At 37.0% G+C, this 68,598-nt stretch overlaps 1 protein-coding gene across 1 annotated transcript; it reads left to right on the top strand.

Annotated features, from left to right (window-relative positions):
- Positions 1-40,247: 40,247 nt before the first annotated feature.
- Positions 40,248-63,136, top strand: TMEM207 (transmembrane protein 207). Its single transcript, XM_008540888.2, has 5 exons — positions 40,248-40,544; positions 42,422-42,459; positions 48,308-48,352; positions 49,208-49,350; positions 58,015-63,136. The coding sequence occupies exons 1-5, from the start codon at positions 40,476-40,478 to the stop codon at positions 58,149-58,151; spliced, it is 432 nt and encodes a 143-aa protein (XP_008539110.1). The 5' UTR covers positions 40,248-40,475; the 3' UTR covers positions 58,152-63,136.
- The last annotated feature ends 5,462 nt before the right edge of the window (positions 63,137-68,598 follow it).

Raw genomic sequence — 68,598 nt, 5'->3', positions numbered from 1 at the left:
GGGACCATTCCAGGTTGAGCAAAAGGGCAACAACTCAAAATCTGTTCAGGGAAGGTAAATAGGTGAAGGAATAATTATGTGGAGTGGGATAAGGTGATGGTGACAGGAGGAACACAGTGGGAAATGTGGAAAGCTAGGTATGTGTGGTCACATCATAGAAGTTCTTGAATGCCAGACTAAGGAGTGTCCATTAAGCTCCTTCCAAAACTTCTTCTTTTTTTTCCCTAAGGAAATGAACTAACATTCATCACCAATCTTCCTCTATTTTTTGCTTGAGGAAAATTAGGCCTGAGCTAACATCTGTGCCAATCTTCCTCTATTTCATATGTGGGTCACCACCACAGCATGGCTGTTGAGTGGTGTAGGTCCATGCCCGGGATCCAAACCCATGAACCTGGGATGCCCAAGGAGAGCATGCCGAACTTAACGGTTATGCCATGGGGCCAGCCCCTCCTTATTATTTTTGGAAAAATATCTTTCAAAAATGTATTAAACATATAACAATCTAAATAATAATTAAAAGAAAAGAAAAGAATGTTCAGTCACAATCTCATTCAATAAGAATGGTTCCTTTTTCCCATTTTTCCCTTAAGTTCTCATCTATTATTCATCATACTCATTAAATAATTTCTAAAATTATTTAGGGATATGATGTGAAAAGTAATTTGATCCCATAATCATCTCTTGGTCTAATAGTGTTTTAGTGCTTGGCTTTCTCAAGTGTTTCCATACACGTTATTATTCAAATCCCACTTCAACCCAAATGTAGGTGAACTGTGTTTGTGAATAGGTGGAGATGAATCCCATGTTCTGTACTTCCAGGTCCATGTTCTTTACAATATTCCCCAATCATCACTGCATTTCATTTAGTCTTGGTGCTCTGGACCATACGCCCTCAAAAAGGTTATACTCCACAGTACAGGCCTAGTGAGAACAGGCTGACCTAGAAGAAGGTATGTTAATCAAGATGAAGCAGGTATTGAGCAGGATAGTGAGTGACCAGCCTGCAAGGGCAAGGTATATATACTAGGAAGGAGAAGTGGAACATGAGTGAGAGATGTTCAGAGTCCTAGCAGGCAGGCAAGAGGCAACTTTGGGTTGGGTACCAGGTTACTGAGCAGATTATAGTCTATGTAGGAAGAATCTGCAAAGAGTAAGAAAAGGTCTATATCCATAGACTGCTGGCCATGTTAAGAAAACAGAGATTCAGGAATTGTAATGAAGATTCAAGGAGAAAGCTAGAGTCAGAGAATTATATGTGACAATACTTCTCAAACTTTCAAGTGTCTTTGAATCACCTGGAGGTCTTTTTAAAATGCAGATTCTGATTGAGTAGACCTGGGGTAGAACCTGAGATTCTGTGTCTCTAACAGGCTCTCCAGTATTGCAGATGCTGGATGGTCCTCTACTGAGTAGCAAAGCTCTAAGGTGAAAATAGAAAGTCAGGCCAGATTAGCTGCCAGGATCCTAGGGTTGCCTTAGGTGAGGATCCATCCCTACCTGAACTAGCAGGTGGGAATCACTCAACCTCTGCTATGTAGAATGGGAGGCTGAAAGACCTCAACACAAGGCTAAGCTTGACCCACTAACCCAGGCGCTGTTTGATGATGGCTGTGATGGAGAAGTCTCCCACTTCAGCAAGGAAGAACTCCTCTGAGACCCACAAGCCATGCAGAGCCATTCTGAAGTAATAATTTGATATATAAACACTTTTTTAAACAAGCTTTCAAATCCTTGAAGAAAAATTAGAGTCATTTTAGACTCTGCCATAGGTCAGTGGAAAATAATAAGTACTAGTTTTTTTTGTTGTTTTAAACTGGCAGTAAATTTGGGAGCATGGCTCAGCTTCTGTAGCTTTCCCAAGAGAGCTGAAAATAGGACTCACTGGCAGAGAATGTCATCTGCTGTGTTTGAGATTAAAACAAAAGCCAGATGGGCCCCAAAGACAGAAGAAGAGGTGGGGCAGATGGAAAATGCCCACCATGGGCTATATAAAATGCAGGATGAGAAACTTGCTTGTATTTTATCCTATTGAACCAAAAGGATGTTAGGGAAGTATTCACCTTGAAATGAGGAGGGCAGCTGTCTAATGTCAGAGACAAAGCTGGGCCCTAGTTAAAGTGGTAAGGACAGATTTTAATCAGTAATATACTATTGAAATATACAAAAGAGCCCAGCATGAACTGAATTCAACTTTGATTTGTACAGAGGTGACTGTTCATTTAAAGGGAGAATGGGGGAATACGGAAGGGAGTGAGTGAGGGTTCAGTAGAGTTATAGAAGTGAAAAATTACAAAAAGCAGGAAAGAGAGGGGTGTTCCACGTGAAATCTATCTGAGTTTGTTAACTTATGCTTATCAAAGTTAGGCTCCTGGTCTCCCACAGGGGCTGGGAGACAGGGACCCTATCTTGAGGTGTTGGCTGGAACAAAGAGTAAACTCTTTCAGCAGCCTTGAGTTTTCTCAGGCAGGTACTTTAAGAGGGGCTAGGGTGATCCTAGCAATTCAGTCTTAAGCTGTTAGAAACTATGTTTCTGTTTTGTTTAAGTGTTTATAGGCCAAGGGTAAGGTCTAGTCAAGAACAGGGCTCAGAGGAAAAAAAATCTTTGTCACTAAGCCATGTGACATTGAGGGTGCTGGGAAGTTCCTACATAGCTCCACTTTGGGGAAACTTTAGAGGCTGAAAAATACGTCCTTTGACATGATGCAATCACAGCAATAAAGATATCATAAATTATCATCTATATTAAAAAGAGCAAGGAGATCTCGTCAAGATGGTGGCATAGGCAGACTCTGAACTCACTTCTTCCCATGGACATAACCAGGTTACAACTATTTCTGGAAAAAGTACCCTGGAAAGAAAAGTGAAAACTGGATAAAAAGAACCCCAACAGCAAGGGACAGTCCTGACTGAGGAGAAAGAAGCAGAAATTCCTTCTGGAGAGGAAAAAAGCCACCGTTGTGAGCAGCAGAGCTTCACAGCTGACCAAGTGGAAACCACCCTATGGTACACAGCCCTCCTTGGAGAAGTGGGGACCTTAGCGGGGGCACATCACCACTATGAGCATCCTTCAGACTCAGAACAACTGAGATGAGTGTCCTACTATCTGGCTTCACTGGTTATTAAATGAAACAGGGGAATACCCCCAGAAAAGCTATCAGATGAAAGCCGAAAAAACTCAGTTCTTAAAGGGCCCATGCACAAACTCACCCATCTCAAAGAGCAACCTAAAATCACCAGAAAGAAGGCTGCACAGTCCTTTGGTGAAAAGAGACTCACTTGGTAGGCTCTGGGTGCATCCAGAGAGGTGAGTCCTCTCTGGAGACTGAGACATTGGTGGTGGCTATTGTTGTCACCTAGTACAGGTGTGCTGACACAGACGCTGGCAGATGCCATTAAAGTTCTTCCCCTGGCCTGTTGACCTGGGGTCTGCCACACCCACTAGAGTGCAGATTTAATCTAGTTCATCCAAGGCAGGCAGCTGGCCCTAGGGACTGGCCCCACCCAACAGCAAGCCCTCAGGCTACTTCTTGGCCTGCGCAGACTGGGTGCCTTAATCCTCTACAGGCAGGCACTTGTGCCCACCTTTGTGGGGCAGGGCTTGTGTGAGGACCAGGTGAACTGTGGGAGGCATTGGTGGAGAAGTGGGGGCCTCTAGAGTGGGGCAATGGCATACGTTCCAGGGGATCAGGAAGTTTGCACAGACCAGGACGATGTTGATGGTGTGTTTGGAGCTGTGGAGGATGGGGCTTGTTAACAGCAGAAGACCTGTGCTTCACAAATAGCCATAAAGAGGTTCAGACTCACCTTCCAAAGCCTGAAGCAGTTGGGTGCTACTGTGCCTAGGGCTAGCACTAGTCAGCTGCAATCTGAAGAGAGCTGACAATAGCCTTGCAGGCCTGAGGCCTACAGCAATTGTAAGCCCCTGAACCAAGCAACTAACTACACTGAGTACCTGCTCAATTAACAGGAAAAGTGCAAGGGGAGTATGCTATTAGACCTTGTAGCCAATGGTACTAAAGCTTCCCAGATGAGATTTACAAACAGCTGGCCAGGGAAGAAAAGACTAGACTACTTGGGTACCTGAAGTAAGAGCAACCCTGCCACAGAAGAAGGACACAAGCATCCCACACAGACGTCACTCCTGGATCATTTGGACTAGCGATGAGAGGGAAGCACACTGCTGGGCCTCAAAAGGCAATGCTTACATAAGGCCACTTCTCCAAGCTCAGGAGATGTAGCTGACTCAACTAATACCTAGATATAAGCACAGAGAAAGAGGAATAATGAGGAGACAAAGGAACACATTCCAAGCAAGGGAACAGGACAAAACCCCAGAAAAAGAACTAAATGAGACAGAAATAAGCAACGTACCTTACATAGAATTTAAACAAAAAATCATAAGGATGCTCACAGATCTTGGGAGAACGGATGAACTCAGTGAGAACTTCAAAAATGAATTGGAAAATATAAAGAAGAACCAATCAGAAATGAAGAATACAATACTTGAAATGAAAAATTCACTAGAGGCACTCAATAGCAGAGTAGATGATACAGAAGAATGGATTAGCAAGCTGGAAGAAAGACTAGAGGAAATCATTCAAGCTGAACAGATACAAGAAAAAATAATTAAAAAGAATGAGAATAGTTTAAGGGAATTCTGGGACAATATCAAGCACACTAACATTCATATTATAGGTGTCTCAGAAGGAGAAGAGAGAGACAAAGGGGCAGAGGATCTATTAGAAGAAATAACAGCTGAAAACTTTCCTAACCTAAGAAAGGAAACAGACATCCAAGTACAGGAAGCACAGAGAGCACCAAACAAGATAAACCCAAATAGGGCCACACCAAGGCACATTACAATTAAAATGTCTGAAATTAAAGATAAAGAAACAATCTTAAAAGTGGAAAGAGAAAGGCAACAAGAGATATATAAAAGAAAGCCCATAAGGCTATTGGCAAACTTCTCAGCCAAAACACTACAGGCTAGAAGAGGATGGCATGACATATTTAAAGTGCTGAAAGGAAAAAACCTACAGCCAAGAACGCTCTATCCAGCGAGGTTATCATTCAGAATGGAAGGAGACATAAAGAGCTTCCCAGACAAGCAGAAATTAAAGGAGTTTATCACCAAGAAACCAGTTCTACAAGAAATACTGAAGGGACTTTTTTAAGCGGGAAAGGGAAGACCATAAATAAGGATAAGAAAATTATCAAAAAAGCAAAACAGGCAATAAAATCAATGGTAAAGGCAAAAATATAGTAAAGGTAGCAGATCAACCTCCTAGAAAGATAATATGAAGGTTAAAAGACAAAAGTACTAAAATTACCTATTTCAGTGATAACGGTATAATGGATAGACACACACAAAACAAGAAATTAGATATGATTTCAAAAAGATAAAATGTGGGAGGGAGTAAAAGAGTAAAGCTTTGAGAAAGATGTCAAGCTAAAAAGACTATCAACTTAATACAGATTGCTAGGTATGTAAAGTATTATATAAGAACCTCATGTTAATCACAAACCAGAAACTTATAATAAGTAAACAAATAAATAAGAGGAAAGAAACCAAACACCTTACTAAAGAAAGCCATCAAACCACAAAGGAAGAGAGCAAGAGAAGAAGAAAGGAACAGAGAAGAACTACTAAAACACCCAGAAAAAAAGTAACAAAATGGCAATAAATACATATTTATCAATAGCTACTTTAAATGTCAATTGACTAAATGCCTCAATCAAAAGGCATAGGCTGGCTAATTGGATAAAAAAACAAGACCCACATAGATGCTGCATGCAAGAGACATACTTCAGACCCTAAGACCCTCACAAACTGAAAGTGAAAGGATGGAAAAAGATACTTCATACAAATGGCAAAGAAAAGAATGTGGGGCTAGCAATACTTATATCAGACAAAATAGACATTAAAACAAAAACTGTAACAGGAGACAAAGAAGGGCACTACATAATGATAAAGGGAATAATCCAACAAGAAGATATAACACTTGTAAATATCTATGCACCCAACATAGGAGCACGTAAATATATAAAGCAATTATTAACAGACATAAGAGAGAAATAGACAGTAACACAATAATATTACGGGAATTTAACACTCCACGTACACCAGTGGATAGATCATCCAAAGATAAGAACAATAAGGAAACACTGGTCTTAAATGCCACATTTGACCAGATGGAATTAGTAGATATATATAGAACGTTCCATCCAAAAACCACAGAATACACATTCTTTTCAAATGTGCATGGAACATTCTCCACGATTGATCACATATTAGGCCACAAAACAAGTCTCAATAAATTTAAGAAGATCGAAATAATGCCAAGCATCTTTTCTGTCCACGAAGGTATGAAACTAGAAATCAACTACAGGAAGAAAATCAGAAAAGCCACAAAAGTGTGGAGATTAAACAAAATGCTACCGAACAATGATTGAGTCAATGAAGAAATCAAAGGAGAAATAAAAAAGTACCTGGAAACAAATGAAAATGAAAATAAGACATGCCAAAATCTATAGATACAGCAAAAGAGGTTCTAAGAGGAAAGTTTATCACAATTCAGGCCTACCTCAACCAACAAGAAATAAACAAACAATCTAACAGCACCCCTAAAGGAACTGGAAAAAGAAGAACAAAGCCCCAAATCAGCAGAAGGAAATAATGAAAATCAGAGCAGAAATAAACAAAAGAGAGACTAAAGAAACAATAGAAAAAGTTAATGAAACCAAGAGCTGGTTCATTGAAAAGATAAACAAAATTGACAAACCTTTAGTTAGACTCACCAAGAAAAAAAGAGAGAAGGCCCAAATAGATAAAATCAGAAATGAAAGAGGAGAAATTACAACATACACCTCAGAAATACAAAAGATTATAAGAGAATACTATAAAAAGCTATACGCCAACAAACTGGATAATCTAGAAGAAACTGATAAATTCTTAGAATCATATAACCTTCCAAAACTGGACCAAGAAGTTAGAGAATTTGAATAGACCAATCACCAGTAGGGAGATAGAAACGATAATCAAAAACCTCCCAAAAAATAAAAGTCCAAGACCAGATGGGTTCCCTGGTGAATTCTACCAAACATTCAGAGAAGACTTAATACCAATACTTCTCAAACTGTTCCAAAAAATTGAAGAGGAGGGGGGGCTTCCTAACTCATTCTACAAAGCCAACATTATCCTGATACCAAAACCAGACAAGGACAGCACCAAAAAAGAAAACGACAGGCCAATATCACTGATGAACATCACTGAAAAAAATCCTCCATGAAATACTAGAAAATTGAATAAAACAATACATTTAAAAGATCATACATCATGATCAAGTGGGTTTTATTCCAGAGATGTAGGGATGGTTCAACATCTGCAAATCTATCAACATGATACACCACATTAACAAAATGAAGAATAAAAATCATACGATCATCTCAATAGATGCAGAGAAAGCATTTGACAAGATAAAGCATCCATTTATGATAAAGACTCTAAATAAAATGGGTATAGGAGGAAAATACCTCAACATAATAAAGGCCATATATGACAAATCCACAGCTAATAGAATTCTCAATGGAGAAAAACTGAAAACTATCCCTCTAAGAACAGGAAAAAGACAAGGATGCCCACTTTCACCACTCTTATTTAACATAGTATTGGAAGTCCTAGCCAGAGCAATCAGCCAAGAAAAAGAAACAGAAGGGATCCAAACTGGAAAAGAAGTGAAACTGTCACTATTTGCAGACGACGTGATTTTGTATACAGAAAACCCTAAAGAATCCACTAAAAAACTTTAGAAATAATGAATACAATCAAGTCATAGGATACAAAATCAACATACAAAAATCGGTTGCATTTCTATACACTAACAATGAAGTAGCAGAACGAGAAATTAAGAATACAATCCCATTTACAATTGAAACAAAAAGAATAAAATACCTAGCAATAAACTTAACCAAAGAGGTGAACGATCTGTAAACCGAAAACTATAAGACATTGTTGAAAGAAACTGAAGAAGACACAAAGAAATGGAAAGATATTCCGTGCTCTTGGATTGGAAGAATTAACATAGTTAAAATGTCCATACTTCCTAAAGCAATCTATAGATTCAATGCAATCCCTATCAAAGTTCCAACATTTTTCACAGAAATAGAACAAAGAATCCTAAAATTTATATGGAACAACAAAAGACCTCGAATAACCAAAGGAATCCTGAGGAAAAAGAACAAAGCTGGAGGTATCACACTCCCTGATTTCAAAATATACTACAAAGCTATGGTAACCAAAATAGCATGGTACTGGCACAAAAACAGACACACAGATCAGTGGAACAGAACTGAGAGCCCAGAAATAAACCCGCACATGTATGGACAGCTAATATTCAACAAGGAAGCCAAGAGCATATGATGGAGAAAGGAGAGTCTCTTCAATAAATGGTGTTGGGAAAACACGACAGCCACATGCAAAAGAATGAAAGTAGACCATTATCTTACACCATGCACAAAAATCAACAAAATGGATTAAAGACTTGAATGTAAGACCCCAAAGCATGAAACTTTTAGAAGAAAACATAGGCAGTAAGCTCTTTGACATCGGTCTTAGCAGCATATTTTCAACTACCATGTCTGATGAGGCAAGAGAAACAAAAGAAAAAATGAAAAATGGGACTACATCAAACTAAAAAGCTTCAGCACAGCAAAGGAAATGATCAACAAAATGGAAAGACAACCTAACAATTGGGAAAAGATATTTGCAAACTGTATATCAGATAAGGGGTTAATATCCAAAATATACAAAGAACTCATAGAGCTCAACAACAAAAAAACCAACAACCCAATTAAAAAACAGGCAAAAGGTCTGAACAGAGATTTCTCCAAAGAAGATATACGGATGGCCAACAGGCATATGAAAAGATGCTCAACATCATTAGCTATCAGGGAAATGCAAATCAAAACTACAATGAGATATCACCTGACTCTGGGCAGAATGGCTATAATTAACAAGACAGGAAGCAAGTGTTGGAGAGAATGTGGAGAGAAGGGATCCCTCATACACTGCTGGTGGCAGTGCAAACTGGTGCAGCCACTATGGAAAGCAGTATGGAATTTCCTCAGAAAATTCAGAATGGATCTACCATGTGATCCAGCTATTCCACTGCTGAGTATTTATCCAAAGAATTTGAAAACACAAATGCATAAAGATACATGCACCTCTATGTTCATCACAGCATTATTCACAATAGCCAAGACTTGGAAGCAACCTGGGTGCCCGTCCAGGCATGAATGGATAAAGAAGATGTGGTATATATACACAATGGAATACTACTTAGCCATAAGAAATGATGAAATCTGGCCATTTGTGACAACATAGATGGACCTTCAGGGTATTATGCTAAGTGAAATAAGTCAGAGGGAGAAAGTCAAATACCATATGATCTCATTCATAAGCAGAAGATAAAAACAATGACAAACAAACACATAGCAACAGAGATTGGATTGGTGGTTACCAGAGGGGAAGTGGGGAAGGAGGAGGGCAAAAGGGGTGATTAGGCACATGTGTGTGGTGATGGATTATTATTAGTCTTTGGGTGGTAAACATTATGTAATCTACGTAGAATTTGAAATATATTATGATATACACCTGAAAGTTATATAATGTTATAATCCAGTGTTACTGCAATAAATAAATAAATAAATCTGAAAAAATTAAAAAAGTAAAAATAAAAATAGCAAAGCAGGGGCCGGCCCCATGGCCTAGTAGTTAAAGCTCCATGTACTCTGCTTCAACAGCCCGGGGTTCACAGGTTCGGATTCCAGGTGCGGACCTACTCCACTCATCAGCCATGCTGTGGAGGCATCCCACGTATAAAGTAGAGGAAGATCGGCACAGACGTTAGCTCAGAGCTAATCTTCCTCACCAAAAAAAAGAAAAAAAAAGCAAAGCAAATCCATAAAATATTAGTGCAAGAAGGACTTGAGGAGTTCATCTAGACAGATTCATCCTCACCATCTCCATTTCTGGTCCATTTCATAAATGTGGACAAAGTAATTCAAGAAAAGGTAAGTGTCTTTCCCAAGATCATCCTTAGTTAGGGGGAAAGATATGTGTCAGATATATATTTTAGGCAAGCAAAAAATGGAGTTGTTGAAGCAATGTGAGGAACTTGGTTTCACAAATACTAGGATTCTCCCCTCCTAAACGGAGTTTGCAACGCCTTCCCAGCTCTCCCCACACCCACATCCATGCCCATTCTCCTACAGCATCTATAGCCTCAGGTATAGTGGGAGGCAGTAAGTCCCGATGCCATCTGTGCTGCTAGGATGCCCTGGTATTTCCACCCTCCGCCCCCTAGGTCTCATCTCCACCCCTATATTTTTTCTTTAGAAAAATCTGCACTGGAAGCAAAGAACTGTTTGATCTTATTCCTCTCCCCCTTACCACTCTCCCCCCCCCATACATAAACATATATTTCTCCCTTGAGTCAGTTTGTCAAACCTTTTGTTATTTACCCTTTAGCATCAGAAATAAGTCTGGTCTTGCCAACTTTAACCACATTGCAGTATTATTTATATAGCAGCAATTGCTTCCTACATCTGTGATTATAACCTCGGGGAAAGAACTAGAGCACCGTCTGGTCTTTCAAGTGTTTCCTTTTTGCTTAGGTCATTAATGTTCCAACATTCGGGGCAGGTTTTCTGCCATGGCGTTTAGCTGCTAAACTGATGTTACATTAAAGTGATAAATGATGCTATAAAAATGAGGAACCCCAGCTGAGGGATTAATGTGAGGTGCCCTTTAGGAAGGATTTGGGTTGTGTATTTCGAATGTATTTGTTATGAGATTCCTTGAGCATTCTAGTAATACACCAGGTTTAAACCCTTGCATTCTGATGTTGTCTGTTTAAACAATGTCAGATCAACTCTCGCTTCATAGACACCAAAGATAAATCTTCTCATTAAATGAAGCCCTTTTGGTCCTATCCAGATAGAAGCCCTTGGTAGGAAAATGATTAAGCAGCTCCTCTGAACTCATTACCATTCATTCAGTCCACTGCCTTCCTCTTCCTGATCTCTTCCTTTCTCTTTCCCTCCACAAGAGCCATCCTGCTTTTTCACTCCAGATGGGTGCTCTGACATCTTACCATACAAAGGTGGTTTGGCAGAAGATAAAATCTTCATCGCTAAGAATTCTGCTATTCAGTCTTTTCCCTAGAAAGGGGCTGTTTTATGTTATCAGACTGTTGTTCCAGGCCACTTAGGGGTTAGTTAATGAAAAGCTCAAATATTTTCCCAGTTTTATCATAGGTAGATTTATTTAATTTTACTTTTTACATTTGTGAGAAGCTTTTAAACTAAAACTTTCTCAACCATTCCCCTGAGTACCAGCTCTTAAAGTCATTGCATCATGATATATGTGCTAATATTTGCTATCAAGATAATTACTTTTCCATTAACTAGAATACTGACATTAAATTATTCTTTAATGTCACCTTAGTGAGTAGATCCTCTTTCTTTCACGTTTTTAATCTTGTGTCACTATCCTATCTTCTTTTACTAGCACTCAAAAACACTTACGATAAAGGATGACGTAGGTATAAGAGGCGTCATAGCAACCAGAAGAAGCTGCAATTATTCTGCAGTACTATCAATTTGGTTTTGCAGGGAGCTATGTTCTGGAAAAAAAAAAAGAAAAACAACTTCCTTTTCAAGTTAAGGCAATTAGAAGTCTGTGCAGATTGGCTGTTACATGGAACCTTCAAAGCACATCTGAGCCCAGTTAGCTTCTTATTTGCAACAGAGATAATGTAGAGTGGTGGAAAGAGAAGTGGGGAACTCAGGGAATTTTATTTCTAATTCAAGCCAAAAATGCTTTGGTGGATTTCTCTGTATTTTCTACTTTATCGTGAAAGTCCTAATTGAAGAACTAGAAATCTTCTCAAACTTACCAAGTCTTTTTATTTCTCTACTTCCCTTCTCCTTTGGATTAAAATTGATTTACAATCGGATAGGTTAGGTGTCTTTGGGCACATTCAGAGACACAGGAAAACTGAATTCTTAAAAATCAAAGCCCCAAAGTAAATCATGATGATAATTCAAAGATCACTTTCTGTTGATGGCTAATCTGTAAAATCTGTGTCCTGTGTTAAAAACCCCAACTTGAACATCTATTTAAGAAGTAGGAATACGGTAGGAATACTGAAGTCTGAGCTTTGATCTATGTAGATGACCATTTTTAATTCTCCATTATTCATCAAACACCAAAATCATGTTTTAGTTTACTACTATCGAAAGCCAAAAATGCCTCCACTCTATGTAAAGCTTTATTACACAATTACTTGTGCCTGGTTGTTATCTTTTCTATTTTTAAAAATAGTTTTGTTACCACCTCCATTTCCCCTTCCTTTTCTATTCCTTTTCTTAAAGACTTTTAAGAGTCCCTTAATGACATAAATGATTTCTCGGCATTAAGATATATAGCCCTTCATACAATCAGATCTTCTTCATTCTGGCTAAATCTATTGTCTTTCAGTTTTCTCAGCAATCTGCTGAGCTACTTTTGGTTAGATCCCTGGATCCAGGGGTCAGATGTACTAATCCTCACACCCATCTATAGAACTATGCTTAATTCCCCTGGAAAAGATAAAGCCGATAAAAAGTATGGAGGGAAATAAAGAGAACACAGGTGAGAAAATTAGATGGTATATAGAGTTTTAAATTTTAATAGAGGAATCTTACAAGAGATTACTTATTGTAACAACAGCCACACTTTTTCCCACAATTACTTATCTCCCATCCAGAATATTCTAATAGCTTACTTCCTGGTCTCATTCCTTCTTAGCATATGTCCCACAAAATAAAACGAAATATTATTATGGGAATTCCTTACTTTAAAAAACATCTATGTTAAAGTTTTTCAAGGTGCGGCCCATGAAGATCCTGATTTAGCATTCCTAGAAAAACGTACATTCCTAGTCTTCTCCCAAGTATAGCGAGTGGGAACATTTAACAAGACCCTTTGGCCATTCTTAAACCACCAGCTATTAATTTATACAGTACAGTCTGAAATACCCAGCTCGCCCTAAAATGTGGCTAATTTCTCACTAGCTTTCTTAGTCTCTGGATTAACCAGATTCTTTTGGCTTGAGAACCAGAGACTCCCTCCAGGTTACTCAGGATGGTTTACAAGCAGGACACATCAAAGACTGAGGTAACTCTGGGGGCAAACCACTCTCTGACTCTCACAGGAACCCCATGGTTTCTCGATGTGGAGCTTCTTTCCACTTACAATTTCAATTTGCCATGGCCTGGATTCTATCTTACAGTTTTTTTCTCTATATGTTCTCTTCCAGCTTTATCTTCCACTGAAAGTTTGTGTTTCAAATAATCAAGAGAGGGTGCGTAATTGGTCTCATCCATCTTTCTGGTCAAGCCAATGCATGGGTTTTTTTTTCTAATGAGCCGGTGGAGTAGCTGATCTCTAATCCAATGAGCATTTGGAGACAAGGTCACAAGGTAATGATCATGGCTACCTAAGAGAAAGTCCTCATTGATGTCTGGATACATGGGTGGCCTCAAAGAAGAGGCTGTGTATGGACAAGTATTGCAATCAGTAAGCCAGTTGTGCTCTCTCTCCCTCACCCTACATACACACAGCCAGTATACTTTTCTTTCCTAAAAAAGCACGCTAGACTTTCCCATGTCTTTGCTTTTGTGTGTATATTCCTTTCAGTCTGAAATGACCTACTTTCCCAGTCTATATCCACTGAAGTCTTATTATTCCTTCAAGGTTCTTTCTCAATTTAATTTCATGAAGGTTTCTCAAACTTTCCAAACAGAATTAAACTCTCCATAACCTATTCTCTCAATGTCCCTTTTTTCTCTGCCGGTAGTTGAAGTCTATATTTTTTACCTGTAATTAATCTCATTTGGATAGCTGTGAACCGCTGGCGGTCAGGAACCTTGTTGAATTCATTTATGGTTCCTCTACAGAGTGAAGCACAGTGCCTGTAAGCATTAGGAATCAAAACAGTGTTTTTGAATTTTATTTAATACTGTAGCTAATCCAAACCTATAAAGTTTAAGTCATTATTTTGGCCTTTGGTTGTGCCTTAGATGGTATTACATTCACTATTGTTGTATCAATTATATATTGTTAAAATATTTAAATACTGTTATGCGAAAAGAAAGAGTGACAAAAACAATATCAATGATACGCATTCCTTCAAAAAAATGGAGATTTTAAGGGGTATTGTGTGTCTTATAGTTTATCTGATAAATAAATTAACAACATTATAAATATCAAGCCTTATTACTTGTCCTTCTCTGGGTCTTATTTTCCCCATTCATAAAACAAAGGGGTTGGTCTGGATGGTCCGGATGGTCTCTAAAATGCCTTCCACTTCTGACGTCTTGTACTCTTAGAGGCTTTGTGTATCATTACCAATATCACTCACGTTCCTTGTCATTCCTCTTCTCCTTTTATTTCCCCATCCATTAAAATTTTTTTTTTGCTTTATTTCTTCTCCCTCATCTCTAAAGATATAGTTAGGCCTCCAGAGCCATTGCATTGCACTATTCAGACTCTGCTTGTTCTCCGCCTTCCCTGGGTTTATAGTGGGACTTCCATTCTGACCCTATTATCTTCCATTGCAAGCTACAATGGAAGAAATGCTCCACACCTCGGATCTTTATTAGTTTAATTTCCTTCAATCTAACTTAATTAAAATGCCTGGAATATTTTGAGTAAGTACACAATCTAGGCGTCATGACAAAACACACAGGGACTTCTAGGAAGTTTTCTGGAGCACGGGCACTGGGGCTTCTCTCCCCTCCTGCCTGTCCTAGGGGAGCCCCAGGTGGTGAGTCAGGGTTGCACTACCAGAACCCTTGAAAGATTCTGGAGAATAAAATTCTTGAGAAGGGCAGGTTATTCCTCTTGTGGAAAATGCCATGTTGTAAAACCAGAAGCTGAATGACTGAATTTGCAGCAGTAATTATCTCCGAATGATAATTAACTGTTTTCTTCAAGTTGTTGGAGATTTAAATGCCTCCTACTTTGCTGTAACTGAATCTGTTAGGATGAGTGTGCTTTGATCTTCTGTTTGGATTCCAGAGAATGACTGAAAGCTCATTTTCCTTTTCCTTCCTAGGATTTTTGCACTCATTCCCCACTTTGCTTCATAGTCTATGATGGGAATTATTTTGGAGTAACTGATTTTTTGTTTCTTTTTTTTCCAACTTAAGTGACCATGAATGAATGTATCAATGTTTAGCCGTTAGTATTAACATAATTTTTAACATATTGTGACAGTTAAGATGCCAAGCTTTTTGACATCAGATGGATTTGGGTCTAGTTTGCTCTCTGCCACACAGTGGTGTACACATGGTGGGGTGCAAGAGTGATCTACCTCAAGCGCAAGCAATAAGAGGGTGCACTGTTGGTAGAGAATTTATAAACAATAACAAAACTGACTAAAAGTCAGTCTGATTTCTATTATCATCTTGTGTAGGTACTTTTTTTAAAAAAGATTGGCAGCTGAGCTAACATCTGTTGCCAATCTTCTTTTGTCTTTTTCGTCTTCTTATTCTTCTCCCCAAAGCCCCCCAGTACATAGTTGTATATTCCAGTTGTAGGTCCTTCTGGTTGTGCTATGTGGGACTCAGCATGGCTTGATGAGTGGTGCCATATCTGTGCCCAGGATCCAAACCTGTGAAACCCTGTGGCGCCAAAGCAGAGTGCGCGAGCTTAATCAGTCAGCCATGGGGCTGGCACTTCTAAGAAATGTCAGTAAGAAAATACTCCTCCTTGAAAAAATTCATTTTTTGGTCCAAATTCTAAACCATTGGTTCTCAAAGTATACTTTGACCCAAGACCACTGGTGGTACTAGAGAACCTTTCTGGGGACTCTGAGGTCAAAACTATTTTTATAACACTATTTTAATAGTATTTTATAATGCTATTTTTATAATAATACTATTTGATATTTTAATACTAAAAATAAAATTTTTGCCATACTAAAAATACTAATCTAGGAAATTGTCTTTTTCTCTAGTATTTTCTCAATAGTACAGTGAAGTTTCCAGAAGCTGTAATGTGTAGTACAACGCACTGGATGCTGAAGCAAATAAGAGTGTTTTATATTAGCTAAAATGTAAAGCAATGTACTTTCATGCTAATTTTAGTGTAGTTTTTAATTGAAATACTTTATGTTAACATGTAGTATGTTTATTACTGCTATTTTAAAATGAGTTATAAATACTTACTTAAATTTTTTTCCATTCTAATTTCTAATATGGTAAATATTGCTGGATATAGTCCACAAAAATAAAAGATGTTTGAGATTCCCAATGATTCTCAATAGTTTAAGGGATCCTGAGACCAAAAATTTGAAAACCACTGTCCTAAACAATTGTTGGGGTTAATTTTCTCTTTTATAACTGCAAGGTATTCCTCTGAAACAATGGATTATATATTTAATGTATAATATAAATATGCATATTAACAAGCAATCAGTTGATGAGCATTATTTCAAAGCTTTACTGTTAGAAACAGATCTATAATTAAGATCATGTATAATTACTTTCATATTCACCTATAAGGTGTCTATACAATATATCATCCAAATGAGGACATTTTTGAGGCTTAAAGGGCAGGGGTATTGGTGATTATGCTGGGACAGGACAGTTGTAAACCAGGACTATATCTGAGGCAGGTTGACAAGCACCATAGCTCCACTTATATAGCACTTAGTATATGCCAAGCATTTTACATATATTACCATATTTAGTAATCATGGCAACCAAGAAGCACTTGCTATTATCATCCCCATTTTACAAATTAGAAAATTCTAACATAAGAGCTATTAAATATTTTTCCCAAGACCACACAGTTAAGAAATGCAAAACCAAGATTCAAACCCAGCGTGGCTCCAGCCTTCTATGCTCTTAACCATCACATTATATTGTCCCTCTTTGAGAGATGTGTGAGATTACTAAAGGATAAATTCTTAGAATTATAATTGCAAGTAAAAGGGTATGTGAATTTTTACGTTGATAGATATTGCCAAATATCTTTACAAAAGATTGAACCACTATTCTCTAACCACGAATGCATAAGATGATCTATTTCCCCATATTCTCACCAATATTCTATATTAATCTTTAAAAAAAATTAATTGTCAGGGTCAGCCACGTGGCCTGGTGGTTAACATTTCATGCACTCTGCTTCAATAGCCCGGAGTTCATGGGTTTGGATCCCAGGTGCAGACCTACTCCACTCTTCAGCCATGCCATGGAGGCATCCTACATACAAAGTAGAGTAAGATTGGAACAGATGTTAGCTCAGCGCTAATCTTCCTCAAGCAAAAAAAAAAAAAAAAAAAAGGGAGGATTGGCAATGGATGTTAGCTCAGGGTGAATCTTCCTCACAAAAAAATAAATAAATAAAAAATAATAATAATTGCCATTCTGATAGGCAAAAAATTGTATTTCAATGTACTGGCATTGCTCCTATTCTGATGGTAGTTGAGCATTTTTCATGTTTTTAAGAGTTATATGTTGAGATGGTTAATTTTATGTGTCAACTTGCCTGGGCTAAGGGATGCTCAGATAGTTGGTAAGACATTATTATTGGATGCGTCTGTGAGAGAGTCTCTGGAAGTGATTAGTATTAGAGGCAGTAGACTGAGTAAATAAGATCACCATCACCAATGATGGAGGGCATCATCCAATCCACCGAGGGCCTGAAGAGGACAAAAAGGTGGAAGAAGGATGAAATCACTCTCCACTGGAGCTGAGACATCCATCTTCTGCCCTCAGGCATCAGTGCTCCTCATTCTCGGACTTTCAAACTCAGACTGGGACTTACACCATTGGCCCATTGATTCTCACGGCTTCAGACTCAGACTGAATTATGCCACCTGCGTTCCTGGTTCTCCAGCTTACAGATGGCAAATCGTGGGACTTCTTGGCCTCCCTATAACCATGTGAGCCAATTCCTGTAATAAATCTCCTCTTAGCTATATCTATATATACCCTATTGGCTCTATTTCTCTGCCAGAACTCTGACTAATACATATATGTTTCCATTTCAGTTTGTAATTGACGCACTTTTTCAGTAGTATTGTTCATCTTTTGCTTACTGATTCATGGGAACACTGTCTTCAGGAAATCAGACCAATCATCTGTCATATATGTTATAAATACCTTCCCTCTTCTTTTATTTATATTACTTTGACATTCAGGCTTTTAAAAAATAGTCATATAACTAAATTCAACAATCTTTGCTTTCATGGCATTTGAATTTTCTTTTATACTCCGAAGGACAGCCTCACTCCATTTACAGGTGTGTGCGTGTGTGTGTTTGTGCACATGCGTGTGTATAACTTTCAGAATTTCTTCTTGGTTCTTTCGTGGCTTAATTTTCACATTTCAATCTGTGAATTACCTGTCATTTATTTTAGCATAGAGAGTGATATAGGTAGTCATCTTTATTTTTATTTTCTAAATATACATTTTAGATTATTATATTGTCATAATACACTTCATCTATGGTAGCATTAGTTATCTCTCATTTCTCTACTTTTTCAAAAACATCCTGGACATTTTGCTTGTCTAATTTTCCATGTGAATATTAGCAAAAGCTAATCTATTTATAAAACCCAAATTCCATTCATACTGTTAATTAATTTCTCTATTATTTTAATTTATAGAGATTTAAATTTTTATAATAGTTCCCAAGGAGAAACTGGGATTCTTTTTCATTCTTTCAAGTCTTATTTGAATAGTTTTAAACTTGTATTCACATAGCTCTTGTTTGACTATAGGAGGAATATTTATTTTTATATAATAATTTTCTACACAGGAATCTTACTGAATTCTAATGTCACAGTTCTAAATATGAATACACAAACAATGATCAAACATAAAATAAATCTTTCAAGATAAAAGAGTAGAACAAAATGAATAAGCACAGAAAATATATCACCAGAGCTAATACAGATAATTCAAAAAAACTAAAGAAAACTTTATGCAAAGACAACACTAATCAGAGGCCTCACAGAGATTAAAGAGAATATTTCATAAATAAAACAAAAACAGAATACCATGGAGAAGGTGCAAATGAGTACAAGGAAGGGCTCTTGGAATTTAAAATAATTGCTCAGGTAAACAATTCAAGAGAAGTGTTGAAAGAGGAATTCAGGGAAATCTCCACACTTTTATGCAAACAATCAAATTGTGTATTTTAGAAGAAAAGATTTTTGTTAGTGTTATATCTCTATCTCTTGCGTTTTGTTTTCTAATTCTAGTTTACCTAACCAATCAGTCAAAGCAACTTTCCAGTATTATTGTAGGCCAAACAGGTTCTGGTTTATTTTGATATAACATATGAAATCTCTTTAGTTCTTCAAAACCAAATAAAAGGCTCCCCTCCAAAGCTCTCTGTGGTGTGTGGACAGAGGCAGTAGCTGTTTGTTACTGACTGTGATGTTTAATTTTATATATAAACCTGACTGGACCACAGAGTACCAGACATTTGGTCAAACATTGTTCTGGGTGTGTCTGTGAGGCTGTATCTGGATGAAATGAACATTTGAATCGGTAGACTGAGTAAAGCCGATTGCCCTCCCTAACGACGATGGGCCTCAATCAATCAATTGATGACCTGAATAGAACAAAAACGTTGGGTAAGAGGGAATTCCTTTACCTGACTGTTTGAGTTGGAACATCAGTTCTTTGGTTGTTTTACTGCCTTCAGACACGAAATGCCACTTCAACTGTTTCTGGTCTAGAGCCTGCCAGTTTTAGGACTAGAAAGGCAATATTAGCTCTCCTGGGTCTCCAGCTTGCCAGTTGCAGATCTCAGACCTTGTCAGCCTTCGTAATCATGTGAGGCAGTTCCTTACAGAGTGTGTGTGTCTGTGTGTGTGTATGCGTGTATTCTGTGTGAAACAGAAACTTATTGGCTCTTTTTCTCTGGAGAACCCTGATTAATACACTGACTAGGTTATAAATAGTGCAAAGTAGCCATCCCATGTCTCCATAATTTGGTGAAAATATGCTGACCCTTGAAGTAAAGCAATGAGCTACAAAAGAAAGAATGAACAGACAGAAATCAGGAGACCTGAGTTCTAGGTCAGTCTCTGCCAGGACCTCTCTGAGATACTGTCAATCACTTGATTTATCTAGAACTCAGTTTCCAATATCCGTAAAATTTGGGGTTAGAGTACACGAACTCTAAGATCGTTTACTGCTATACAATTCCATGACTTTTAACAACTGCTTCATCCACTGTTTTTATTAGATTTGATATCAAAGTGCTAGAATAGAATCATTTATTCATTTATCCATCACAATTTGTATCATCCACTTCTCTACGTTTTACCTATTGAAATTCTTTCCCCTCTTCAAATTCAACTCACTGCCCTTCTTGAAGTAAAGCTTTCTCCTCTAAGCAGAGTTAGTCTCAGCTTATTTTGGCTTCCACTGCATTCTTTGCCTGCAGATGTTATTTTTGTTTAAGTACACAGTATATTGTATTACAGATTATCTACTTATACATCTCTTTTGCTATTAGACTAGGAATTCCTAGAGAATAAAGACTACCTACTTATACTCTTTCACACAAATTCTGAAGTGAGCACCCAAGACATAGTGGACACTAAAGATTGTGTTAAATGAAAATTCAGCTTAATAAAAGTTGACTTATCAGGGCCAGCTCAGTGGTGCAGCAGTTAAGTTCACATGTCCGTTTCAACGGCCCAGGGTTTGCCAATTTGGATCCTGGGTGTGGACCTACGCACCACTTGTCAAGCCCTGCTGTAGCAGCCATCCCATGTGGAGGAGGATGGGCACAGGTGTTAGCTCATGGTTAATCTTCCTCAAAAGAAATAAGTTGACTTACCATGTAGCAGACACAACACTACAGACTATAGGTAATCCAAGGCAAATAGGACCTGGTTCATGATACTTATATTGTAACTGAAAGTAGAGAAGATGAAAAATCGAATTAATATACAACAAACTAAAATGGAGTTTCTCATTCTCAACTTCAGCACTGTTAACATTTGGGGCCAAATAATTCCTATTGTGAGGGACTGCCCTGTGCATTGTAGGGTGTTTAGCGTCATTTCTGGCCTCTACCTACCACAAGAATTCCCTGAGTTGTGACAACCAGAAATGTCTCCAGACATTGCCAAATCTTCCCTGGTGGGCAAAATAGCCCTTGGTTGAGAACCACTGAGTAAAAGTAAGACAGCGGGCAAAAAGTAATAAAAACAAAGTGCTTTGGGATTCAAAATAGGGAGAGACATGCCCAGTTGGTAAAATCAGGAAAATTTTCATGGAAAAGTCATTTAAGATGAGCCATTATTAGCACTATGTCCACGGAATGTTTGAAATTTTGGCTAAAGTTTTCATCCCTTGAGCTCTGGGCACGTTTGATTTGTTATTTTTGAGCCTGAATGTCAGCAAAGGGCTTTTATAAAACTAGAGGAAAATTATGCTATGGATATTTACTAATATGTAAAAAGCAAAGAGAAAATACTATTTTTAGCTGATTTTTTGTATATTTTCCAAAGGTCTCTAGATTTGCAATGTTTTTGCTGTTATCTTGAAATTCAACTTAATAGTGTTTTCTTTCTTTTTGTTTTGAGGAAGATTAGCCCTGAGCTAACACCTGCCACCAATCCTCCTCTTTTTTTGCTGAGGAAGACTGGCCCTGAGCTAACATCCATGCCCATCTTCCTCTACTTCATATGTGGGACACCTACCACAGCATGGCTTGCCAATCAGTGCCATGTCCACACCCAAGATCCAAACTGGTGAACCCCAGGCCACCAAAGGGGAATGTATGAACTTAACCGCTGCACCACCTGGCTGGCCCTATTAGCGCTATTTTCTTGATTAAATTTTCTTGTTTTCATCATATAATGACCCTATTAACTCGTAATAATATTTTTTAGGCTTAAAGTTTATTTTGTCTATTCTTACTATAGGTAAGCTAAGCTTTTCTTTGTTTAGATGTCATTGGTATCTTTTCCCAGTCTTTTATTATAAATTGTTTCATTGTTTATGTCAGGCTCTTCTCTTGTAAATAGCATAGTTTGTTGTTGCTTTTCTTTTAATCCATTCTGAGAATCTTTTAACAGGCAATTTCATACCGTTAATATTTAACTGGAAATTTTAGATTTTTGCTGCCTAATTTTACTATATTCACTCAGTCACTTTATTTCTATGTAGAATTCTATGCTTTCCATACCATGCTTTCTTCTTTGCTCTTTTTCTCTTTTCTCTTCTTCAATGGGATTAATCTTAGAGAAATATAATTTATTTCCTTTTTTTGTCACTACTAGTTTCAAGATTTTACATTTTCATTTGTATTTTTTTTTGCGTTGTTACTTTTAACTTCTGGATTTGACTTAAAGTTTAATCAATAGCTTCACATTTCAAACAGAAGATTATATGAATTCTTTAATGTTTATATTTACTTACATATTTTCCAATATTTTGGTCTCTGTTACTTCTTGTATTCCACTTCTTCCAGGATTTAAAATCCCTTTTCTTGAAGGAGGACCTGTCAGGGGAAACTCCCTCAAGCTATATTTATCTGAAATTTTCTTCATATCACCCTCATTCTTGATAGATTACCTGGGCAGAGAATTATAGGTTGACAATTTCTTCCTTTCCACTCTGTGAAGATATTATTTCATAATCTTGACCTCTATTGTTTTTGTTGAGCTATCTACAGTTAGTCCAATTTCAGTTCTTTTGTATGTAGTCTGTCTTTTCTATTTAGTTACATTTTCATATACTCTTTGATTTGATATTCTGAAATTTCACTAAAAGGTGTCTAGGTGTGGAATTACTTATTCTTTATAGAACTTACGCTTCTTGAAAACTGAGGAATTTTAATTCTGAAAATTCTCAACCATACTGTCTTCAAATATAGACTCCCTTATTTTCTATATTGTCTTCTTCTGTAACTCCTATCAAACATATGTTGGACATTCTTACTCTATTCTCCCTGTCTCTGAACCTGTCTTCCCTGTTTTTACGTCATTGTATCGGGGCTGCATTATAGATGGTTTTCATCAATATGTCTTTCAATTTTCTAATTTACTCTTCAGTTCTTACTAACCTCCTGAAAACTATTTTTATTGTGATATCATTTTAAAAAGTCCTCTTTTCTGTGGTATTTTCTCATGACCCGGGTTGTGGAATGTCTCTTTGGAGTGGTTTTATATTTGCCTTTGTAGGCACACACTGGTTAGGGAGCAATATTTATCTTAATTATTGAGGTGGAGGTTTCTATATCTTGCAGTCATTGATAATTTAGACTCTAATATTCAAAGGCTTGGGTCCAGGTTTACAAGCTCTCCTTTGTTTTTTCATTTAGAATCTAGACAGAGAGAAGCTTCATTGCTATCTATCTGCTTCCTATGTCAGTACATAGATTTTATTTTAGTTTACCCTTTTACTGAGGTTTCAACTCTCTTAGGGCCCTAGCTATATGCATCAATCTTTTCCCAACTTCTTACTAATGTGAGGTTGTTAAAACCCAAGTGCTGGACATACTGAGTCTGATACTCAATATTTGTATCCAAGGTGCCTTATGGTTTCCAGAGATTTGGCCTATGAATTTCCCATTTTTAATTTTTACCACCTGGGAATTTACATTCAATCTTGTTAGTTCAGCTACACATTTTATATATTGTATTTAATCTAGTATCTCTAGTTGTTCATAGTGGGAGGAATTTTATACTCTTTTAGTTCACCATTTTACCAGAATCAGATGAGCTAGCACCGTCTATCAAGATCAATACTTTATATATTGAAAGCTCACCATGCACAAGACATTGTAGGAGAATAAGACAACACCTTTCAAAGAACTTTTAACTCAAACTTCTGTTATGGTAATGACCACAAAATTTCTCCATTTACAAGTGGTAGGAAACCAGAGGGTTACTGGGTTTATCAAAAACCATTTAGCAAAACTTAGAACAGATACCCAGACACCTCTTTGGGCTTCAATTCTAGGATTTTCCTATAAACCACATAACTTCAAAGAGCAGAAATGAAAGTCTAGGTCGTAATAATACAACAAATCACTTATTGTGGTTCTAGAGATGTTACTAATAAAAGAATTATGAGTAAAAAATAAAGATGGTGGAATTATATTAAAGTGAGAATTATGGACAAGTTCTTTGAAAATCTGAGATAAAAAAGAAAATAAATTATTCACAGCATTGAAATGCAGAGATTCTTAACAATCACTTTTGGTATTTCTCATGCTGTATTCATATATGCCACCCAAATGTGAAATTTCAAATACAGTGTGCATGAATAAGCTGATAAAATACCTTAAAGCAGAATACATTTCAGTATTCATTGCTAAATGGTTTTGCCAAGGAAATTGACTCGATAATACTTCATGAAAAGTGCCGGCTATTATCATGTAATTTCAAAGTCTAGTCTAAAACTGTATTAGTATTTCAAGAATGGAATAAAAAAATACAACCTTTACATTTTTAAGTCATTTATTTCCTTTCTGTCCTTTCCTTCCCAGGATTAAGTGAAAGTTAAGTCTTGAAATTCCAAATAAATTATTTTTGTCATAGCTTTTTACGTATATGTCAGTTATAAGTCATATCTGGATACAAATTCTTATGAACAAATGGGTTGTGAGGAGACAGAAATAAAAGTAACTGCATGAAAGACCAAATGTAATTTAAAAATTACTCCTCATTCATTTAGTGAGGAGTAAAAAGCTTATTAAAATAAAAAATTATAGTCTCAGTGGGTTAAGTCTTAAATCCGTAAATTTTAGAGGTATTTTATTGCATAGCTATTCTTCTAAGTGATGAGGACCATAAAGAGCTTTCAAACAGCCTCTCTTACTGTAGGCTTATTATATACTTAATTGCTTTCTCTAAAAAATGAAACTGATCTGTAAGTTAATAAGCAGATAGGATAATTTCTAACTTAGATCCCTAATTCCAAGCCCACTTGAAAACTATACAAAGAAAAATAGACTTGGAAGACATGATATATCAGCAGATGATGATTGTTTCAGCCCCAACTAACAGGGGTGGCAACAATGTAGGTTAAGTCACCGATCAAAATCCAATCTCTGCAAGCTTCTTAGGTTTCTCTTTTACTTTGGCAAAATGGGAGCATTAACGTTAAAATGCTTCTTAATAACAAAAGCTAGTAACAAAATTATCTATTAAGATAGCTGTGTCAGGATTCTGCAGATAGCATCTTATTTTCTGTAGAAATATGGAGTTTATAAAGAATTTCTACAGAGTTCTGGTAATATATTTCGGACTGAATTGATGCTCAGAGAAGCAAAATGACATTCCCAAGCACAAAAAACTAATTAATTTCAAATAGAAATAAAATTCAGACTTTCTTTCCTCTATGGCATGAGTCTCATACACTGGACATGCAGGATAAATATTTAAGTAATTAAATACTGCTTCTTTTATCACAACCTTTTCTCCTTCCCTATAATCTAAAGTATAATTCCCTCTGGAATATATGACAAAAAATGGAATAGAACACCTTATAAAGAAAGCAATGCGAGTTCCAGTGCTGATATGGTTATGTGAACCACAACAGTCCAACTCTCCTGCTGATAACAATTATAAATTCCAGACAAATAGAAAAAAGACAGCTACCTTTTGTTTACTACGGAGAGTAGACAAAAGTAAATAGACTTTGGAAAGGAGTCAAAGAATGGAGAAGCAACAACATGAGGGTGTTTCAGGGCTTTTTTTCCTTTGGTAGTATTCGAAGGTGAACCACAGCTGCGAGTGACACAGTGTGAGCAGCTAAAGCTCCAATATCTCAACTTTTTCTGTCTACAGGAAACAAGCAAAGGAACATAAGTGGGCTGGGGGTATGGACAGATGGACAACAGCTGGGGAAAAACTCTTAATTCTGGGAATGAATTCACAAGTCTCAGCCTAAACATATGTACAGGACTGACTCAATGGAGTGATGTTTCAAGAAACTGAACTGAGACCTGAGCCGCTATCCTCAGAAGGTGAGACAGAACTTATAATCTAAATATAACTAGATTAGATGACTACTTAAAGAAAAACAAGAACATTTTCCAGAGAATTATAGCAAAAGCCACAGGAAACAATAAAGCATTCACAATTTCCCTGGCATGACCCAAAAGTAACTGACATACAAAGAATCAGGAAAGATCAGCCATTTGAAAAGACAACAGATGCCAACGCAAAATGATGTAGATGTTGAAATGATAAGACAAGACTTTAAAGCAACTATTAAACTATGCTCCAAGGAGTGAAAGAAAATATATTAGAAAAGATAGGAAATATCAGCAAAGAAATAGAAAACAACAAAAGAAGTTTAGAATTAAAAAACAGAATATCTGAAATTAACACACGCAATGATGGACTCAGTAGCAGCATGGAGATGATGGAGGAAAATATCAGTGAACTAGAACATAGATCAATAGAAATTACCGATCTGAAGAATAGAGAAAAAATAAGATTGAAAAAAATGAATAGAGCCTCAGAGAACTTTGGGACAATATAAAAAGGCTTAACATATGTGTAATTGGTGTCCCAGAAGGAAAAGAAAGAGGTAGGAACAGAAAAAAAGATAAAAAACTAATGGCCAACAAACCTTAAAAATTTAGATAAAGATGTACATTTACAGATTCAAGAAGGGAAGTAACTCCCAAGCAGGATAAATCCAAAGAAACTCATGTCTATAGAAATCGGAATCAAATTACTAAAAATCAAAGACAAAGAGAATATCTTGGAAACAGAAAAAAATGAACAGTACATACAAGAGAATAATTTAAATGTCTGCAGATTTCTTGGTATCATATACACAAATTAACTCACAATGGATCGAAGACCCAAATGTAGGAGATCAAACTATAAAACACTTAGAAAAAGCTGTAAGTGTAAATCTTCATATCTTTAGATTAGATAATTCTTTTTTAGAGATGACAACTAAAACACAAGCAATCAAAGAAAAAAATAAATTGGACTTCATCAATATTAAAAACTTTGTGCTTTAAAGGACACTCTCAAGAAAGTGAAAGGACAACTATCACAATGGAGAAATACACTAGCAAATCAAATATCTCATAAGGGAGTGGTATATAATTCAATAGTAAAGAAATAACCAAATTTCAAAAATAGGCAAAGGATTTGAATAGACATTTCTCCAAAGAAACTATGCAAATGGCCAATAAGCACAAGAAAAAATGCTAAAAGTCATTAGTCATAGGAAAATGCTAATCAAAACCATATTTCGATACCACTTCACACCAACAGATGGTACAAGTGAGCCGTCATAGACAGCACACAGATTCTTTTTATGTGCGTTATAATAAATTTTTGTCTACCTCAATTTCACAAAGATATCTTCCTATCTTTTACACTAGAAGTTTTATAGTTTTAGTTTTTTTATTTAGGTCCATGATTCACTTTGAATAATTTCTTTGTATGAGGTGAGGCGAGGATTGATGTTTATTTTTTTCCGTAAAGATATTTGGTTTTTTGGCACTAATTTGTTGAAAAGATTTTCCTTTCCCCATTCAGTTGTGTTATCACCTCAATATTAAGTTTTGTCAAAAGCTTTTTCTGCATCTATTTTTTTGAAAATATGCATGATATGTTTATTCCTTTAGAGGAATTTAAATTAAAAACACTATGATATATCACTATAAACTCTTTAGAGCAGTTGAAATTAAAATTACTATACCAAATGCTGACAAATGATCATATGGGTTTTCTTCTTTATTCTGTTTATATAATGAATTATACTTGTCTTTTTAAAACACGTGAAGTATCATTGACACATAAAATGCTGTACATATTTAATGGATATAACTCAATAGGTTGAGGATAAGGATACACCCATGAAACCATCACCACCGTCAAAGCCATAGACATATCCATGACCTCTCTAAGTTTCCCTCCACCTGCTCATTACTGCTACTAGTACTGCTACTACCATCATTATTTTTATTTCTGTGTAGTAAGAACACTTAACATAAGATCTACCCTCTTAGCAAATTTTAAGTATATCATACAGTATTGTTAGCTATAGGCACTTTGCTATGTAGTAGATCACAGGACTTACTTATCTGGCATAATGTGAAATATAAAATAAAAATACATACAATGAACTTTATCAAAATAAAAATTTTGCTCATAAGAAAATAAATATGCAAATGACTGAGAGGAAATATTTGCAATGCAAATATCAACGCATATATCAGACAAAGGACTTGTATCCAGAATATATTAAAAACTCTTCCAACTGAATCACAAGACAGACAACTCAATTAAAACCATTGTCTATATTTGAACATGTTTCCTGGAAGATATACAAATGGCCAACAACATATGAAAATATGTCTAATATCTTTAGTTAGAGGAATTCAAAGAAAAAAACAGCATGATATATCACTACATACCCTTTGGAGCAGTTGAAATTAAAACGACTATATCAAGTGTTGGCAGAATATGTGGAGCAACTGTAACCATCGAACATTGCTGGGCAGAATGTCAAATGTTACAATGTACATTGAAAAGAGTTTGAAATTTTCCTAAATAGTTGAAAACACACCTCCCAGATGACCCAGCTATTCCATTCCTAGGCATTTACCCAAGAAAAATGAAAACGTGTCCCCACAAAACTTGTATATGAATATTCATGGAAACTTTATTTGTAGTTGATGAAACCTGCAAACAATTTAATGTCCATCACAAGATAGTCAATAAGCAAACTGTGGCTAATTGAATGTTACTCAGCAATATAAAGAAAGGGACTATTAGAACATGTGACAGCACGGATGAATTTGAATGGAAGAAGCCAGATATGAAAAAAGCTCATACTGTATGATTCCATCTATGTAAAGTTCTAAAGACGGCTTGTATTCTACAATATCAGAAATCAGATAGTGATTGCTTGGGGACTGGTTGGAAGAAGGGAAGGATTACAAAGAGGCTTGAGAAAAATTGGGGGTTGGTAAAATTGTTCATCTTCTTGATTATGGTAAAAGGTTCACAGATATATACATATGTCAAATTAGCTGAACTATAGATTTTAAATAATTTGCAGTTTACTTCACATTTATTATACTAACAATAAATTTGTAAATAAAACCAGAAATAAGAGTGAAATGAAGTAAATTATTCAGTAAAGAGTAAGTTCTTTTCAATTTATCTCATTTAGTTTTTCAGACAACTTTTTTATAACTGTTAGATCTGGTGATAACTGTAATCAGTGAATTTTGACACATTTCTCATAATCTTTTAGATATGATAGGAAAATATGAGCCATATAGTTAGATGGACTCGTTTGATAGTTTGAGCGTGGGTAATGTATCACTTGTCAAATTTTACAAGAAAATGATGGATTGGAAAAGAAACAGTTAGCAGGCGGTAAAAACTCACTCCCTCCATCTAGCAAATACTTTCACCCTTTACTTTTACCCCTACACCAGGCAAGATGGAAATCTATTCAAATTAATTAGATTCAAGGCAGTAATGGCCCTTATGGGAAGGAGATCACTGTACACGTTAAGAGTAAAAACAGTCATTTACTTCTGTCTCTATAATTTCTTCTAAATTGTTAGATATGTGAGTTGTCTCAGGCTGACACTTCCATATAGATCCATTGTTTCGAGCTCTCTCTTCTACCTTCTATTTTGAGGTAGCTCAGAAAGTAAGTTCACTTGATTATCTTCCTTTTTTCTCTCCCTTCCTGTTCCTCCTCCTCCTCTTCTTCCTTCTCTTCCTTCCTCTTCTCTGTCCTCTCTTTTCCTCTCTCCCTGTCTGTCTCTCTTTTTTTCTTTTTTTGATGAAGATTAGCCCTGAGCTCACATCCACTGCCCATCCTCCTCTTTTTGCTGAGGAAGACTGGCTCTGAGCCAACATCCATGCCCATCCTCCTCCACTTTATATGTGGGACACCTACCACAGCATGGCTTGTCAAGCAGTGCCATGTCTGCACCTGGGATCCAGACTGGCGAACCCGGGGCTGCCGAAGCAGAACATGCGCACTTAACCACTGAGCCACCAGGCCAGCCCCATCTTCCTCTTTTACTAATACATTCTGTCCTCATCCATACTGAAGAAGAATTAAATTGACCCACTAGGATGTTGAAGTACTTCATCTCTTCCCTCCTACTTCTCTCCTTTTTTGTACTAAACTAGGGAACTTGAATTTTATCCTGAAAGCTGTTAGAAGCCAATGCATATTTTTTAAGAAACAGAATTACTTGATTAATTTTACAGTTTTGAAAGATAAGTTTACCTGGGAGGTTATATTGGGAGAGGATAAGAGAGAGACAAAAATAGTACAAACAAAATAGTACAAAAAAAAAAAATACTACAGAGATCCAGTCCTGAGCAATAGAACAAATAGGGTGAGCAGGAAAGGAGAATAACGGTATCAGAGGACATCATTGTTTCCGCATTCAGCGATGGAATAAATGGAGAAATAACACACAGAGAATACACAATAAATGATAGCTGGATATAAGATGATGTATTGTGGATACATGAGCTGTGAGTATGTTTAGCTAGAAGTATAGATGGAACTCCCAAGTGGAGATATCTATGGGGTAGTTGACTATATAGGTCTGCAGTTCAGAGAGTTTTCAACTAGAGCTGGAAACATTTAACCTGCGGATGATAGTTGAAACCAAGGGACAGGATGAGGTCATCTAGGGTCCCTTTAGTGAACATGGTAAAGAGCTAAGGATAGGCTACTGGAAATGCTGATATTGAAGGGTTAGTGTAAGAAAAAGAATCCAGAGAAAATGAAGGCGAATCTGAGAGGCAGAAAGAAAGCCAGAGGAGAGGGTTGCCACAGAAGCTCAGAGAGGAAAAATATTGGGAAGATGCAATGGCCAACAGTTTCAAATGCCAACTTGGAATTACCACATTTCAAGTGAAGCAACTAAAGTGTTTAATCTAGAAAAGGTAAAACCATAAGGTAAGAGCAGAAATAAATGCAGAGTTGGTTTTCTAATATCTGGAGACAAATCATGTATAAATAGTAGATTGGTTTTTTGTGGCTTCAAAACCAAGGTGTAGAAGGTCCGGAAAGAAGGATTTCAGCTCAACTTAAGGAAGAAAAATTCTGCATTTTGGGAAAACTATCTGAGGATAAAATAGGCTGCGCCCGTGGAAGTTGTTAGACTAGACTGTTGGGCCACACGTCAGAGGACCAGAGATCCGTGTACAGAGACACCAAATATCTATCAGCATCGTCTAGAAGTACTTAATAAATAGTGGGTTGAATAAGAGGTAATCGGAAATATTTAGCCATATTTAATCAATAAAAATGATAGTTTTATATGGTTCTATCTAATATTTACTGAATAAAAATCAGATGAATAAATAAGGAATAAATGAATATTGGGCTAGGAAGTCCTTTTGATTTTCAATCAATAAAAATATAGCTCTTTTTAAAAAATTAGTTCTAAAAACTCTAAGAGAAATAACACAAATTGACCACAGAGTTTGCCAGAAGGAAAAATGTTCCCTTCTTCCTTTAAGCGGAAATTTTTGAAGGGGTCCAAAAGCAATATCCTAGTTATTATGTATATATTTATTTACTTTAGTAAATTAATTCAGAGATATTGCATTGAAAATCCATTGTAAGTTTTATAAACTGAAAAGCAAAATTATTTTATTATTATTATTGTTATTATTATTAACACTAAAAAAAGAAAAAATGTTACTTAAATGTACCTCTAAGTCAGGAAATGCAATAGCAGAATACAATTCTTTTTTAATTTAAAAATAAAAAAATGTTATTTACCAATTCTGCTTATATGATTCAATCTCCATCGGCTTTTATCATCTGCTTATAAGGATCTTGAGCTATTCAGAAGGAAAGAAATTGCTAGTTGTTGATTTTTTTTTAATGATTCTGAGTTACTATGAGCATAATTTCCTCATGTTGTTGCCTGGGAGTCATAAATGTCAGCACAAGTGCAATTTTTTGTTCTTATTTTGATTTCTATTGACTAAGCCTTTCCCTTTTCAGCCACTTAGCGTCACCCTATCACAACCCAAATTATAGTCTAAATTACAAAGACAAAGTGCTCCTTTCCTCAGTTACAATGGAATGCAGACTCCACGGAGCATAAATTGTTCCCTAGGGCATACAGTAGCCAGTCTTTCTTTTCTTTCACATTCCTCATTCAAGAGAATTTCAGGCAAAATTGTGTGATAGGAAAATGAATATTTTGCTTCTTTGACATTTTGGTACATTTATAATCCAAATTATTTTCATCATTCTGTTAGGAATCTGATTAATTATCAGTATATCTAACATCTGAATACAAAACTAAGTAAACACATGGTTAATTATTAATAATACGCTCAAGTACACATAGCCATTTTCTGGATCCAGATGTTATTAATTGCAAGCACTTCACTTGACATTTGCTCCAGCTAGAGTCATCTCTAGATGAGATTTTAATCATGGTGTCATCTTGCTTAAAAATCTTCTAAGTAGTTTTATTTCCTGAAGGGAAATACTTGTCCAGTCTCCTTATTCCGATATTTAAGGCCTCCATGATCTGGCACTACATTCCTGACTCTAGGCACATTGCAGTCACTCGTTGCCATTCTCCAACTGCATCTTACACAGTCTTGACTCTACCCCTTTGCCCACTCTGTTATTTCTACCTGAGATACCCTTGCACTTCAGTTTACAATGCATCTTGGATGCGTCTCCAAAATCATTTCCTCTGTGAAACCTGCTATGAAATAGACAACATTTTAAACACAAAGCATTGAAAGTCAGAAAGGTTTTATCATTCTCTGTTTAATATCTCCTAAGTGTGGAGAAATGTTTCCTATAATCCATGTCCCCCACAGCATTATTGTCTCTCATGTTTCATTATCTATAACTAAGTCACAGAACATCCCTAAACTAATTATTAACAAGATGAATGAGTGGACACCATAAATGGTTGAGCCATTCATGGGAATGGGAGAAGAATAAATAGTTCAATAAAATCAGTGTTATAAGAAGGGAGGAGTAGATTTTGGGTAGGCCTTCAACATTGTTTTCAGCTCTTTGCAATGCAAAATTAATTGCTATCTCTGTAAATTCCAGTTGCATTTTCTTTAAATAGTTATCAGAGAAAACCTATTCCAGTCAGCCTGAGATAGAGATAAGGAACAGAGTTGAGATTTCATCTCTTTATCCTGGTATCTGGCATACATTGGGCACCAAGAAAGGTCTGTGGAAGCAAATCTTATCTGCATAACCATGACTGGTATTCTTCAACAACAGAATCATGACTCTGTACCCTACATCAGGAAGGCAATACATGGAAGTTAAAAGGAGAAGAAGAGCATTTGTGTATGCACACTGCTGGAGCTCACAGTCCTGTTTCTGATGCTATTCGTGTTACTTCCTAGCGGTGTGAACTTTGGCAAGTTACGTAAGTTCCATAGCTTCGCACTTTCCATCTGTAAAATGGAATGACTTCATATGAAAATAAAGTATAGTAAGACTTAAGTGAATCAATATTTGTAAATCACTCCAGTGACAGAGACTTAGTAATTAGTAGCTATAGTTAGTATAATCTCCTTGTATCAGAAAGCCATGGCTATTTTAGTCAGTGCAGGGTATGGAAATAAAATAAGCTTCCTGGAGCATGTACCCTTTCTACAAACAAAACTGAGCCAAGTTCCATGTGGATAGATGGGCCTAGCAAGACACATTTGCCTTTTAATAACTTTCATGGCAAACAAACTTAGCAAGATTGATACACTCTGAATTCTCCCATTATCTCTTCTGAATTTAAACCGACAAACAGTTCAAAAGATTTTTTTTGTTTACTCTTTTCAAAGAAACATTGACTCTAAACTTTATGTGAAAAAGGAGAAAACCAGACACCCCAAAGTGAAAGCAGGGAGGGGAGTAATGTGAGATATGAAAGGAAAAGTCAGAATATTTACCCCTCACGCGTTCACAGTGGTTTGAGTAAGGCTTTGTAAAATCAAATTTGGAAGGTGGAATCCTAAGCTTTTAATATTTGACAGGAAAAAAATTATAATGAAATTTGTGAAAGGAACTAAGAGGTAAAGTTTAATGTCTGTCACATTATATTTAACAGAGCAGTAAACTCAGCTATTTAGCAACTGCATGTTTATCCAATGGTTTCTAAAACCGGAATTTGTAATTTTCAGGAATTCAATAAAGTTTCCAGTTAACAAAACAACTCTTACTTTTACTCATATCTAACCTAATCACGGTTTGTCAATTATTACCGTAAATGGTGGCACTTAAAGCAAATGTTTAACTCTAAGTTATGTCAAAGCACTCTTCAAAGCGGTATAATTTGTGTTAAATCTGCAAAGGACTGCATTTAATGGTCCCTTTCAGACATGGCCTCTTAGTTGCTGGTACAATCTAGTAATGAATGTAGAACAAACCAATGTCAAGTTTTTCCATTCAAAAAGCCGTAGGGACGCTATCTCTCCACGCTGATCTTAGATTCATCTGATTATTGTGCCTTTGTAGCAGTCCTGAGTCCCTTCTTCCTTCTTCATTATGTTCCTGGTTGGCCCCTTCTTATATTCATGTGACAGTAGCTTGGTCAGTAAAATTCCAGTGAAAGTAACCTAAAATTTGTGCTTGTTTTTCCCCCCCTCATGCAATCTGCAAGATGCCCTCTTTGTAGAAGAATGTCTGGTCCCCTGCTCCCACAGCAGCTTGTTCTCTAGTCAGCCAGTTGTTTGTAATACTCCTAAGCCAATCTCTAAGCAAGCTCATTCGCTCATTACTTAATCAGTCAATTAGTTCATCTATTCAACAAATATTTATTGAGCGCTTAGTATGTGAAAGGCACTGTTGTACTTACTGGAGATACACAATGAACAAAATAGATAAAACTTCCTTTCCTCGTGAAGTTTTCATTTTAGAAGAGGGAGATAGACAGTAAATAAATGTAAACGTAGTATGACAAATAGTCATATCCCCCAAATTCTTTGGAAAACTTAAAGGAAGAGAATAGGGAGTGTTGGCTGGGAGGAGGTTGTTGTAAAATCAAATATAGTGAACAGGGAAAGCCTTACTGAGAATGTGGCATTTGAGCAAAGAGCTTGAAGAGGTGAGGGAGTAAGCCAGATGCATAAATGAGGGAGGTGCCTTGCAGATAGAGGGAAGAGCACCTGCAAAGGCAACCAGGCAGGAGAATACCTGGGAAGTTCGAGAAAAACAGAGAAGTGACTGTGCCAGGAACAGAGTGAGTCAAGCGGAGGTCAGAAAGGGACCTTGTCAGCCTTTGTAAGCCATTACAAGGACGTCCTTTTCCACTTTGAGGGAAATACAAAGCCAATCGAGAGTTTTGTGCAGAGGAGTGACAGGATCTAACTTACAGTTAAGCGCGTCACTGTGGTTGCTATATTGAGAGTAGATTGTGAGCAGGCAAGTGTGAAAACAGAAGCACCGGCTAGGAAGCTATTGAAATAGTTCAGGTGACAGATGATGGTGATTGGTGAGTAGTTCAGGTAAAAAGTTGCGTTGGAAGTAATGAAAAGTGGGGGGGAAGGTCTGTATATATCTTGAAAGTAGAAACTATAAGATTTGCTGATTGATTGGAGACAGTATATAAAAGAGAGAACTCAAAAATGTTTACAAGTCTTTTTGGCTTTGTAATTTACTGGTACAGAGAAGATTTGTGGGCATAAATGGATAGAGGGAAGATGCGGAAAACCAGAAGATAGATTTGGGGCAAGTTTATTTATAGAAGTATAGGAGACATCGAAATGTGGATGTGGGTTTGGCAGTTGGTTATATGAGTTAGGGGAAGAGATGTGGATCAGAGATACGAATTTTGGAGTTCTCAGTTTATGGATGATAATCTATGAGACTAAATGAGATTCCCAAAAGTGTGAATGTATATAGAAAAGAAAGCAGTCTGTAGCAGCTTTAGGATACCTTTAACATGTCAAGTCTGGGGAGACATGGGAAAATCAGCAAAGGAGATTGAGAGAAGCAGTCGATAAAGTGGGAGGCAAATCAGGAAATGTATTGTTCTGGAAGCCAGTGAAGGAAGTGTTTAAAGGAGGAAGAAATGATTACCTACGTCCAATGCTGCCAATAAGGTCAAGCATGATGAAGACTGAAAATTGACCATTGGTTAGCAATATGATCAATACTTCTTCTCACTGGAGAGAAGAAGCAAATGATCAAACTGGACAACTAGACATGCGGCCTTATTTAATATCCTCCTGATGTAACCCTGGCTCCCATAGGTTCCATGAACTGAACTGATTTTGGAATTCTTTATTTTATTTTACTATACTCCAGTAATCAATTCCTTATGGCTGTGTCTTGTCTCATTTCATATTGGTATTTTCAAGTCAATCTTTTAGAAAAATTGTATGAGGAGATAAGTCAATATTATTATCATTGTCTTGTAGAAAATACAGTTTTTAGAGAATATAAATGTTTCATTGTCACACTTCTGGTTAGTGCCAAAGTTGTGACTTCAGCTCAGGCCTATTGAAATCTAGAACCTTACCCTGCTCCATTAATTTCCACAAAGAGAGAGCCTGAAAACTTCCTTCTTATTTATTGGACTGTCCTTTATTCATTGCCCACTTCTATTCATGCCTTCTTTTAATTCTTACATAATCCCTTGACTTTTGATCCTTAGATTTTTTTGAACAGCTGCATGCCGTGACCTTTAAGGACAAATATCGATATGACTTTAGAGCTTCAGGGAATTTGGACTTCTGCCAGGCTCTGAGTCCAGAGAATCATTTCACATCTCCTCACGTGCATCCTTTCCTGGAGGTTTTACTTCCTCCCAGCATAGGAGAAAGGCTGGCTAAATGACCAGCACTGTACCATTGAACATGTATCTACCCATTCTCTTGTTACAAAGATGAGGATTATAGGGTCCAACGTCCAAAGTGCTCAGTAAGTCTTGTGAGTGTAATCCCATACATCATCACAGTACACATCCTCTTTCTTCTTCTTCCTGATTCTTTCCAAGAGTTCTGCTCCCTTCCACCCTGATACTCAAACATAAAAAGTCCATAGAATCTTAGTGACATAAGAGATCATATTGTTATGAACAGCAATCACCCATCTTCAGCTTGACTTCCCAGTGATGGTAACTCAGTACCGTAAAGTCACGTGCGTAAGCATACAGTTGGACAAACTTACTGGATTAGTCACGAAAGAGAAAGCGTAAATTGCAAAAGTTATGCAGGCAGTAGATTGTATCAGTGTCAATCTCATGGATGTGATATTGTACATTAGTTAGGCAAGATGTTACCTTTGGGGAAAACTGGGTAAAGCATATATGAGACCTCTGTTTTACTTCTGAAAACTGCGTGTGAATCTACAATTATCTCAAAATAAAAAGCTTAAAAAGTTATATGGGTAAAAAGACATTCATAGGCAGACTTCTTTTTCCAAGACCATCAAACTGTCATGGTGCTGGGAAGGGAATGCACAAAAGAAACCACTATCTTACCATGTTGACCTTGGAAGTGGTAGGAGAAATTCACAGAAATAAACAGAAAAATAGCAATCTGGGGAGAGAAAAGTGGTGATGAATATGAATTTTTATTTTAGCATCAAATATAATAGTGGCGTTTGCAGTATTATTGTGACTATAAACTCCACCTCCCCTCAGCTGCCGTACTCCCAGTCAGCCACCTGCTACGGGATCACGCATTTTTTTCAGAATTATTTAATCTATGTATCTGGTTGGTCATAGTTTCAGTTTGCAGAGCTAAACCAAACACCCTGCCCTTGATTCTGTTTCATCTCTCTTCTAGTCATCTGACCTTCCCTTCCTTTCCAGGAATTCTTAAAATCATTGACTTCACGGATGGAAATCAGGCTTCTGACCGCCTAATAAATAAGTTCACCAGTGAAAAGCCTATTTTTCATTCTGCTTAATTACAGGCTTCAGAGACACTCAAAATGGAGGGTGTCTTAGGGACAAATAATACTGTAGGCTTGGTTTACTTATCTCCTGTTGGCATTGGCACCAAGCCCTTCCTCTGCTTTGAAATTCATGGCTGTGTATGTGGCTGCATACTAAACAGACCGAGGCAACCACACAGCCTGCTTCGCCCGTCCAGCTGCGGCTCAACTAATACATACACCTTAATGGCCAATTCAGAACAGTAGTTTAGATAATTAACATGACTGGTTTGTTTCTAATGCAATCTACGTATGTGATCACAAATGAATACACGTATTGTCATTTGAATTGCATTTGGTAAGCTATACTGGGCCTTGAACTACAACATGTTTATTCTGAATTCTAGATGATTGGCATCAAAATTGGCCTTTAGAAATGTATGTATGTATGTATAAATGATTAGATGACATATAGAGAATTTTCTTAAAATCAAAAATACAAAACAGTAAAAAGCAAATTTCCCTCCTTCTCTTGTTTCCTCAGACTCTCATTTCCCTTTTACAGAGACAATTACTATCAATAGTTTCAAGCAGAGACAATCTGTGCTTCTATGAGTACATATGTGTAGGTTTTATGTAGAGAGCAAACATTATAGCTATACTTCCCTATTTATTGCATAAAAGGCAGCACGATGTACACATTGTTCTACAATTTGTTTCTTTTTGTTAATGACAACTCTTAGAGGCCTTTCCATAACAGCATCTGTGATCTGCCTCCACTTTTTTTTTTAATATTTATTTATTTATTTATTTTTGAGGAAGACTAGCTCTGAGTTAACATCCACCACCAGTCCTCCTCTTTTTGCTGAGAAAGACTGGCCCTGAGTTAACATCCGTGCCCATCTTCCTCTACTTTATATGTGGGACACCTACCACAGCATGGCTTGCCAAGTGGTGCCATGTCTGCAGGGGGTATCCAGGCTGGTAAACCCCAGGCCGCTGAAGCGGAACATGTGCACTTAACCCCTGCTCCACTGGGCCAGCCCCTGCCTCCACTTTTTAAAAAGCTGCCTAATGTTCTGTTGAGTGGATATAATCATTTTGTATTTAACCAGTCACATTGATGGATATTTGTTGCTTCCAATATTTTATTACCAACAATGCATTGGTGAACATCATTGCATGTAATTATTTGTGCCATGTGTTGTAGTGTCTGCATGGTACATTCCTAGAAAGAGAATTCTTGGCTAAAAGGTATATTTAGGTTTTAGGTTAATAGATACTGCCTAATCGTCTTCCAAAGAGGCTGTATAGTTTGCCCAATGATGTATGAGAGGATTTGTCTCCACACCATACAATCGACTTTTTTAACTTGCCGATCTGATTGTAATTATATTTATCTACTTGTGAATGTGGTTAAGCATCTTAAAAATCCTTTGTTATATTCTTTCTACTTCACCACTCAGTTCTTCAACAATCCCCGAATAATATCTATTCCTCTCTGATTTAAAATGGCAGCTAAAATAAATCTCCATGTTTATTTTAATCTATTTCTGAACTTTCTATTCTGTTACATGTATCTTATTGTTTACAGGCATTAGTACCAATTTTTCTAAATTTCTATACTTTTATAATAAGTCTTATATAGCAGTTTGGTGCCTTTTTATTGTTTTTTTTTTTTTCAGAATTTCTCTAGATAATTTTGCAAACTTATTTGTTGGTGGTTGTGTTGGATGTTTCATTAAAATAAACATTGAAATATACCCTGTTTAAAAATAGGGTGAAGGGGCCGGCCCCAAGGCCAAGTGATTAAGTTCACAGGCTCTGCTTCAGCAGCCCGGCATTTGCTGGTTCAGATCCTGGGCGCAGACCTATGCACCACTCATCAAGCCATGCTGAGGGAGCATCTCACATAGAAGAACTAGAATGATCTACAACTAGGATATACAACTACATACTGGGGCTTTGGGGAGAAAAAAAAGAGGAAGATTGGCAACAGATCTTAGCTCAGGGCCAGTCTTCCTCACCAAAAAAATAAATAAATAAGTAAATAAATAGGGTGTGATCACCGTGAGACAGGGAAAGCTTTATGCCCAAGATCAAGTTAGAGCTGGGGCTGAAAATGATGTGTAGGAAAAGAGGAAAGAGGAATCAACAAAGGAAAGAAAACTAAATAAATGTTCCAAATACGAGACTCTGTAAAATACCCAGAAATATCCCAGAATAAAACATGCACTTGAATGTCATTAAGTTATTTAAGCAGCCAGGTAGTTTTGCAGCCGCTTGTATTAGCCTTGCTTTTAAGGGCTTGACAAATAGTCCCAGAGTTCTGACCTTAGACTGAAATCTCTAGCACTCTCTGTACCTGTGAGCATGCAGGCAACATTCCTACCCACAGCGTGCGCTCTACCTGTCCCCAGGAGCTAGCATTCACAAGTGCTCTGGTAGGAAGCCTAACTTAGAGAGAAGCTAACAAGTTCTGAGAAAGAGGGAGACCAACACAGACGGCAAACCACTCTCTTTGAGCAGCTTGTTTTTTAAGTATGTCAAGACCTTTTAGTTTCACTTCAGTGATCTCAAAAACAGGAACCTTGTGTTTGCCACTATTCCAGGTAACCATCTCTCTTTCTGGAAAATGATTGTCATAGGTACTCTAAGACTTGATTTGTTATAGATTTATTCTTTGGGTAACTTAACTACTACATTTAAAAGATTTCTTTCAAGAAAGTGTTACTAGCATCTTGTGACATTATATTTATTGGTTAAAGTTCAGAAAACAAAATAGTCCATGACATTAGTCTTATTTCTTCTTTATTTAGTTCTATTGCTGTTGAAGTAATAGGATGCAATTTAATCTTTACTTAACTTGGTTATGCTGTAAAATTTTTTGAATCAAAAATGGCACTGACATAGCAAAATGCTATGGCAGGATTAATTTAAGACATGTTTACTGTTGCCTGTGAACATACTTGAGGCTGGGTGGGTTTTCACTGCCGAACAATATAGACAGAACCATCTTAGAATTTATTTTGGTTCCTCTGTTCTAGCATCTCATTCTGATTAATACTTGCATTTATGTATCTGTGTTACTCAAATGCGATGTATCTGAAAGATTTAGATCTGAAATATATTAAGACTTTGCTTGCCATTTCATGATAACCCCCAAGTCTGCCAGCTGATGCATTGACAGTGAGGTGGTAATAATGTAATACTGTGTACTCCTTGCTCGGGTATAGCACAGGAGAAGACTAGGAAGTGACTTGAAAGTGAAATGATGGCTTTATTTGTTTATCTGTTAAGCTGGATCCCAAGTGATTTCATCTACTCATAAATAAACTTTCTTTATGGACAAAATTTGAATGTTCATTTATCTCTCAGTTAGTATGCAAATCTATTTGCAGTTTCTAGCAAAAGAGAGTGCAACTCATTTTCTGTGCTTGTAAATTGTTCATTACCATGCTCTCTGATGGCCAATTCGTGGCTCCATCTGCAACTCCACAAATCTCCTTGCCCAGCTAAACTTGGTGGAGTAAATATAAGGTGCTGAAGAAGATGAGTTTGGGATTAAGGAAAAAAAAGACATATCTCACACAAAATTCCCAAGTCTATCATTTTAAATTTTGTAATTTCTTGCTTGTATTTAGTTTTGTATGCTATGGTCCAGGAAAACAAATACTTCACTGATTTCATCAATCCAGTTTTTAGGGTCGCACGTAAACGACATTTAACAATTTTCCCATTGTACCCAGAAGGAGTCTCCTTCAAGGAATAAGCAAACATACAAACACACACATCCTCTGGATAAGAGTACTTTCTTTTCTCTGTGATGTGGATTATTGTAACCTATAAGGTTCAACACAGACAACTAAGATAATTGTGTTATAAGGCTTATAGTTTCAGCCTTCTAAAACAAAGCAATCAATGTTATCGCTTTTGCCCTCTTCTTTGATAAAGGGAGAAATGTAAATCTCAACAGGGATGCCATGTGATCTTAAGTCAACCTTAGACTTCCAGCTGGTTAAAGTCACTCCGTCATGCATATATTTAGCATCCGTTAATGTTAATGGAATGGACTTCTGTTTTCATGTCGGGAACTTGATTCCTTTGCATGAAAATAATACAAATATTGAACCGCCTTCTTGTAGCTAAAACGTGAAAACAAAGAAAAAAGGCAAGATGCACAAAAGCTCTTTAGAGCAGGCAAATCTGCCTATAGAAAAAACAAGAGGTGTTTTAACATCCTTCTACGGTAGCGTGTAGGATAGGAATCTGGCCCATAACGTATATCTCCTGTCACTGTTGAGATGGAGAGCTACCCAGAGATTTTTTTCAATTAAAATTCTGTGCACCAACAATAGACTCGGCTACAGAGCTTTTAATTAAAAAAACAAACGAAATGCCATAAACCCACATTGTCTCTAGTCACTGTGTGTATTAAAGGATTAGACTGATGAGATGTTTGGATTTTATTGTTCTTAACATGTTTCAGTTGGTGCTCTCGGACCCGCTGTGTGAAGAAAATGAAACGTAAGTAAATTGCAAGAGGCTCCATGTTCTTATTTAGCATTTTCAAAATTCAAAGGATAAAAAAGGCTCAAGTCGTTTGAGAAGCTCCAAATGAGTTCCAAATGATCATTATCATCGCTCATCTATGGTTGCATCCATACCCAAGAGTCGCAGTGATGACAGAGGACAGTTTTCTGGATAATTCAGTTTCAAATATCAGCAAACTAACAAAATTTTTGACCTGCTTATGTGTATATTTCAAAGGGATTTTGATATAAATTATGCGGATAATTGACTCAATCTTCTCACTTTTTGTGCTGTAGACTTAATGGTTCCCAGAATTCCATTTGGGAGATGGGGAGAAGGTGCCATAAATAATGCTGGTGATGATTAATGATCACTGTAACGTACTGTGACTTAGTGCAAGTGTCAGAAAAGCACTTCTGCCAAGGACTGTCTTCTCCTGGGTGCAGCCCTCACGGCCAGCTAGCTGTTTTTAATTATCATTGCCTGTTACCCTCAAGGCCAGGGTCTCTGGCCACTGTCTTCAGATTAAGAGGCCATGCTAGGTGGGGTGCTTTTCTTGGCCCTGGAATCATTCACCTGTCTCTGGTGGATCATCTCATTATTGACAATCTGCTTATTAACTCTGTACTACTCTTTCAGTTTTGCATGACCCTGCATTGCCATTTCTTTGAATTAATTTTGGACTCGCCCTTTTCTTTGTCCTCTGTGGTTTGTGACATAGAGTTTTTGATTATTGGTGGGCTTACATAACTCTGGACCTCATGGCTGCCTCATCTTGCCCCTTCATATTCTGCCTTTGACCCAGAATAATACAATAAAGAAATTCATGATTGAAAAGGATCATAAATATTGAGTCTAATTCTCCAATCAACATGACAGGAAAATATGGTATTGAGGAACTTTGTGAGCTGTCTTGAGAGTCACTGAGGTGACTGGTCTCCTTTTCAAGTGAAGAAATTGAGACCCAAAGAGAGATAGTAACAAATTAATTACAGAATTTCAACCAGTATTTAGGTACGAACTTTTTTGGCTACATCATTTTGCCTGCAAGTGTCTGTTATATTTATTTTTATTTAATACCATTGCTTTTGAATGAAAACAAGAAACCACCTCAAACAAAGTGCAAATTAGCAGAAAATAAAGACAGAGAAGGCAAGAAAGTGGCTGATTTTGTAGGGAGGTGGTATAAGGTAAGTGAATGGATTGTAAGTAGTCATAGTATCTCCAGCCTGCTCCCACCACAAGAAGGCGTTTGTGGGATCTATTATCAGTTCTATTTAAATTTGTTTTCAAACACCAGACTGTTTTTTTCTGATCTAACCTACTCAATTTATTTTTGTAACAGTATTTTTAGTATGAACAATGCATTGCTATGTTGCATTTGTATAAAATTTAAATACATATTAAGTAATTTAGTATGTGAAATAAAACATGACAGAGCCTCCTCATAATTATACCTTGAATCCTTTCTCTTTCCGGAAATAACCAAGTACACTTATGCACATGTATGTACATAAATAGAGTAATTTATAAAATATAAGTATGATCATACATATACAGGATTCTGTAGATTAATCACATTAATAGATTCCTGATGATATGCCACCATCTTACCTGACTTGAGAATGTTAAGTATTTTGCTCAAGAGTAAGCAAGTAAAAGGCAGAGCTTGGGGGCTGGCCCGGTGGCGAAGCTCTACTTTGGCAGCCCGGGATTCATCGGTTCGGATCCCAGGCACGGACATAGCACCGCTTACCAGGCCAGGCTGTGGCAGGCGTCCCACATATAAAGCAGAGGAAGATGGGCACGGATGTTAGCTTAAGGCCACTCTTCCTCAGCAAAAAGAGGAGGATTGGTGGCGATGTTTGCTGAGGGCTAATCTTCCTCAAAAAAAAACAAAAGAAAAAGGCAAAGCTTGGATTTGGACCTAGGACTGACTCCTGAGCTCAGAATTTTAACTACAGAGCCATATTGTATATCCAATGTTTAAATGAAACTATACACCTGGCGAAATACCTGAGGGATATATAGTCCACATATTCTTCCAGATACTATACAATTTACCCCGGCTTAGTTAGGTCAGGCCACCAGTCTCTGGGTGATATGATTTGGACCCAGTTCTCCCCCAAATTATTGTAGCTGAATTGCTCTTTGGCCTGTTAAGGAATGATAAAAAGAGAAAAAGATCCATGAAATTTGTTATTGCCTTTGTTCTAAGAATACTGTTAAAAAATTGTTTCTACTGTTAACAGTGGCCTCTTTATAAAGCCCGATAGTTTGAATTTTTTCTGGTTTCTATACCAGGAGTAATTGTGCAACTGGTGAGTGAGTAATGCTGCCTTTTTGTTAATTTTAGAGGACACTCTATAACCAATTCTCTCTCTCATCCTGTTAACTGCTGGAAAGCTTAAGCCAGATCTGGAGTTCAGTCCTAATTTTATATATGAGATTTACTACATTCAGTTCACAAACTCATCTCGCTCTTGGCTTATTCTCTTTGATGCTCTCCATGCTCTCATTTCTAATTTTGTTTTTGTATTTTTCACATTTCCTTAAAGCGTTTGGGAGCACAGGATACTGCACGCATTCAGGCAGTACTCCACACGGTAATACGAGGCTGGAGCTGGCTTTTACTCGTCCCAGTTGCAGTCCTGCCTGGTGGTAGGAGTCACGGACTCCATGGCCAGACCATTCGGGTTTAAAGCCTGCCTCTGCCACTTCCAGCTCTCTTATCTTCGGCAAGTTACTTAACCCCTCTGTGACTGAATTTTCTCAGCTGTAAAATGAATATTATAATAATGACCCCACCTTGTAGCGTTATAAGCGTGAAAGTGAGTTAGTTCACATGAAGTTATACAAGCAGTTTAGGAGAATACCTGGCACAGGAAATTTTGGGTGATTCTAGCAGAGAAGCCAATGGAGCAACTCTGCCATTTTCTTCTTGAACTTATCAAATTAATGAATTTGTAGGTAATCTTAGGTCCACAGATTCTCAGCCCTGAGAAGAATAAAGATCAGCTAATCGAGCCATCTCTGTAGAGCACATCTCATCTCACGTCCAAGTAAAGTAGGGCAGTAGTTGTTCTGGTAGGGGCAGAAACAATCTTCAGCAACTGCTTCTAGAGAATGCTGATTATTGGAAATGTCTTCCTTAAACATCATAGCCAGTTCTCATTTCTCCCTGACATTTTTCCTTTCAGCATCATCATCCTAATTTAACCAAGTATACATATATATATTTATATATATATAAATATTTGACTAACAACTTTATTTTCAAAAATATAATTTGTCCTACACTGAAGAACCTGCATCTGAAATTTGAGTAATTACAATATTGCTACAGTTGAGGTGATGCTTTATTTCTTTTAAGAATTAAAAAATTTCTGTTTAAAAATAGAACTTGAGAACGACATAGAAATAATGGTAGAGGAAAGAAGCACAAGGAGTCGGAAGACCTATAGTCTAGTTTAATTTCTTTGGTCAGCTAGTGACCTCCCCACTGGCATTCTCACTCTGGGTCTCAGTTGTACAGTGTGCAAAATCCTAAGGATGAAATAAATGACCCAAAGGTGCCTGCACTTCTGAAATTACATGATCGCTTTGCATTTCTCCAGCTAACTGCCTCCTGGCCTTTTTATTGTATATCAGAACCCCCACCAGTGGGTGCATGGTGTCAAAAAGAGAAAGCAAAGTAAATCAATTTGGATAATTAATACACCTGCAAAAAATATTGACTGGCTCAAAACTTAGAAATGAGAAATAAAATAATATTTAGAATTGACATTATAATAAGCATATGATCTATTTTTATATGGAACAAAGAGAAATAGAGATTTACATATGGAGGGACATGAAACACTCCTGGTCATGAGCTTAGATTTCAAGATTCAAAAACAGAACCTTCTGCTCTTTTGTTGGACCAGGACACTAAGAGAATTTCCCTAAATCCATCTCTAAAGTGGGATACTACATCTTTAAGATTTCTATATAATATTTAAAATTTTTAGGAGTACAAAAGTGATGTGGGTACATTATAAAAATTCAAACAATATAGAAATATTAGAAAGATAAAGTTCCTCATAATACCATCTTCAAGAGAAGTAAGCATTATTAGTAGTTTGGTGTATATGCACATAATGGCTGTTTTGGTGAAATCATTGTATTTGTGTAAAAGAAAACACACAAAGTAGAGCTGAACTCTCTATGTCATTTTACTCAACAAGTTTTTAATTATAAAAATAAAGCTACATCCTTTTTGATGACTGGGTAATATTCCTTTGTAAGGATATGCCATTAATTTTTAAAAATTGTTTTTTGAAGTTATGTTGGCTTACAGCATTGTGTAATTTCAGATGCACATTATTATATATCAGTTTCTGTATAGACTGCATCATGTTCACCACCAATAATCACTTTTATCCGTCACCATACATATGTGCCCCTTTACCCCTTTTGCCCTCCCCCTATCTCTTCCCCTCTGCTAACCACTAATCTGTTCTATTTATCCATGTGTTTGTTTATCTTCCACGTATGAGTGAAATCATATGGTGTTCATCTTTCTCTGTCTGGTTTGTTTCACTTAGCATAATATCCTCATAGTATTTTTAAAATCCTTTATTGGTGATCATTTGTCTTAGGATGCTTTTTAAAGTCATACTTCAGCTGCCATTTTTTCCTAGCCATTTATACCTCTGTGCTTTGCTAAACCCTCTAGGTGCACCAAAAAAAAAAAAAAAGAAACCCCACAGACACACACAAATATACCCCAAAACTTGTTGTCTCAGTGATTGACTTTTGTCTTCAATTGTTGGGGTAAAATTTTAAAGTTGACATTTCACATATGTTAAAAAGTCATTTCTGACTAGTCTGATGATAAACATGACACTCTGCCTCCTTTGAGATGCTGGGAGCAATAAATTAACTGACATTTATGAATGCTTTCAAGCTGAAAAGTATTGAGTGTTATTTTAACAATGGCTGAAGAAGACATGATTAAATATAGCTCCATCTCAGAGGCTTATCGGGCTGTGATGAACAGGTTTCCACTGTTTAATCCCAGAATACTTTAAAAGTGGCATACATACGGAGCTACGAAGAAAGTCCATCAACAAACATACATTCAGTTCACCACGTCTGGCATAACAAGGGTCTCTGGAATGAATAGCACATAAGTGTCTACACCTGGGGAGCTAAACCTCCTGAAAATCAAACTGCGGACTATGTTCTTGTGTGATCTCTTAACACTTATCTCAGGAACGATTGAGATGTGCCTTGATACACAAGTGGTTTGACCATTCTGACCAATGAGATCAATTTGTAACTCCTTAGTGATTGGTATTTATGGCCACACTCATTCATTCTCCTTCTATCCTAATTCTTTCTCTAACCAGGGGTGCAGGCCTGCTATTCCATACCAAGAAATTAAGGCTTAATAAAGATTATAAACCTTTCCTGGAGAAAGTACATTTTAAAAAACTCAAGGTCTCTCAATAAACAGAACAGTGGAAGGGTTATCTGCCTAATACCTAATACCTATGACATCTTAGCCTGAAAAGTTAGTCACTACTTTCTCAGTGCACAACAATATTCATAACTCTAGAATCAAATCTATTACAGTGCAATTATCTATTTATGTATCTGACAGTTTCACATTTACCTGTATTCTCAGTGCGTTGAATGAAGTGGGCATATGTTGAACACTTGCTTAATTGTTTTGGCGGGATGCAGTGAGTGGGTGATTGTTGGGGAAACAGATGTGGTCAGGACAAATACTATGATCCAAAGGATGGGCTTTGCCCATCCAGAGGTCCAGTGCTAACTGTTTTTCCTTTACCATCAGGTGCATAAACTATAAAGATCAATACCCAAATGGCTGGTATATCTGGTAAGGACATCCTCAATCTGTTCCATAAAACCTTTTGTGATATATAGACACTCCTTCTCCTAAATAATTGAGATGGCATATGAAATCACCCAGCTTAAAAAAAAAATTAGGAGTAACGTGAATCAATATATATAGAAAGATCACTTTCCCCTTGTTGGCCAGTGTTTACTTAAAGACTCCATATTACAGGGAGCTTACTACTTATAAGAATAATAGTTTATTCCTGAGTGCGGAGATCTTTAAAGGTAAAATAATTGTTCTTTCTCTTGAAATCTCCCAGAACAATTCCTCCACTGATTTTAGTTCTGACCTTAAGATAAGACTGCTACCTCTTTTATGAGCTAGTCCTTCAGAAATTTTAAGAGAGTTGTTAGAATCTCCTAAATCCTGACTTCTGTGTTTTCCAAACTAAGCATTACCAGTGTTTTCAGTTAGATGGTTAGCTCCTCAAAGATAGGGACCATGTCTTGTTAACCTTTGAATGCCCAAACCCAGCATCTAAAATCCGTTCCGTTGCTTAAATACAAATGGAATGAACGGATGGATGGCTGAACGAAAGGAATAATGGATGAATGAATTAAGGAACCAAGTCTGCTCCTCAGAACAATCTTCTAATTTCCAAAGAGAAACAGTCATGATCACCTGGCAAAATCGACCCAGTCTGAGCTCAGTGAACATTCCAGGTTCAGTGAAAAATGGGCAAGTGGTGGTGAGGGGATTGCTTAAGGAATTCAGCCTCCCAGATTGCTTGCATTCCATCTCTCTGAGTTCTTGCCCCCTTTCCAGAAAGCAAGAGAAGCTCCTCACTTCCCTGCATGCTCCATCTTACTCCTCCCCTGCTTCTTCTGAAATCAGGCTCTTGCTGCTGATATTCCTGATGGCTCTTCTCTGTGGAGCAGTGCTTTTCTGCCTCCAGTGCTGGCTGAGGAGACCCCGAATGGGTTCCCAAAGACACACCATGGCTGTTTTTGCTGTTGGAGACTTGGACCCTGTCTGTGGTAAGCTGTCTGCACACTTTGGGACTTCCTCTTTGAGACCTCATGGTTTTGCGCTGAATTGAACAACTAACCTCTGAAAAGCAGATTTGTGAACTTACAAGACCTAACTTATTGGAGACTAAAAGGCATTCACTGGGGAAGAATCTAAGTGAGAAAACTTCAGAAGAAAGGAGACCTCAAAAGAAAAAAAATGTGTCTTACGGAAATGACTCATAGTTGAATATGGTCTAGGAAATAAGCAGGTTGCTCAGTCAACAAGCAGAAGGGAAGAGACATACAGGGCTGGTCACTCCAAGTGAGTCGTAGAGTTTAAGGTACAGAAGAGTGTCTCTGTGCTTTTGATATCAGTCTAGCCTACCCTGTGTTCACAGTCTCACCTACTAAGCTCTCTTTGCCTCACTTGTCTGCAGTAATGTTGAACCACACTTTCCAGATTGTCTGCTGCCAAGGCAGAGCCTGAGATACTTGGAATTGGGCAGGCAAGTGTCAGTACTCATGTCCCTTCTTTGGCAGCATTCTGATGCCACCTCCTCCCAACTTACAGTCCCAAAACCATACCCTTCCTATTATTTTCCAGTCTATATTGGGAGGTAAAAAAATGGAGGAAATGGAAGTTTTAGAGTTACTTGTAATTGCCAGCCTTAGCTGTAAGTAGAAAAATGACCCACTTATGATTTCTGGGAGGTGACAATTGATAGTTTATTTGTTCGTTGTGAAGCGTTGTCCTCCTCCAGAGACCATCTGTTGTGAGACTCTCCCCTTAAGGTACTGTATCGCACACCACAGTTGCCTCAAGTGTGCTTGGTAGGGACGATCAGCCGCCCTTCAGAAACGTGGGCCAGCATAAGATTTTCAATAGATAGAGCAGGGCGTATCTTAGGAAAACTAACAGCTAAGGAAAAAGCAGGGCAAGCATAAACTAAAATGGTTTAATATCAAAACCCAGTAGAAGATTTAGTGATTATATTCACTATTGGCTTCTTTTTCTAAGTCATTATTTAACAAGGGAAACACATTGTCAATTTGAGAAATGGTTATTTTGGAGAAGGACAATTACAGTCTCCAATGAAAACAGCTCTTTCTCCTAAAATCAAAAACACTTTCCACTGAGTATACAGGGAAATAGGGTCCTTCTAACGAAGGACCTTCTAACAAAATATGTTAGTCAGAGATTGACCTTCTAACGAAATATATTAAAGAGATAAGCATGTTTACATTGGTCTATTTTTCTTTATTTAACCAGAGGTGTTGAATAAATAAATGCAATTATGTTTCCTCCAACTTGACTTGAGTTTCTCAAAAGGAGAATCCACACTGATTTTCTTAGCCCTTCTCTCACTCTGAGGAAAACTCTTTTACCAGACTACCTTGAATTTTAAAAATATTCTGCTTTTAATTTTCAGTAAGCTACCCAGTTGTACCGCTATAATTTTTAAGGCAGTCTATGTGCCATGATTATATTTCCATTTATCTGATGTTTTTATATTTCCTGGATGGTGGTTTACATGCATGCTTTTGAACTTGCCTGAACAAGTATGTGTGAGAGAAAGAGTCAAAGTTGATACACCACTTCAATAATCTGCATGCAATAGCACTGAGCGCAGGGCGTTAGAATGACATTCTCTATACTACCTTGAAGTTATTATGGACAGGAAAAGACAATACTTGGGAAGAAATTGTCTTTTAAAAAACTAATATAGTCACCATTTATTTCACATCCACCAAATTCTAGGCACTAGGTCAGGGGTTTCTAGAATATTATTTCTAATTCCTAAACACAAATTCAGAAAAGCAGCTATTACTTCTCTTAGAGGATGTTATCTACTTTCTCACTTTACTGGATAAATATACCACATAGATCTTTGTTGCAGATTAACTAATAGACTTAAAATTGTCTGAAATTGCTAGAGGATAGGGAGCCAATGAAAATTTGGGCAGGACACCATAGCTTGGCCACCTTATCTCTGGACACTGAGTACAGTCTTATAGCTTGAACCTCCAAATGTTTCCATTGGGTGATTCCTCAATGGTAGGGATTGCTCTCCAAATCCCTACTCCTTTCCTCACTCTATCCTTTCCTCCCTAATCCCGTTGGTATTGTTCTGGATCTTATTTTGCTCAAGAAACATTCAAACTCCTCCAGCTTAAGTTGTATTATAAAGTTTACTTTTATTGATTTCCATCTTAGAGGGCACAGGCTCAGTTGCCCCTTCCCATTTATTTTTTCCCTTGCCTACACTGGTTGGGTATTAGGTTATCCCATCAATCACCCCCTCCCATCCTGTCCCACGAATGCTCAGGGTGGCTGGACAGGCAGTGAACAGCCATTCACATAGTCTTTGATGTGGATATGGACTCTAGAGTTTGCTTCTTGGCATTCCTGTTTCTCCTCTCTAAAACAAAGTACACAAGATTAATTTAGGAAGTGGTATCTCTGTGATTTCCAATCACTGCTTCTTAACTAGCAATTTTTGGAAGTAAATTCCAGGAATCGATATTGTAAGGCAGTCAGAAACCCAGACTCAATGATTTCCTTTCCCCACTGGATCCTCATTATACTCTCACTTCTCCAAATGAATGATTCTTCCTACCTAAAATTTCCTTAAAAGGAACTGCTCTCCCAAAGGGAAGGGAGGGAACCACCATAGGATGTTTGTATGGCTACAGAGGGAGGGATTGGCGCAGACCACAGCTTCTACCTCCACAGTCCCCACAAAGTTTGTACTAACAGCTTAGAGTTGAGTCCAGCTACTGCAAGATTCATACACCCACACTGAACTTCTGAGTCTTCCTCACAGCCACTGGTCAGAAGCGGGAGAAGAAAATGAGAACTCACTTGAAAGACACTTGTGACATCTTAGAATATGAAATAGGGTTTCCGGACTCCCTACCACCCTTTGAGCATGAACAGGACAATAGGACTTTCCTTCCTGAATACAGAATGTAGGAAATGGGTCATTTAAAACATTTTAATAGAGAGAATAGATTTGATATATTAACCTTGGCTTCCTCTTAGACTTTCATTTTATTTATTCAGAACTTATTTAACATTATTACTGCTATTTGCTGAATAGATTAGTTGAAACAGTTCTGCTCTCCTGGCTTGTGGGTCAGAGATTTGACTCTCAGGATCTCCTGGAAGTTGCCCTCCACTGAGAAGAGCTGAGAGGAAAATTTTGACCTATTATCAAAGGCTAGAGTGAACTGAACTTTACTGATGTTGAAATATATAAAATAGGAAATTTCTCTCACTAGCAATTCCTAACAACATTATATGGCTCAGGTTGCCAATTATCTTGACTAGAAATCTTAAAGAGAGAAAGAAAAATACTTGGTTTGGGGTCCTTATAAAAGGTATTTAAGGAAGGTCTTGCCAGCCCAGCCTATCCCAATGTGTGATGAGACTTCTGTCTGGGAAAGATCCTTAGGAATCTCAGCCAGAGACCCAGGCTCCAAGAGCATCTCCTGGGCCAATAATCATGGCTTTTCACAGTTCTCTGCTGATCTGTGCTCAGATTTCTCAGTTTTCCTTCCCTTTTCATAGGATCTACATTTCCAGGTCCATAGCATGTTATGATCTACATTTCCTTCCCTTTTCATAGGATCTACATTTCCAGGTCCATAGCATGTTATGATGAAGCTCTTTATGAACCAAAAAAGGTGAATTAATTCCTTTGATCCTCCCATGGAGTGTAAGGAAGAAGGGGAGATATTGTTAGAGAAAGAGGAAGACCAGAAGAAAGTCAAGAAGGTGGAGAGGAGAAGGAACTCACTATTTGAAGTTGGAGATAATTTAAGGACTGAAATGAAAACTTATCTATTTTATACAAGCCGTAAAACCACGTTATTTTGTTTTGCTTCAGGCCCACCTCCTCTTCCTGTATCCAGCCCCAGGGTCTCCTAGATAGTCCTTTCTTCCATTATTATTCTGCCCCCGACCCGACTTATCTTCTGAATTCAGGTTTCCTTACCATCTCTGATATAACCCCAGAAAGGATCTGCTCAATGCCTATATGTCTTCTTGAATGGGATCATCCATGAAGTAGTCTCTGAGGCCTTCTCATTCTCTTCTCTCAACCATCAGATCACAGCAATTCGAGTGTAATTCAGGTGGGAATTTTTTCAGCACTCATGTAGGGGTAAAAATGATTTCCTACTTCAGTGTTTTCTTATCTCACTATCTTATCTCTTTAAATGATGCTTTTGCAATCCCTCCTATCCGATAATTCAGCAGAAAACAAGAGGAGATTTTCAACCAGTTTTTTTTCTCCACAAATGTGTAAATGGAGAGTGAAAAACTGGACCACAGAAAGTGAATTTTTTTAAAGGAATGTATGCAAATTTTTAGTAAAAGTGGGGAAAGAAGAAGATAAAAATGTCAAAATTCTTTATAACCATCTGTATCCCAAATCAGGATCAGTGCTCTCACTTTATAGGATCAAGAACTATACGAGAGGGTGAATAGGTAGAAAATAAAAGCGATTTAAATAAAGAAGAAAAAGAAAAAGTTTTGAGTTTTTTAGGTTAATAGTTTTGTTTATTTTTTAAATTTAGTTTTGAAAAAATATGTAATGACAAGGAGTTTTGTAGTTTATTATAAATGAAGGTCTTTTAATTCACTGAAAATGTTTTCATTGAAAATAGGTTGTGAAGCTATATAAAAGCCCTTATTTATGAGGAAGTAAGACATTTAAAGATAATAAAGAGAAAAAGTCTGGGGTCTTAGAGGTAGGACAAGGACAAAGGACTTGATGCAGAAAAATAATCCAGTGTTCCTCAGGAAAGAGAATTTGAGAGCACAGGAGAGGGATCTCCACCATTGTCTGTCCATATTTTTTAACAAAACATAATAAACTTCATAAAATATACATTGAATCCTTTTCTATCTCATCTGGCTCAGAGCTGGGTCCCCCCAGTCCTGACAAACAGCAAGCAGGTGCCAGGCCTTTCCTGGGGAGACACCTCTCCTGGGGACACTCATCTTGGCTTAGGGTCTCCTTGGTCTCATCTTCCTGATAACGCTGCCCTTCAACTCTCCAAACTTCCTGACCCCGTTTATTCTGCAATTTCAGAGATAATCTCCCCTTTTTCTTGTTGCAGGGCAAATAGAAAGACTGGTCTTCCAGCAATGATTAAATGCGAGGATTCTGAGTTGGGGAGGGGAAGGAGGACTGGACAGAGACAGACAAGAAGCAGGCCCTCACACGCTCTGCTCCTTTCTCCCTGCACCTCTCCCAGGATCTGATCTTATTTTGGGATCCTTTTTGAAGTGTCATTTTCCTGTACTTTATGTTCTACATGTAAATATTCTGTGACTCATTTTAGGCAAGGGAAGAAGGGGTATTTCACTCACACACTCTCTTGGAAAGACATGATAATAGTAAAAGCTCACATTTATTGAGCATTTGCCTTGCTTTGTGCTAACACTTGACATCTTATATCTCATTGATTCTTCCCTGCAACTCTATGAGGCGTTTGCTACCATTCTGAACACTCTAGAGATGAGGGGAGAAAGGCACTTAGACGTTAAGCAACACAGTTAGTAGATGGTAGAACTGTGACTTGAATTCAGGCACTCTCAACTACTTTCAGATGAGAGAAAGGGATGAGATAGAGAAGGGAAAAGGGCAGAAAGAGGTGGAAAGGGCATGTTAAAATGAGTCAGATCAATTGGAGTGATTCTTACAGGTGTGAGAAATCTGAACTCTGGCTAAAAACTCAGCAGTTGAGGGTATTGGTTTTACAAAATTAAACAGAAAACTCTAATACCTTCACCAACAGTTCTGTCAAAGCCATAGGACTTTTACAGGTATTTGTAACCACATTTTCTTAGGTTCTTAATCTGTTAAAAAGTAAAAATAATGCTTGCTTGCCTCCAAATCACATGGTATTGTATGTAAACTTGCTTTGAAGAAAATTGAAAACTGATATAATATGTGTTTGATTTTACAAAAGCTCTCGAGCACATAGGCTTAGCTATGTTTATCAAATGAATTACCTGTGGTTTTTAGGACAAGATTAAGGGCAAAGGCCAAATTTGTAGTAAGGAGATGACAATAAAACTTTCTTACCATGGCGAGCAACTGTCAACATCCCGTTGCCTGGAGCATGATATTGATAATGGCAGTGGTGGAAATTTATTTGAGCTAATAATAGTGTGGAGTCAATCTGGTTGACCACTCCAGGCAGAAGGATAGCTAAGATACCATTGACTTTGTATTGAATACGCTAGGGGCAGTTCACCCGGAAAATGGACGCTCAGCACAAGTGTCCACACTGGAGGGAAGTACGAGGGCAAGTACACTTTGCCAATGTTAACTCTGTTTTATTGAGTCCCTTGGACTTAGCTCTTGTCATCCTAAACTCCTAACTGCAAAAGACTCTAACTCCAAGAAACTTTTCATTTAATAATTTCTGTGTTATAACATTAAAAATGATAATGACTAAATCATTATTTAACCATTAAAATAGGATATATTGGGAAATAATATCATAACTAAAAGAAAATGCTTGAGTATTCCTAGCCTAGTACAGTTCTTGATATATAGTGCTAATACTAATACTAGTGATAATTAAACTTTAATGGATAATTGCTGTGTGCCAGGCTTTGTTTTAAGCACTTTACCTTCATTTAGCCTTATTTTTATAGATGTAGATACTATCATTATCCTTTTATTGCATAAGAGAAAACTGAGGTCCAGAAATATTATGTAATAGCCTAGGAATAGATTATTCAATTAAATAAATAACTTTTTAAGAAAAGTGCTGAACCAGGAGGTGAAACTTATCTTCCAAATATAGCTCTACCCCTCACATATTATATTAATACTTGAATTATTATACTTTGCTCTGCAAACCAGTGAGATAGAAAATAAGACAAATTTGTGAAAATTCATGATTCTAAATAAACGTTACCCACCCCAAAGGAGTGATCTTGAGTAACCTACCTGCGGATTCCGGTGATGCAGCTATTGCCTAATACGTAACTATTCTTTGAATTGTTTTGATACTTGTAGCACTTTCTTTGGAATCTTCTCAATGGTATCAAATCTTAATCCTTTAAGGAAGAAGTCAGCAAACTTTTTCTATTAAGGGCCAGATAGGACATATGTTTGGCTTTTCAGGCCATATGGTCTCTGTGGGGACTACGCACTTCTGCCATTGTAGTACAAAAAGCAGCCAGGGACAATATGTAAATGAGTGGGCATGGCTGTGTTACAACTAATTTTAATGTACAAAATCAGTCAAAGTGCCAGCTTTCGTTTAAGGACCTAGTTTCTTCTTTCAAGGTGAATTTAAGGTTGTTAACTATTGTTTTGGAAAGAAGCAATCAAATCATTCTGATACAGCTAAAGACTCAGGTGAACAAAAGGAAAAATACAAAGAAAGAAATGGTTATAAAATATTACTGTTGATTTCCTGTATGACAGTTTTTCAGGGCCAGCCCCGTGGCGTAGTGGTTGGGTTTGCACAGTCTGCTTCAGTGGTCTGGGGTTCACAGGTTCGGATCCCGGGTGTAGACCTACACAAGCCTGCTATGGCAGCATCCTACACATAAAGTAGGGGAAGATTGACACAGATGTTAGCTCAAGACCAATCTTCCTCACACACACAAAAAAGAAAACAATAAAACAGTCTTTCAAGGAAATATTATAAAAGATTTCCAAAAGAGGTATTGGAATAAGTGCCTAGTCTCTTAAGGTGATCAATTTGAGGAAGAAAATACTTATTTTTTGATATTTAGTGGCATGTAGTGTGCATAATCCGAAAGTCAAGAATTTTGATTTCAAAATTTAAAATTTGCCTTTTCTTTATTATGTGTGTATACTTTAATTGCAAACTTTTCACGACTTAACATTTTTACTATTCATCATAGAGAAATGCTTAAAGTAATTAATTGTATTAGCTGCAATCTGCAGAGTGTAAATATAAAATAATGAAGTTCAGACATAATTTTTAATGTTTCTAGTGAGACTTGCATTTCCCATGATGGGAAAATTAGCTAAAATGCCATTAGTGTTTACAGGAATCTTGTCTTCTGATCTACCAAAAAGAGTATGCCTTCTAGATTCAGCTGCTAAATTGCAAATATTTCTTGATGGCTTAGTCAATGATGATATAATCAGTTCATGAGAGCAAATTTTCTTACTATAGTGACTATTACCACTGCAGAGAGCAAGATGGTTGTAAACTTTTTCTCAAGGGTGCAAATAATTTTCTGCCGCTCCAGTGACCCAAGAAATGCCAGATTTTATTAGGCAGTTCGTTGCACTTCTGTTTTATGCTGACTAGAAAGACGATAGCCAGCCCTGCTGGTCTAGTGGTTAAGATTCAGCGCTCTCACCACCACTGCCTGGGGTTCATTTCCTGGTCAGGGAACACCACCAGCCATCTGTTGGTTGTCATACTACAGTGGGTGCATGTTGCTGTGATGCTGAAAGCTATGCTATCAGTATTTCAAATACGAGCAGGGTCACTGTCCACCACATGAAAACCCTATGAAAAGCAACTGAGCACTGTTCAGAACAGTGCTGGAAGATGAGAGGATGGTACAAAAAGTCCAGACAGGCCTCTCCTCTGCTCTACACAGGGCTGCAAGGAGTCAGATTTCACTCAAGGGTACTAACAAAGAAAGATTACAAGTCCCCATCTTTCTCTTTCCAGGGACGGAAGCAACTGTGAGTCCAACTGCTGGAATTCACCATCAAACTCAAACTCCTGAACTGTATCCTGTTTCATGCTTTGGCATGTTAGGCCCTCCACCTCCATATGAAGAAATTCTGAAATCAAGCCGATTTTAGATCTGGATCATCAGTTGAAAATGAAACAGCGCATAAAACATTAACCAGCTTAGATTAGTTTTGCTTCTTGAAATCAGGTTACTTTAATCAAACCTTGCTCGATAACAGAGACGGCACTGTGCATGTGCCAGGTGGGAACCCATAGCCCCAGGACAACCCAGGAACCAAGAATCTTCAGAAATGTTGCCACTGGAGTCCTAAAGTAAGAAGAACTTCAGTAAGGAAAATCCAGTTTCCAGCAGCCCAAGAAGCTTGATTACTAGCCAATCAGCTTACATAGACCCAGCTACAGTTTAGAAGCTCCCAACTCCTTAAATTTCACCCCAACCTTGGATCAGGAAAACAGGTTTGAGAGCTTTGCCTCCTGTCTCCCTGCCAGTCGACCTTGCAATAAAGCTCTTTCTTTTATCAAATGCCAGTGCCATAGTATTGGCTTCTATGTGCATCAGGTAGTGAGCCCTTGCTGAGTAACAAAATTATAAGAAACATTTTTAACTCCAAAACATGAAAATTTAGGAACAATTCTTTAATTTTGTGAGAATTCCCAGAGATCAATTAGTATGGTCTGAAAAAGGACAAATAGATGAAGGAAGAATGAAAGTTAGGAAAGAATTTGGGTCAGGGAGGTATTTCAGCAGTAAGTTAGTGGACCCTTAGTGTAACACCGCTGGGTTACACTTTCATGCTACATAACGAAGTTACCGGTTCCTCCTCAGTACTCAGATAGGCAGTAGTTAGTGCTGGGAGTAGTCTCTACTAAGTTTAGGATTCCACTCCAGTACACACCACAGCTTTCTCTGCCTCAATATCTCTGTTTTAACCTGACCTCTCTCCTACTACAGAGTTAACAAAAATCATAATTTAGCAGTGGCCCAAGCGTAAATTCAGACATGTCCAGACTCAGAACCAGAAAGAGAATATTTAAGTTAGGATGAGGGAAGAGAGTAGGAAGATGGATCACTGGTAGTTGAAGGATGACTAAAGAGGAAGAGCACAAGTCTCAGTCCAAGGAGTTGTTTGTTTCAGCCTGAGAAGGGAGAAAATGTAGATGGAAGATGGAGGAGATTATTTAAGCAGTGGGGCATGTGTAATGTCAGAAGAAGGAGAAGGCTCCCCATGCGGGTGAATGCAGAATCCGGAGCCCACAGCCCTTCTCTGATGCCTCGAGGCTTAGCGTTTCTTGGAGAACCATGATGAGATCCCCTTGGCACAGACACCAACTTCTTAGTGAGAACACTGACTCCTCTGCACCAACAGTGAGACACCATCACACTGGCCATGAGAAAGGGGACCAGGAAAAGAAATCCATGGCAGATGCCATATGGTCTTCAGCTGACAAATTTGTTGAACAAAACTGTTGGCATCTCCATTTGTTTGTCTAATAGACCTCTCAAATTTAACTTGACCAAACTTATCTCCTAATCTTCTTTTCCCAGCCTTGTTGATCCAAACCTTCCTCACCTTGATTGATGGAAACAGTCACCTTCCAGTTGCTCAGACCAAAGAACTTGGAGTCATCCTTGAGTCCTCCCTATGTGTCATTTCTTACATTCATTTTGTCAGGAAATGGCTTGCCTTGGCCCTCCCTTCAAAACAGGTCTAGATTCTAAGCAGATCTTACTGCATCTCTGGTGTGAGCCACTCACTGGCAGTTCTTGCCTGGATTACTGCAATAGCATCTAAATGGTCCGTTTGCTCCCAGCTTTGCCCTCCTGTATCCTATTTCCAACACAACAGCTAGAGTAATCTTCTTCCAACATAAAGAGAATCATGTCCCTTAACTAAATTCCATCTCGCTCAGAGGAAATAACAAAGTCCTCGACACGTGGCCCTGTAGGATCAGTACCTCTCTCAGGTCTCCTCTCTTATGACTCTCACCCTTACTCAATTGCTCCAGGAACAGTGTCCTCAAACCTCCCAGGTGTCATCCTACCCCCATCTGTCCTTTTGGGCCTTAGTACTTGCTGTTACTTGTTGTTCCCCCAGATATCAACATTATTTCACCCCTTCACCTCCTCTAAGTCTTTGTTCAAAAGTCACCTGCTCCATGAGGCCCACCCTGATTACCCTGCTTTAAATTGCCAACCTCTGCCAACCTTGGTCCTTCCACCTCCTTGTCTCAGACACACTTTTCCTTTTTCCATAGCACTTATCATTTTCTACTATGCTACATAGCTGAATTCTATTGATAATCTGATGCTTGTCTTCCCTTGCTAGAATGTAAATCCACGAAGGGAGGGATCTTTGTGTTATCCACTGATTTTTACCTCAAGCGTCTAAAATAATCTGGCACTTAATATGTATTCAAACGAATCTTGTAAGTAATGTTCCCTAGTTCTGGAAATTCCCAGAAACGACTGGATCAGAATTTGATGGCGTGAGGCCTTTTGAAAGTGAGTGTGAGTAGGAGCCAGAGATAGCTGCTTAGTGCGGTTAAAATAACCTCATTAGTATCCACTGATGAAAGAGGCTGAGGGAGCTTGTGTTAATGTACCCTAATAATCCCCGATGTCTGTGTTGGGGGGCTTTAGGGGGTACACACTGCTTTCAGATTTTATTCTCACAACAATTTTGTAAACTGGTTATTCCCAACTTCAAGTTATATGTGGTAGACTGAACATCTCCACTCTGTTTTGAAATCTGATACGATTACAGTAAATGAGTAAAAATGTCTTTAATTCACAAGAACAAAGAGAGTGGCAAGAAGATGACAAAGAAAATTAGCAGCAAGATTTTAGTACATGGAAAGATGTACGAGATGGATACAGCTGGATAAATCGTCATTGACTGGGGTTTCAGGTTTCTCCATTTTGCTATGTGTCTCCGAGGAAGAAACAGAATAATCAAGCAAATTCATGCTGTAGCAATGCAGAAAGGCTCAAGAATTAGAAGCAGGAGAGGTGAACAGAATTCTGGAAATGAGGATGAACTTAACCTACAGAAAGATAGCATTGAAGCCACCCAGAGAAGAGGCCAGTTCCAATCAGAACATGACAACAAATAGCTGTAGGAGGGAAAGAGGGATGATGAAGGAAAAATGTATAATGAAAACGTGGTAATAAATTAGTGATTGGTAAATGGAAAGTGGAGAAACTGAAAAAACGAGGCAATTATAAATCTATGAAAAACAAAAGTTGGATTAATCCCCCCAAAATGGTTAAGCTATGAGTAATGTACCTAATATTGAATTTTAAAATGGGAGTTATTTATATTGACAAGCTAAGCAGAGGGGTAAGTGTGTATGGGGGAAGGTGGCAGGATATAATAAGAAAGCTAAATCCTAATCTCAGATTGTGGAAAGTCTGTGAATAACATCTAAAATTAAAAGAAAAATCAAGAAATAATGGTAAAGTACATCATTTGAAAATTAGGCCATAAATATCTGAAGCAAAACACTAAGAGCTGAAAATTATTGCCTCAAGAAATAGGACTTGGAGATAATGCTATGTGAGATCAGGTAGAAGAGAAGTGCTACTTTTTATCATGAGCATATAGTACTATTTGACTTCGTTTTTTTTCTTTTTGGTGAGGAAGATTGGCCTTGAGCTAACAATTGTGTCAGTCTTCCTCTATTTTGGTGTGGGTTGCTGCCACAGAATGGTTGATGAGTGGTGTAGGTCCACGCCCAGGATGTGGGCCAGCAAACTCCACGCCACGGAAGCAGAGCACTCAAACTTAACCCCTATGCCACCAGGCTGGCCCCAAGTACTATTTGACTTTTAAAACGAAATGTGTGTGTTACTTTAATAAAAAGAAGTATAAAGTTAAAAGAATAAATGTTTGGCAAAGTTAGAGCTTGCAATTGCAAGCAAAGGAAATCATACTAGCAGAAGGAAAAATAAAATGTTAAGCATAAATGTCTTTAGGTGATAGGGCTACAGGTAACTTTAACTTTTATTCATGTTTCTGAATTTTCTAATTGTTCAATAATGTGTGTGCATTACTGTTATAATTGAAAACCTTGACAAACTTCTGTTTAAAAAAGTAAAAACAAAAGGAAAAAGTATATATACACATATCACTGCCTTCGTTTAACAGATGAGAAAATGTGGGTTCTGGAAGGGTAATTGGCTCACCCAACGTGCATAGCTAATTAGTCCGAGAGACAAAACTAGAAACAGACATTTTGATCTTTCGATTCTTATTCCAGGTATTTTTCCACTATGATTTTCTATCTTCAAAAGTGGTTCTAAAAATAAACATCAGAGAAGTGGGTTATAATTATGTTTATGTCAAATAAGTAACTCTAAGGAAAGAGTTTTTGTTCATATCCTGAGCTATGTATGTTAAAATCCACTCCAATTACGGAACAGGCAGTGGTTATAATTAACACCTAGAAAAGTACAAACGCATCTGGAAACAGGGCTAATGATGTAGCAGCTGGAGTTTGCTGAAGACATTAGTGAAAGTTCAAGTTGAAGCGATTGGAATTTATTTTTGAGTAGTGTCAATGCGAGTCTAACCAAACTACATACTTGGCGTGTGGTTGGTCAGTTTATTTTGGGAGTGGGGGAAAGGTGGGTAGGGCTGGTTTATTTGGACTGTAGGCAGGTGGGTAGGGCTGGCAGAAAAATAGTTTGTTTTCATAGGAACGTTTCTGACAAAGATCTCTTCCCAAATATCACAGGTTGCTTTTTCATCTAATGCCTAAGAAATACTTACTAAATGACTGCTATATGTCAATTACTGTACACAGTTCTGGATATATTTCTTCAACATACATAGTATCACTTTTAAGGATACTAGAGTTTCCACCGCTTTGCTCTGACCTCCAAAAACTTAGAAGTTCTGTAGCAGCTGCTCTTTATGGTCCACTGAAAACTACTGTAAATAATAAAATAATAAAATTCATGTGGATTATGTGATCATCATGACGTTTAAAGAAGAAATTTCTAAAGATAAACGTGTGTTCCTTTTCTGTCATCTCATCTCTGAAAATCTTTACCTGCATCCTAGTTCATCAATAAATCATTAAAATTCTGTTTAACCTGGCATCTCAGATTTTAATTCTGATGAGACTAGGTTTTGTTTTTCTTCCCGTGTTAAAGAGCATTCAGTTCTTAAATGAGGTTTTTCTTACAGCTAAAGGGTGTAGCTATTTCTTTGCACATCCAGCAGAGGGCATGAAAGCCTATTTATGATTCTAGCCCATTAGCTTGGTTTGATTTAATGGCTAAATGAGAGCACGAAGCTGGGTTACTATTGATAACAGATTTGTGACAGACCCTAGTAGAGTAGAATAATAATGAGGTTCAGATCTGCAAAGAGGAATCCAGTAGTTTAGCTCATATGGCTCCCAATGAGGCCGAGCATCAAGTGAGATGCCTGCCATCAAAGAGTCTAGAAAATTTGAAATACATTTCTGCTTCCGAGGATGAGCCCTGTGAGCATGAGCTGCCTGCAAAGGCGGGGTAATTTGTGTATACAGCGCTCATGCGGTGTGTAACATCTACAGCAATGACCCTACAGGGCTAGCCTATTTCTTTTTCACCTGACCACAAATTCCCCTTTAATTTTCAGTTTTGTAGTTCCAGAATTTGTTTCATTTGTTTTAGGAGCACAATTTTTATAAAAGACAACTTTAAAATTCAATATCTTTCACGGAAATGAAATAGAGCTGAGATAGGACTGAATAGCATTCATGTGGATGATGAAATGAAACTCAACCAGAATATTATATTTAAGGCAAAATGTGAAATATTTCAGGTTTATATAAAAGAAAATGAGACAATGAAAATGTGTTGGCTCTGAGACCCCGCTTTCAAGAGAGAGTGATTTTTTAAAAATCAGAGCAAAGAAAGGAAATAGAATACACATTCCAAAGGAATCTTTTACTTTTAAATTCATTTTGCTTTGTGATTTTGTACAAAATAACTTTATACAGGCTTTCTTTTTTTCCTATTTATTACTAGGTCCTGGAAAATAGTAGAATTTTCTGTTATTTTACTAAATGTAGTTCTGGGAAAATGAAATAATAGTAATATCCCTTTATAAAATGGAATAGCTTGGTGATGAACAAAATTTAATTTTTATTTGTGCATTTGGAAAATAGTTATCTTTTTATTCCAAAATTATGCCAGTCTACACCTACTATCTGACTCATGAAGCAAGTAGTGTATATCAATCAAGATTTCAGATTTTTATATTAATAAGATGAAAAGTGGTATTGCTCAGAAGCACTGAAATTATTAATGAATGTAGCTATCTTAGTTTTATTATCATATTTATTGAGAGAGGGTTTCCTCTTTGGAAAATCTATTTATGGGATGTAATAAGTAAAACAAGGAGAATTTCCCTTTGTCTAGTAATTGATATAATTATATATTTCTTTATATTTAATAATCATTTTATATTTTTTCATCAGACATGAAAACTGAAGTCATGTAGCAATTCAGATTATTCTCTGTTTTATATATCTAAATATGGGTAGATTTTTAATGTTAGAGTCTTAGGTACAACCGACTAATTTCTTCCTAGATTTAGAAGAACTGGAGCTGTCATTGTTTTCTTGAAGAATATTGAGAGACACAAAACAAGAAAGCCCAGGGACTTAGTTTAAATAATCAGTGGATGATTGCATGCTTCCTTGATATCATGTGGAATGCTTGTCACCTGTGACATGACTGACAAAATAGATCAACGCTACATGCAGAGAGTTGGACGAGGATGGACTCCAGTTGGAAGGGATGGGATGCCAGTCTCTTAAGGATGCCCAAACATTACTGGGATGATAAGGAGATGTAAGGACTATTTTTTAAAGGAGAATGTGAAGTTGAAAGGAATCCTTTGAGAGAATGCTAAATGTAAAAGGGGCAGCCACCCCAAGGGACACACTCAAGTAACAATAGATGGTCACTAAAAAGAATGAGTGTGTGTAACTGCAGGTTTTGTTCTTTGTTTGAGGCACACATATTTGGGATCAGAACGAGACTGTGTAAGGCTTTAGAAAAGAGTTAGTTTCTTTATAAATATATTTTTAACTATAATTTTATTAGCATAAGGAGAGTATTCCATTGAAAAGGCAACCAGAATTGGCATATGCTCAGAACAGCCATTACTGGGACAGTAGCCCCATGTGATTAAGCCTCCCTTGCATTTTTAGTTCCCTGATTTTTATTCTCCACAAATGCATTTTTTTCCCCTTAGTTTCCCTCATCTTTGTCTGATTTTGACAAGGTTTGCTGACTGCTTCATTTTCTACTGTATTAGCCAAATTAGGTTATTTTGTTTTTATTTACTAAACTTGAAGCTTTCCCTTCTTCAATAAAAGAGTCCCCCTCTGATTTCCTCCTCTAGTCAATACTACCCTTCAGCAGCTTCAGAAAACAAAGGCGTTGTATAATGTTTGTTTTAATTGAGGGAATGGAAACTACAATTTCCAAGTAAAGTGCCTCTCCACTCCTTCCCCCGATTCTCTGGGCTACATAGGCTTAGCTTTGCGTGCAAAAACTTCATTTAGAAAATGGCAAAAATGCTTTATGATTTCTCCCCAGTTTTCTAGCTTTATCCAACCCCTTCTCCAGCAAACTCAGGCAGACAGTTAAAGGGTCAGGTCTGCTTGGCTTCATCTCCCTTTATCTGTACGAAGGCTGTATCACAAAAGCATCTCTTTCTTTCTTTTAAACTCCCATTTTCCTTTTCAATCCCAGTTTTTCTTTTTTTCCCCCTAAGTATTATCAACAAACCTTTACACTTTCAGTTTTTTGGAAGGAGTTGAGGTTTTGCAAAGGAAACCTTACAGTACTTTTTATTTTTAAAAAGTCTCCAACTCTGATTCAAATAGAGTGTATAGGAATTAAAATTACAATATTTTACTTAGGAGTCATATTGACTGCAAAGTGTGGACAACTTCGGATCTTAAATTTTGGATCCAATTGAAAAGGACATTTTTCAGACAATTGAAACAACATAGACATCAGGAAAATTGATGGTAAGGAACTGTTAATTATTAATGATAACGATATCGTGGTTATATTGTTAAAAAGTCCTTATCTGTTAGACATATATAGTGAAGTATTTATGAGTGAAATGACATGATTTTTGAGATCTGTTTTAAATAACCAAATAAACAAACAAATATTCTTATTTTTTGGCTCCGGAGAAAACCTATATGTTGAATTTGAGTATACATCCATTTTTTATTTGCCTACTCCAATCCTAGCTGTGGCTCTGCTTTGCATGAACAATGAAATTTAATAAACTATTTTACCTTTTGCTTAGAGTATATTTTGTTTTAAGAATACTACAATGATTAACCCATTGGTACCATAGTTCAGTCACTCAAATATGGACTTTCTCATTTTTGAATACCTAAAAAGCATTTTTATGTATTTTTATTTAGCGTATTTTTAAATCAACTCAGTTTCAAACTTAAATGTATTTTAAATTGAAACTTTACATTGTATCATAAGTGGAAAACTGGTTCTTTCTCAAATTCACATAAAAATAAATAGATGGTTATAAAATAAAAATCCAATGTACCACCTAAAAATATTTCAAATACTGTTGGTAGTAAGTATAATACACTTTGAGAAGCTCATTAATATATGTTTTGAAATTGAGATTACACCACAGCATGAGACTAAAAGTGAAAAACATAATTTCCAACTGCAGGAATAAATATTCAAACAATTGGTGCTTATAAAAAAAGTTGGTCAACTGTTGATCAACTATGTCTAGTGATGTATGACACCAATTATTTTCTTTAAATCCTTTATGCTATTCCTACTACATTATTATCAAAGTTACTTGAAACAGTAAACATATTCATAGAATGAGGGAATTAAGCAAGATGACCTCAAAAATTCTTTCTAGGTCTAAATCATTATTATTCGATGCTTCTAAATCATTATTGTAATGATTCTTTTCTAACTTTAAAATTTTTCTTTTAGATTTTAAAAAAATTGGAAGCAAATAGATACCCTTCTGATTATCACTCTGTGTGGGTGTGTTGTGTGTGTGTGTGTATGTTCTAGTTCTTTTTCAATGGAGAGAATTAGTTAGACACTCTGTGGTGTATTTAGATTCCCATTTCTATGATTACTTCTCTGTAAAGTGAGGGCTAAGTGAAGATAGGGTGATGTGAATAATTAAACAGGTAAGTGTCGCTATGGAAGGCTAATTAGTAAATAGAGTAATAATCCAGGTCACATTCTCTCCTTTCTATAAAATTTTTTTACCATATTTTGCATTATTAAAAAGTTTTCTAGAATACTCTCACTCTCTTCATTTCTTTCTATATTTTATATTTTTACATATTTTCTAAAATTTGTATAAAGAGAAACAAAAGAAGTCAGTTATTTTAAAATTTACTGGTTTGAGTGTCAAATTAAAAATAAACCTTATACCTACTTTTTCAGGACCTCACTTCAGTTTTCTGGGGACAAATGCCAACCAAAGTATCATTATTTTTACAAGAAATTTGTTAAAGCTAATAGATCTGTTCATCAGGAATATGTATAAGACATTGTTCCATGACCCTTTAGTCTGTAAATAAAATGTTGCTTATGGAAATTATTCATTTTGTTTTGTAAAATAAATGTATTCAAAAGCCCTTGGATTCATATTTAAATTGAGCAGCAAACTTGATTCCCAAAGTGAGAAAGTGACAGAGATTCCTACTGTGCTTAAAAAGAAATAGTTGTTAATGCTTTCAAATAAAATGAAAGACTGTCTTTATGACATCCTAAGCACCATGAAATTCAACCTATGTTCAGAGGAATTAAACTCAGGGAGACCAAAGAAACGCTCTTCAACATTATACTCCAATTGCTCCACTTGATCCTGATCGCAATAAGTATCAGCTATGTGTGTGTGTGTGTGTGTGTGTGTGTGTGTTTGTATGTGTAGTCAGTCAATTGCTCTTAATAATACATTTATGAACTATATATTGGTTATTACATTTTAATACCATATATCTGAAAACTTAAAGCTTACAGTATAGAAATAAGAACATTATATGGTGAAAGATGTAATTGGAAAGCTGTACAGTTATACGATCCAGTCACCTTGTATGAAAATCATCCTTACCCAGATATTTTTCTAAAAGTGATTTTTAAACTTGGGTCAGTTAACTGCGGCTATGAAAGCTGAAAGGAACAATCTAGAAAGCGTGTTAAAAATGACTCTGGACTTCTGATATAGCATTGTTCTTTGATTTGGATGCTGATTGTGTAGTGTATTCAGTTTGTAAAAAATTATCAAATTATATACTTATGATTTGTGAGCTTTTTTGTATGTATGTTACATTTAAATAAAATGTACAATAAAGAAAACACAAAGGATTATTAAAATAATTTAGAAGAAAACAATGGAGAACATCATTGTGATTTGTGTAGACAAAAATTTCTTAATCAAAACACAAAAAATGGTGACCATAGAGAAAAAAACAATGAACTGGACTACATTAAAAACTTCTTTTCATCAGAAAATATCATTTTATATATAT

The sequence above is a fragment of the Equus przewalskii genome, chromosome 18 (assembly GCF_037783145.1).
Source record: "Equus przewalskii isolate Varuska chromosome 18, EquPr2, whole genome shotgun sequence".
NCBI lineage: Eukaryota > Metazoa > Chordata > Mammalia > Perissodactyla > Equidae > Equus > Equus przewalskii.
Note: the sequence above shows the minus strand (reverse complement) of the source record. Positions and strands in the feature narration are given on the sequence as shown.

What these genes read in the sequence shown, in the direction of transcription:
- TMEM207 (XM_008540888.2), top strand. Translation starts at nt 40,476, where the DNA reads ATGTCAAGACCTTTTAGTTTCACTTCAGTGATCTCAAAAACAGGAACC. An exon ending in TGTGTTTGCCACTATTCCAG is followed by an intron (nt 40,545 to 42,421) that starts GTAACCATCTCT and finishes AACATGTTTCAG; the next exon opens with TTGGTGCTCTCGGACCCGCT. An exon ending in AGACTTGGACCCTGTCTGTG is followed by an intron (nt 49,351 to 58,014) that starts GTAAGCTGTCTG and finishes TTCTCTTTCCAG; the next exon opens with GGACGGAAGCAACTGTGAGT.